At 35.1% G+C, this 72,089-nt stretch overlaps 1 protein-coding gene across 8 annotated transcripts; it reads right to left on the bottom strand.

The window, feature by feature from the left end:
- Positions 1-39,552: 39,552 nt before the first annotated feature.
- On the bottom strand, positions 39,553-67,543 carry LOC149536850 (putative serine/threonine-protein kinase PBL23). Of its 8 annotated transcripts, XR_016357205.1 has the most exons (10): positions 66,193-66,995; positions 65,137-65,282; positions 46,109-46,212; positions 45,823-46,016; positions 42,774-43,630; positions 42,121-42,197; positions 41,873-42,014; positions 41,631-41,780; positions 39,780-40,081; positions 39,553-39,649 (listed from the first exon to the last, which is right to left on the bottom strand). XR_016357205.1 is itself a non-coding variant. In XM_089805197.1 (9 exons), exons 2-9 carry the CDS (start codon positions 65,233-65,235, stop codon positions 39,896-39,898), a joined length of 1,809 nt encoding a protein of 602 aa, XP_089661323.1. In that variant the 5' UTR covers positions 65,236-65,282; positions 67,163-67,543; the 3' UTR covers positions 39,553-39,895. The 8 variants fall into 8 exon arrangements, 7 of the variants coding, with proteins under 7 accessions (XP_089661323.1, XP_089661320.1, XP_089661321.1 ...); XM_089805197.1 differs by lacking the exon at positions 66,193-66,995 and adding an exon at positions 67,163-67,543 and having other exon boundaries at positions 39,553-40,081; XM_089805194.1 differs by lacking the exon at positions 66,193-66,995 and adding an exon at positions 67,209-67,543 and having other exon boundaries at positions 39,553-40,081.
- Between the last annotated feature and the right edge of the window lie 4,546 nt (positions 67,544-72,089).

Here is a 72,089-nt window from a genome sequence, read left to right as displayed (position 1 = left end):
GGAAGGTAGTCTAGGTTCATGTTAATGGGAATGGCTACTAGGGTAACTCATTGTAAGTTGTGTAGCAAGTGATAACATAGTAATTAAAATACTTGCCTCCCCCATGCTTTGAGATATATTAAAAAGATAAGTTAGATATTTTTCCTCATTCATGCCTTGAGTGCTTGTATAGGCTAAGGATGGAAATGGAATGATACCTTGAGAGCTATGACTAGTTTCCTTATCTTCATGAGAGGGTATTCCAGTTCCACATAAAGTCACTAGGGGGTCGAGGTCTTGAGAGACTGTTAGGGTAAGCTTAGAATTGGCTCATGTGATGACACTCCATAGTATGTAGCCTAAATTTCCTTCCTTTTTTTTTATATTTTTCTCGGTGGTGTATTTATTGGTGGTGTACTTGTTGGATGTTACTTTTGATGGTGTATTTATTGTGGGTTATTACTTATTGATTGGATGTTAGTTATTGTTGATAGTTGACTTTTATTTATGAGTGTCAATTATTCATATGTGGTTTTAATTGTTGGAGTTAGTGATTGGTGGTTTACTTTGATTGATGATTATTTTTATCTATCGGTTTTTATGCTTGTGACACTTGACATTGTTTTGGAGGTGGTTGTATCTTTTTGGTTTTGATATTTGATTTGTACTTGGTATATGTTGTTGATTTTGGTATGTGATATTGGTTTGGATGAGTGTCTTTCCAACTTTGGTTATCTTTTCTTTATCAGTGTTTTGAGTTACCCTTGAGGAAGATTTGGCTATCAAGATTCATTGCCTAGGATTTTTTATGATTTGATTATATGTGTTTGAATTGTACATTATCTCTCCTGCATGGTGGGAGTGAAAGCCTGATTAGGTGACCACACGGTCGAAAGGTAGTGACTTCTTACCATTTGGGTCCCCCTCAGTTTGACAGATGTTGGATGTTCATGGATGCACTTCTACCATTCTCATCCTTACTCCTATCTTGGAAACTTCTATTTTAGGTGCTCTATATATGTTATCATGTATCTTTTATATTGATGTACTTGTATTTATTATTGCATACCCTACAACATGAGCAATGGATGATATTATCTAAATGTACTTTATCATATCAATTGTTTTTATGTATTTGTATATGACACTATGTATGTGTTTATTCATTTTATGATATAGATGTTGTAATTGAGACTTAAACTTATTAATAAAACTTTCTTAAACATGACTTAACGTGGAGAAACCCTTCAAGAATGAAATTTGTATTTTAATTGCATTTGTCTAAATGTTGTGTTTGTATATATTTCTTTTACATTGTTACTCTAATTTTGTTTAAAATCATTAGAAAAAAAAATTCAATAAACTTTGTATCATATTAGGTTTATTTCTTTTGGGTTCTTGAGTGAGGCATTATAGATTGGAAAAGGTAAATTGTGATTATAGTGAACCGATTCATTTTCTTCATATGTACTCTAATTTATAGTGGTATCAAAATAAGTTTAGATCACTTGAGGTAGGTGATCTTGGTGTATGTTAGAAAAACTAAGAAAGGGGGATAATGATATAATGCCTCTTAAGAGCTTGTCTTAAGATACAATTAGGAATTGGTTTGAGGAGATCTTTTAAGCCAAGGTTGAAGAAGTGAAGAAGGCTAAAGGAAAGGAGAAGGAATGTAAATGTGAAATTGATGGAATTCAATAGTTTTAACATCGTTCTATTGTGCATCTTGGTTGCATCATCAGTAGAAAATAAGTGTATTGAGTTGTCAAATTCTTCTTTTCTCATTGATGTTATTTTTTTATTTGTGCGCATCATCAAAGGTTGCTAGTCATCTTTCCTTAGCTCCACTTCTCATTTATTTTCTAATATTTGATGAAATTGTGTTTTTCTTGTACTTAAAACTTTACTTAAGGATCTATGGATGCAGAGGTAGACAATGAGTTTTAGAAAAGACTTGATGGTGGACAACACAAAGGGTTTTAGAGGGGTCGCTAGAATAGGCATCATACCAAACCAAAGAGACTACATGCAAGACAATGACAACCCCAACCAGTTTTTGACATTTGTGAAGGTTCTCCCCTCTCTTTTCCTACACTTTCAAATTTAGAGGTAGCATGGGTATTCACCTAATTCCCTTGCTTCATTTCCTCATCAAACAACATGGAGATTAATCATCCAAAATTAGTTCACCCAATAATGTGCCCTTGCACCATGAGGATGACAAACTTTTCAAGGGTCATTCTAAGATCTCACAAGAAACAAATCATGTGGGTCATAATAAAAAAGCTCTTACAAAAAATCCAAAGAGTGTTTGGAGGAAAAAAGTATCTACCCAAAATATACTAGATAATCCTCTTATTCTACCAGAATCTTTGTTGGAGACTCGCATCTTAGATCTTCATCACAATGCTCAAATAGGTATCTTTTGGAAGTCTTATTCCCTTCATACCTCTCTTGTTTCTGAATGGGGTAAAATAGTTTGGCTAGGGCTTTTAGATTTGTTTCATATTGATTCCTCTTCCGATTATTTCATTTCTTTATTTGACTCTAAGGATCACATAGATTTTGTGCATAAAAAAAATATATGGTTCTGCAAAGGAGTTGGTTTGTTCACCACATCCTAGATCCCAAACTTTCAATCTAAGATGATAGTAGCAAGCTTCATGTCATTTTGGGTTTCCTTCCCAGATCTACCTCTAGAATATAGAGACCTACACATTATTGAAATCATTACCAACAAGATTGTTGTTTTTGTTTAGCATGATCTCCTTTCATTTCAAAAGCCTAGTCTCAATATTCAAGTGTGTGTCATGTTGAATCTTGCCAAGCCATTTACCTCATCCGTTGAATTCTCTTCTAAATGGGGGGCCTAGTCCTAGCATATCCAAATACTAGATTCAAATTATGTGGCAAACCATGGAGAAAATTTAGGGCACTTTGAGTCCCAATGTCAAGCTAAGCTTTGTAGTAACCTCTCCAAATGTTCTGACCCAGTGACAGACCCAATACATCATCAACCCTAAAATCTATTTTCTCTCCTCAAACCAATGCAAAGGAACTTAATGCTAAGAATATTACCTCTATTTCTCAACCGATACCTATTGTAAATGTTGAGCTTCAACAGTTCATCACTATTATTTACCTATTTTTTAGCAGCATTCAATGTATCAATGCCTGAAAAAGTAACTTCATCCTCACTAGCAATGAAGTTATTAACAAACAAGAGTTATTATCTAAGGAGTCACATGATGGGGATGTGCTTAAGGAAGATTGCAATGACCGCCAAGATTTTGTAATCCCTCTTAATGACAATGAGGATCACAATGACAACCAAGATATTATCAACCCTCCAAATAATTTGCAGGAATAGGAGAAGGAACAAGACAAACACTCAAGAGAACATTTTGATTGTTTGGTTAAGACTATCATTTTCAACAAACCAATTGATTTATCCTTCTTCAAGCCAAAGACTTATAAGAATCCCAAGGATGCTTTTCCTTCTACCAAAAGAAAGTTATATTCCTAGGATGCAAAATCTCTAGCTTCTAAGTTCTTGGGTTCAATGGCCTCAAAAATGTTTTATGAAATCAAAGAAGAAGAAGAGACAAATGGCCATTTTATTAATACCAAAACTCTTCGTTATCTTAACAGAAAGTAGTCCTCACATAAGACACACCATGTCTCTTCTCCTTTATGAGAAGGAATACAACAGGGGACTAAGGAGGAAAGTCTTAATTTAGAATACCAACAAGAACATTCTAATGACATGGAATGTATATTAGTCCCCCTTCAGACAAAAATTGTTCCAAAAAAAAACACACCTGTAGATCTCCCTTTAGCTTATGAAAATTTTGATTTTTCAGTTATCTTGTCAATTTTTCAAACCCCCCTAGCCTCAAGAGAAGATCAGAAAGGGGCTAAGAGTAGAGGAGGCCAAAAATCCAAAAGAACTAAAGCCAAAAAAGAAGTTTTTGTAGGTATCCAATCAACATTGGAAGAGAAATTTTCTCATAGCAAAAGAGCAACAAGGAGAACAATATGTTGTCCTTGTCAACAATGAAGATCCTCTCATGGAAAGTCTGGGGCCTTAATGCCCTTGACAAGAAAAATAGAATCAAGAAACAACTTGATTCTTGGCATGTAGATGTAGTTTTACTACAAGAAAAAAAATTATCTCAGAAGGACTTCTCTAAAACCATCTCTAATTGGTCAATCTAGAAATTAACACATATACCAAGCATTGGAGCTTTGGGTGGGCTTGCAGTATTGTGGAATCCAAAATCTATGCAAGCTCATGTTATTCAAAAAACTAATAAATGATAGCTTATGCATATGCAACATTCCCAAATGTCCTTTTTTATCCTCAATGTTTATGGCCCAACACCTACTATTCAAATAAGAAACCTATGGTTGGCCATGTCCAACATATTTCAGCATCATCCTGATGACAATATTATCCTTGGGGGAGGCTTTAATGTTGTCATCTCTATTAATGAGAAATTGGGAGGTATTTCCCCTCCCCATAGAGCTATGCTAGATTTTGGTTCCTTCATGGAAGATAATAACTTGCTAGACATTTCCCCTTAGAATGGTCTCTTCACTTGGACCAATAGACGCTTTGGTTTTTTTCAGATAGCAGTGAGCCTAGGTCGATTTCTCATTTCTCAGAATTGGAAACTTCTTGATTTTACCATCCAATCTAAAATCTTTCCACTATTAGGATCACACCACTTTCTCATTCAACTTCATATTTATTTCAATCAAGATAAAGCCAAGCATAAGCATAGACCATCCTTCAAGTTTGAGAGCATGTGGCTTAGGCATCCACAGATTCTCTCCCTACTTAAACTCTAGTGGTTGAACTCACCCCCTAAAGATGCGACTAGAATGTTCAAATTTCACAAAAAGATACAATTTTTCAAGTCCCAATTGAAGGTTTGGGACAAGGTGGTCTTTAAGAATGTGTTTGAGCAAAAAAAAATTGTGGAGCAGCAACTTGTAGAGATAAATAATTAGATCATTCACCATGGCCTAGATTAGGCCTCATTTCAGAAACAAAATGAACTACAGGAAGAATGGGAGGAATTGTGCACAAGGGAGGAGGAATAATGGTGCCAAAAATCAAGGGAATTTTGATTTTCTCAAGGGGATAAGAACACAAAAAAAATCCATTTGTCTACTAAACAAAGGAGGACATCTAACTCCATTTTTACAATTCATAATTTAGTGTCAAATAAGGAAATTGTGTATCCTTTGGGCATTGAAAAGGAAGGGGTCAAATAATTTTAAAACCTTCTATATCCCCCCATCCCCCATTCCCCTGTGCTCACACAAGAATAAGATCTTCTTGATGACATTCCTTCTCTTAATTCAAACCAAGATAATCAACATTGGTTGACCCCTTTCACCATTTCAGAGATTCATAAGGTGATTTTCTCTATGTCAATTGATAAGGCTCCTAGCCTAGATGGTTTCACCTGTCTCTTTTACCAAAAAATGTTGGGATTTTATTTTCTTTGACTTGCTAGCAACAGTAGAAGAGTCCGTAAAAAGTGGTGTCATGCTTAAACATTTTAGTACCACCAATATTTTCCTTATCCCAAAGTCCAAAGATCCCTCTTCATTTATAGATTTTCATCCTATATCCCTCTGCAATACTATCTACAAGATCATCACAAAGGCTATATACTTTAGAGTGCTAGAGAGGTTTAGTTTTTCTCTCAAATGGTGTGATTGGATTAGAGCATGCATTTCTAGGGCTTCCTTCTCCATCATCATCTATGATTCCCCAGATGGGTTTTTCCATTCTTCACAAGGAGTTAGACAAGGAGATCCCCTCTTGCCTCTTCTTTTTATCACAATGGTTGAAGCATTTAGCATAATTATCAACTACAAAAAAGAGGAAAACCTATGGCAAGGTATTCGAATTGTTGGCACATCTATTTCAATCAATCGCTCCCTTTTTGTTGATGACTCATTACTATTTGATAGGTTCAATCTGCAAGAAGTTAAATATATTAAATTGGTCTTGAACCTATACACATCCATATCAGGGAAATGCATTAATGCTCAAAAATCAAAGGTGTTTATCTTCAATACTCCCAAGAAGTTAGCAACCAACATAATATCTATTCTTGGCTTTACTCCAGATGTTCTTTCATCCTCATATCTTAGCATCTCATTCTTGATGGGTCCTAACAAACTTTTATATTGGAATCCAATTATGGAAAGGATTGAGAGTTGAGTCTCAACTTGGAAAGTTCGATGGTTGTCCTTGTCAAGAATAATTTTACTCATTAAATCTATCCTTGCAGCAATTCCAAACTACTTGTTATCCATTCTCCAAACTCCTAGATCTATCATTTATCAATTAGTAAAAGTAATTAGAGAATTTTTGTGGTGTAGTTTCATGATATGTAAAAATAATATCCCACTAATCTCCCTCCAAGAGATGGTTTCACCATATGATGAAGGTGGCAGGGCTTCATGATTTGTCATTTCAAAATAAATCTTTTGGAGGCAAGTTAATCTGGCATATGTTTTCTAGGCCCCACAGTAAATGGTGTAAAATCCTATAGGAGAAAGACCTAGACTCTCATGATCCCACACAGATCATCAAAGCTCTAGATCCACCTAAAGGTTTACTGATTTGGGACTTCATGCTTTCTTCAAGGGATATCATCACCAAGTTTTTCTCATGGGAGCTTCACTATGGAAATAAAGTGGACTTTTGGGATGACTCCTGGAATGGGCTCCCACCACTCAGCCTCAATGAAAATCTATTAGGCATTGTTTCCTTATAAAAACCAATGGGATAATACATTGGCCAACTCTATCTTTTTTGTTGATCACTATACTGGTAAAGTCACATGGAAGGATACTACAGATCTGACTATCGACCGACCCCAAAAACTACTACTAAAAGATATCCTCATGAAGAGGATTTTTTATCTATCCAACAATGAAGATGTACTATTTTGGGCTCCCTCACCAGATGGTAACTATATGGTCAAAAGGGGTTACAAGGCTCTTCAACACATGACTAATATCAAAATCAAACATAGAGTTTTTTCCTTCTATTGCAATAAAGTTATCTTCCACAAAGTTGGTTGCTTTGCATGGTTGGCACTGAGAAAAAGGATATTAACCAGTGATAGGTTGTGTCATCTAAATATTGCACAATCATTCCATTGTGTTCTCTGTAATAAGGTGATGGAATATGTTGATCACTTATCTCTTCAATGCTCATTTTCTAGGGAATGTTGGACCTTTGTAATGCAAAAACTAAATGTTTCTTTTCCCTTTCCTCCTTCCCTTTGGGATTTATTCCAATCATGGCCAACTCTTTGTTCAAGATCATTATTCTCCTCTCTCTAGATTTCTGCACCGAAAGCTATCAATTTGATGGGAAAGAAATAAATACATCTTCAGACAACAATCCTTACCAATTGAATCTATCATGATCTTTCCTGAAAAATCTCTTTCCGAAATGGTCAATGTTGTTGCTCAAAGACTTGAAGGTAAGCATGCTTTCAATACTTGGGATTCAAAAATTATTTAGATGTGGAAGGGCCTCAAGTTCCCATCTTTCCCCTTTCCTACCACTCATCACTCTTAAGGCTTCTCTAAGATTATCCATCAGATGGTGTCCTCCTCTTAAGTCTCAGTTTAAAATAAACTTTGATGGGGTGTCTAAAGGAAATCCTTAGAAATTGGCACTAATACATTTGGCATCAATTTGCGATGGCTATGTGTCGTAATTATGATAGCAATGTGTCGCCACTATAACAATAATAGATGTCACTATTTTTTATTCACAAATTATGACGTCTATCCTCTTCCATCACAATTATGATGCATATCCATCGCAATGTAGCCACTTTAGTGTGACATCAACCCTGTCACAATTCTTGGGGCTGATGTTGCAATAGCAACGGACATCCAAGTACTTGTAAGAGCAGTTGGGGCGTCATCGCTATAGCGACCCCATCATAATTCTTGTGGGTGATGTCGCAATTGCGATAGAAGTTGGGTGTCATTGCTACAGCAACCCTATCGCAATTCTTGTGGCTGATGTCATAATAGTGACAAATACAAATTAAAACTTTAAAAAAAAAATTCTAGCTTCTAGCTACGTCAAACCAAATCAAACCTCCTAAACCCTGTGTAACTTCATTTGGTCACATCTTATATTTGAGCAAGATGGTGTCTTATTGGTGCTCCTTCCATTATTTCATGATATATTATTATTAGGCCATCTAATCGGCTATAGGACAAAGATGATTCCTAAACAATCGAATTAGCAATACGGTCAATCTGCATTATATTTGGACACTTGGTTTGAGGTTCATCTCATCGATTCCCATTCATCACAGGATCTTTATCTGATTAGACCTCGATAGAAAACATTGATATTTCTCGAGCCCCAAGCCCAAATCATGTAGACTTCAATCTCCACATATCATAAAGCATGCATATAGAGTTGAGCATCCTGTAGCTGGAAGCTTCACCTATATCAGCTCTCGGATGGCGTGAGAATGCTCAACTCTATATACAAGCTTTATGATATGTGGAGATTGAAGCCTGCACGATTTGGGCTTGGGGCTCGAGAAATCTCAATGTTTTCTATCGAGGTCTAATCAGATAAAGATCTTGTGATGAATGGGAATCGATGAGATGAACCTCAAACCAAGTGTCCAAATGCAATGCAGATCGACCGTATTGCTAATTTGATTGTTCAAGAATCATCTTTGTCCTATAGCTGATTGGATGGCTTGATAATAATATATCATGAAATAATGGAAGGAGCACCAATAAGACACCATCCTACTCAAATATAAGATGTGACCAAATGAAGTTACGTAAGGTTTAAGAGTCTTGATTTGGTTTGATGTTGGAGGTAGTTGAGAATGACGTAGTTGGAAGCTTCACCTCCCTTGTCTCCTCCCTTTGCCTCACTCCTTCTCAGGCTTTAATATGTCATACTTATGTTGCTTAAATCATTGAGTACTAAAAATTTTGCTAAAATTGATTCCTTACATTGCTCTTTTCAGAAGCTTTCTTATAAAGATAAACTATGATAGAAACAATCTCTTGAACATGCACACACTTTTCCGGCTATGGTGGACTAGGAATGTGCAATATATATTTTGTGCACTACAATATCATGTAGTGAAATCAATTATACAAATATAGAAGTAGTGAAACTATGGAAGCAAAAGCCAATAAAATTAGGAAGGTTCAATGAAAACAAATATTATGAAGAAAGATTGCAATGATGTGGCATTAGATTGAATACATCAATATATTAATTGGATCAAAAATATCTCTGGATATTAATGGCACTAAAGCAGCATCATAATTTTTTGAGATGTGCGTATTGATCTCATCATTTTTAATTTAATTAACGTTACTTGAATGATTTGAACAAAAACTTACACCGAATAATAAAGCTACTTTGATTTTTAATCCATGTCACTCAAGTAGAAGAAAAACAGAACAAATTTCTTTTTTAATATGTATAGCATACCTGAAATGTACCCGTAAAGCCCCATCTCAGTTGATTTGTTGTCAATCTTGGGATGACAACAAAAATTATTGGCATAGTAGGCCTATACTTAGCAATCAACCTGGGGCAAATAAAACATAAATATCTTGCTGAGAATCAAAATGCGTAGATGTCTTATCTATATATCAAAAAATCAAATTCAGATATAGAACAAAGCTTAATTGCATCATGAAATTTATTTGAAAGTTCCAACCATTTTTGCTGCCCTTCTGTTGAGACCTTTCTACATTCTTCTTGTCAAAAAAAAAGACCAACCATCAAACTATCATGATCATACTTTAAAATTTTACTATTTAGCTTTAGACTTCACATTTCAGAAGTTAAATCACAACAACAACAAAACAAAGATCCGTTTTGTGAATTTCATGAACACCCCTGAATCCAGAGGGGCATGCTTGGGAAGTAATTTTTTCCCTATCACCTTAGAACTGAAATAAGAAACTAGTTTGTGTTCAAAAGAAACATTGAGACCATAAATAGACAGAATGACAAAATAACACAAAATTCAGATATTATAATTTATTATCACAGTTTGAAATAGAAAAATTTCATAACAACAAATGATTAGGGAGCTCCATGAAAGTTGGCTTACATGTGCTTTTTTTTAAATGTAATTTCATATTAGCCCTTTGCAACTTTCACTAAAATAAAAACATAAAACATATCAAGATACAACCCAAGCTAACTTCAATAAATAAACAAGAAACAATGTTTAGGAAAGCCATGAATAGTAATAGATCTTTTAAGTAAAAGTTGCAAGAAATAGCTTATATAAAACACCCTACTAGGAAGTTGTGGTGAAATTTAGGAAAAAAAACGAGGATACAATTCATAACTTTGTTGAATGCTGAGGATACAAATCCAATTAGGATAGGCTTGAATAGGAAGATAGTTGGATCGAAAAGATTAAACATTGAATCCGTAATTTTTTTTAAATGTGGAGTATATAAATTGAATAAGGATAGATTTACATCTTTTCATTAGAGAAAGTTTTAATCAAACCCTATCAGAATGTAATAGTAAAGATCGATCTTCAATCTCTTCAATCCAACTTTCCTACTGTTCAACCCGACTTCTTGAATGCTTTTCTACTTGAGCTGCAACCCATATCAATGGCTTGACCTGCAAAGTAATAAAAACATATGATATGAAACCTACTTTAGAGAAATAGAGAAATATTTAGTATCTTATTGAGCTTCACTTTTTTTTGAGAATAGTTTAATATTCTCTATTAAACAGGGCCAACCACGTGAAGGTGGAAGCTCATTTGGCCCCTCCCCCCTCCCCTTAACATCACTCTACATTCCCCGCTAACATCTAACATTCATTCATTCTTTCAACTATTAATAAAATGTAACATTCAATCAATACCACATGATAACATTCATTAACATATTAGATTCGTTACATTGCAACATGCATCAATATTCTGCATTAACACATAATTCATGAACATTCATTAGCACATAATTAAATTTATTGAGACATAAAATTCAGTCATTATCAATTAAGGTATGTAGATGACAATCATTTCTTTTTTTTCTTTCTATTTATTTTTTCTATGTAAGTTGTAAGAGGAGCATCAGTGTCAACATCAATTCCCCCCTCATCAGTTGTTATGTTCTCTGTTCTTGATGATCTCAAATTTTGATGTTGTTGCAAAGGGGGTTCCTCTGCAATAACAAATAAAAGAGTTAAATTAAAAATAATTTATTATAATTGTTACAAGTATTTAATTATTTTAAATAACATAACTATGGCGCTCTTTACCTAATCTGACCACATCATTTTGTCTAGACTCAACGTCAACATGCTCATGAACATCAACCCCTCGATCCTCTACAACTGCTATACAAAATGTTATGTTAATCCAAACACCAATTGCAATTACATATAAAAAAATTAATAGCAAATGTATACATCCACCACTGGTATGCACATTATGCGAACCTTCAGCATCCACAGATTGTGTAGGAGGATTGTCAGGCTGCATTCCAACATCCTATGCATTGTTATCATTGCTTGCTTAAAATAGATATACTCACTTTATATTGGAACTTAACATTAAATAGACTAATTGGTAAAGTATTCAATTTGAAATAAATTTCATTTAGCTTATTTACCTATGGCTCAGATGCATCATTATTAGAACCTTCCACACTGATTTCAGCTCGTAGCCATTCAACCACAGCTCTATAGCCTTATTGGAAGCCAATTCTCTTATCCTCTTCTGTGAGGCATCTCTTGAACTCTGAGCCCTGCATTTTTGCATGGTATGGTGAATTTTACTTGCATTGTTTCATCAACCAATGGAGGGTAGTTAAAATATCAAAAGGAAATACAAAAGTTGCAAAGTTGCATTAGCAACTTTTTGCAAAATGTTACAACTCTTAATAGAAACCACTCCCAACGGCTACAACTGCCATGGGGTGGTTCTACCCTCTTTGTACAAGCCTATAAAGGCTCTAAACATCCATGGGATGAATAACAATCTATGTACTTGCTTTAAAATCAATAAAATCTGTTGTTTCTGGGCTATTTTGACTTTTTTCCATACTGTACGGAGTCCTAAAGGTTGTACAGTGGCTATTTTGCATTGAAAAGTTGGAGTTTTCATTTTAAGAAGTTTTGGCATTAGTTTCAAGGAAAGATCTATTTGCATTTTCAAGTTATCCATTTTTCTTTCTTGTTGCCTATGAAACCCTCAAAACAAGGGTTGTGGCCGAAGAAATGGCCCTAGTTTGAATTCCCATAATTGGAATTTTCTCCAATTTGGTATGGAGCAAACTAAGGCAATGTTTTATCATATGTCAAAAGCCTAGAAGCAGGAGGTTGCAGCAGGTAATTTTAAGAGCAAGCCCTAGCTCTAATAAGACCCATGTATTAGACCTTGTTTGTTGCAATTTGATGAGTTAGAGTGAAAAAGGGAAGTTGGGACTTGGTGTGGAGGCAAGGCATCTCAAATTTGGCTAGGAGGACATACTAAAGTTGAAGATTTGACCCATGCACCCATATTTTTAACCCTTTCATTGTAGACCAAGCCTAAAGTTGTTAATTAGGCCTGAGTGTATGATTGAGGTTAGGGTATGCTAGAGTGGAGTAGAATTTTGAAACTTTGGAGCCTTTTGGCTCTTTAAAAAGGGTGTTTGAATTTTATTTTTGTTTTCCTTGTCCTTTGTAAACATTTTGAGTTGTTGGTGAAAAACAGTGTTAAGAAACCTAAGTGCTTGTTAGGTTGGTTGCAGCAGTTTGCATGGTAAATAGTTAGCAGGGTTTCCAACCCTTGTTACACCTTATTTTGGTCATGTTGGAGTTGTTCTAAACTATCTTTGGTGTTTGGGAGTCCTCGAGGATCCAATTGCACTCTTGGTTGGGTGTGTAGAATAAAGGTCAAGTGCTGCAATCTGCCCTGTGACTGGTAACAACAAGTTTGCCTTAGACCTAATTTGTTTTGGGTTGTGTTGATGTTTGTTTTGGTTTCCATTTATGTTAGAGGGTTGGATTTATCCAAAACACTTGGTGTCAAGGTTGGGCATATGAGGCCTTGAATGGTACAAGGGAGAAGTAACTAGTATGTAGCCTTATGTGATGAGTTGGGTCCATGAATTAAAGGAGTAGTTATAATAGCAGATTAGTTCCTTGTTTGAAGGTGAATCAAGCCTTGAATTTTCTTGTGGAGAATGGAGGATTGGGGTGATAACTTGAATTGCTTAGTTGTTCCAAGGTGCTAGGAGTTTGTTGGTGCTTCCAAAGCATGTTACTCTACATCATATATTGGTGTGGAGGAACACTGAGATCCAAGTTGAGGATCAGGAGCATAGACAAGCTAGTCTATCCTAGCAATTTCCATCACAATATATAAAAAAATTGATACAATTTTTCATTTACTAACACTTTCAATTTGTGCTTGAAGTTTCGAAAAACCACCAGAGCCGAGCTTGTGTGTCCCGTGCTTTTCTAGTCTTTCCTTTGTTGCCTTTGATGTGTCAGGCAATCTATGAAAAGTTTGAAATATGTTAGATAGGATAAATATAGAGGTTAATTAGTACATAATTACATTATTAACAGTATCACATACCTTGCTCTACTCTCTACTGGTGTAATTTATTTTTTCATGTCAGATTTATACTTTCCATCCAAAATCAGAGCCTACCACTCAACCTCAAGTTCATAGGGCGGACGCTCGTACCTAGGATTAACCTATAATAAAAAAATTGTACCGGTCCCTAATATACTTCAAACATAAACCATCTTTTTCAAGGAGCTTGTTTCTTTCGAATGCATGAGGTCCAAAAAGTTGGGTCATGCTCTCTATAAGATCATCCTTCAACTTCTTTTTTTGGTTATTCCACCTTTTAAGTAAAAAAAAACATGTTAGACTCATAAATGAAGTGAAGCTACCTTTAATATAGTTCAAGAAATAGATGAAAAGGAAAACTATTATAGCAATGATATGAAATAAAAATAGTGGTTTGTGGTTTTAGTTAGGATATGATGTTCCACCAGGTAAGGTGGGCCCGAATATTCGTAAACACTCATCACCAATTTTTCTCCAAAAAACATCATTCCCTACAAAAAAATCATGGAATCATTAGTAGATGAAGAGTTATCAAAAACTAAATTACTATTATATCACTATAGAATAATAATAACTTTAAAGTACCTAGAACTTTGGCTACTTTTAATGGAATGTCTTCATCGTCGTTGATGATCAATATGACATCCTTCACCGTTTCCATACTAGGAACATAGGAACATCCAAGAAATGATGTTGTAGCTCCTATTGCAAAAATTTTCATAAGTTTCATAAGTCTTTTTCATGAAGTATAAAAGAACAAATGATAATTGATGTTAAAAAGTTGTAAAAAAAATTGTTTGTTGCTGTCATAAGACAGTTATGGAGGGCAGTTGGCATCCAAGGAGTCTTTGTTCAGTTTGATGAGTCAATTAGATGGGAAAAAGGCTTGAAAAGCAAGGTCTTTATAAGACACAAGTGTTGTAGTCAAGAAAAGGGGTGTGTGTGTACGAAGAAAAGATATAAATAAAAGAATTTTGCACTTCATTGTCACAGGGACAATTTTCTAATTTGCAAGATTCAGACTAGTAACTCAATAAGGTTCTTGCCATTCAAAAGTTACTATTTTGCTTCTTGAAGAGATTTTCATGTTTGGTTAACTTTGTGCAAGGGTTTTGTAAGTTATTCTCAAGCAAAACTACTTTTTAGATCTCTGCTGTCACAGGAAACGTGACAGTCTGTCACTGTTTTGAAGTAATTTGGGAAAATGTGCCTCTCCCACTTTTTGTGATTAAAATGTAACTTTTGGGAGAGGTACTAAGGCTTGTAAATATGATTACTTTAACATGATTTAGATGTAGGTGACAGTGAACAAAGAAAGGAACGGCAGGGTGACTGTTAAACCAAACAATGAAGGTGCATTTGCAAGGCACCACATGGTGAATATGATGATCTGAGGGTTGGAATGACTAAATACTACTTGAAAACATCTTAGAGGGTTTGTTTAAAAAATTTTGATCCATTAGAAAGATTTTATAAGTTGATTTAGGGTCTTTTCTAGGAATCCCTAGGCTAGAAACCCTTAAAGGGAGGGTTTTATGGAAAAGTATCTAGAAATGCATGGAGGGTTAAACAAGTTGAGGAATCCTACTATTTATTAGATGCCTTAAGGTTGTGTAAAGGTTTGGGAGGTTGATAATAAGCACAAAAGGTAATTTCTTTGTTAGGCAAGGGCTAATTAGGCCTAACTGATTGTAGAGACGGCCATAGAAGGGTTCATCAGTCACAAGTTGAAAGGTTGATATTTGCAGGGGTTTAAGAACTCATTAAAGGGTCTTTGAAGAGGTGGAGAAGTTACCATGGTGTTTGAGAAATTTGGAAGAAAAATGCAATTTGCTTGCAAGACATGGCTAATAGGACAGTCCTACAAAAGGCAGTTTTGAAGATTGGTATAGAGTTGATGCTTGGTAGGGGTTGGAACTCCTTAGTTATGTTGTTTTAAGGTTATTGAGGCATTGGAAGGATTAGGAGAATCCTTGAAGATAGAGATTAAGTGTTGATTGCATGAAGGGTGAATTAGGAGTGTTCCCAATGAAAGGGAAGTTGAAACATGGACAAAGTGAATTGAAAGTTGTTCAAAATGAATCAAGGCACTGAACCTATTACAGAGGAGTATTTGGTTGATATCCTAAATTCAGGGACTTCCTATTGATCCTTGAGTTGAACTCTAGTTCCTTGAGTGGATTCCAAGACAGTATTGAATCCTTGAGTAACTTATGAAGGGTGACTATTGGGAAGACGGCAAATCAGATATAGATCAGAGCCAATAATTACAACATAGTCTTGGCAATGGATATATATATATATATATATATATATATATATAATTGAAGATGATGAAAGCATTGATTACTACTAAGGAAGATCAAAGCAAGACAACTCCATTTATCATGAAGTAACTCATACACATTAGAAATAGAATCATACTTGATGTAAGTTTATAAGGCTCATCTGAAATATCAACTACATCATTGTAGATTTATTATCACATTAACCATTCTATTAAATCAAGGACATTATATTAGACAATTATTTCATCAATAAAAGCAATATTTATTCACATCTCATTGCATGATCAAGCACATGAATATGGTGCACGGCACCTAACCTAGGAGGTCTTGGGAACCCACCTAGTCCATCCTTCCTTGAAGCCCTAGCCTAACTTGATCAACTAGGCCTAGGTACCAAGCAGCAGTTTGGAGGGTGCTGGAGCAAGATCATCCTAGAAGCTTTTGCGATTCTAGCAAGTGTCTTAAGAGGTGCCTAAAATAGTGGAGAAGTCCCTATGCCATAGAGGGATAGTTGGTGAAAATACAAGAAAACAGATTGGAAAGGCTACAAGGATTGTAGGCCTAGAAGTGCAAAGGATTGTTGTGGATTTGGTAGATTCCAAACAAACTGAGGATTGTGGTTGGATTGAAGGTCCTGGTTTCTATCACCGTTGCTTGTGTTAGTGAGTGAAGTTTTTGAAGTGGATTGCCCTATTTGGGCTTATTATTTGTGTATACCCAGTGTGGGTAAGGGAACTTATACCAAGTCCTAGATCCAAAAATTGGATTGTGAAATCCTTCTGAAGGCTAGTAGAAGAAGTGGCTACTAGACTCTGCATCATAATATAATTGTGATAATATACTACAAGAGAAGATGATCTTCAATATTACAATCTTTCATAACTGACTTATAACATAACCTTGTATATCTAAGCTATGAATGGAGTCAAGTTCTTATGGTTTGGAATCATAAAATTGTGAAAAAGTTTAAACGTTGAGTGACTACCAAAGGGGGGTCATTACAATCTACATCATAAACACATAACACTTAAACACATAACAAAAGAGAGAGAAAGAGAGATTTGTGTACCTATAGATGGTGCAATAGTCAATGCCTATAAGCTATGTGTTGCCGACTCAGCAGTCGAAAAGAGATTTGTGGTTGTCCTAGATGGAGGCGATGTCACCATAGGATACAATTGATTTGAAGCTAAAGAATAAAATTGTTAGAGCATGCATAAATATAGAACGCGTGGACTAGCATAGACAAGATTGTTAGAGCATTAAAAAAAAGGATTGTTCGAGCATGTATTGTCAATGATTATGATCATTCCTATATATATTTAGTGGAAAACACAAGTGGGAAATGGAACATGTGATCTACCTAAACCACTATAGCGCCCTCATCATGGGAATGGGGCTCAAAATCACGCAAAAAACTTTGTAAAGACAACGCATCCATATTTTAATTAATTCCATAAAAGAGCATAACATAAAAACCATTATTGAACTCTTGTTATAATTAAAAATTTCATTAATACTTACTTTTAAGGTTTCAGAGGTGTGCAACAATTCAGATTCCCTATCTTTTATTTCCTGAGTAGTAGGCTTTATGGTTGCCAAACATATAATTTCTCTGCCAATTTTCTTTAGCACCTTTTTAATCGAACCAATCAGGTCATCGGTCTCTGCTAAATTAATATAGAAAGGGTCCTCCTCAAGGGGGGGGCTATTGAGGGACTGCAGGTTCCTTTCCCTCCCTCCGACCACTGGCCCTCTGTGACAACAATAGTATTAGTATTATCAAAATTACTCCAAAACAATGAAGAAAACAACATTAAAAAAATAACATTTTTTTTTTATCTAGTTTGCACAATTACAATGAGTTTTACCTGCTCATGTGTAGATGAGCCAAGAACATCGCCAGCATCCCCTCTGGGCGGTTGCTCCATATTGTGCCCCTGTGTCAAAGATCAAGTATAAAAATGTTAGCCAAAAATTTATTGACTAAATGGTATGTTGGAGTCATTGATTAGAAGTTGGTTTAATAGTATGTACCACCCCCATGATAGTAGCATCATTTGTATCTATGCGGTTCAAATTGTAATCAATAAGAAGCTCTTCCCTTGCACGTATTGATTTTATTGCATGGATGAATACACGATTTCCCTCGCGCGCCTCAAATATGCAGTTGGGTTGCTTTATAGTTGACCCAGGTCATGTACTATTTATAAAACCTACAATATTCCTTGTTGATTTTGGCCTTCCATCAATGTATATAGCCACACTTTTACTTTGATTATTGTCTTGCTGTTGTATATAATTTGTCGAGAGGGCATACCTACGCATACTTTTTTTATATTGAACAATATGCATCCAACTTTTGTAATCATAACATGGTCCAACATACTACATCAATTTAGAAAATTTTTTGTAAGACACCTTTATGCCATCCATAGAAAATAGGCCCAAACCATGTAATGATGATGGTGCTATGCAATATATCCTCTCGTTAACACAAAAATTAGTGTTTATTGGAGGAAGTTCCTTGGGTACCCAATGTTTCTGTAGATGTTGGTACCTCAAGGGCACCTCGATGTCACCTTCCATCTCATCATCATAAGAACATGACCCCCCTTGAGCAAGGAAAAATTTCATGCGTTTATTGAATTTTCTTCTAGTCCTTTGACCTCTAGTTAATCTCCCTGTTCTAGATAAACTGCATGTCTCACTTTCCTCTTCTATTCCTATATTTCCCTCACTCGAGGAAGACACTTCTGACAAATACCTATTCGTTGGTACCTGCAAATGGGAGAGATCTTAGAAGAAATCAATCTTACTATTGATAAGTGTATTAAATACACTATCTATAAGGAGTATTGACTTATACCTGTCGATCCATGAGACTGTGCGGGATGCTCCTGAAAGGGGTTTAGTTTCTTGCAAATGTAATTCAATTATCATAAGCATAATCACATCATAATCATAATCACATCCATCATAAGCATCACATAAAAATTAAAAACATTAAAAGGTACACAATATAACACTTAAATCAGGCTCAATTATAAGCCTACTAGGGAAGTAGCCTAGTGAAGGGCTAAAACTGGGTTTTTGTATCAGTTGATGAGTTGAGGGCTTAGTCACCTTGGGGACATGCTATTTGAATTTTTTTGATGTGTGTGGAGGTGGAGGAAACACCTAGTTAAGGTGAAGTCAATTTTGGCACCTATTGAGGCATTGTGAGCATTTGATAGTTTGTTGATTAGATTGCTTGGATGAATCCATTGGATGGATTAAGGGACATTCATGGGATTATTCCAAAGATGTAGAACCTAAGGTGGCATAAGGATTTGGTGTGCACTCTGATAGGTTATGGAGTTGGCTTGGATCAAGGAGAGGGATCTTATGAAGATGCTTGGTTGGTGTCATCATCATCGTCGTCATCGTCGTCGTTGTCGTCGTCGTCATCATCATCATCGTCGTCGTCGTCGTCGTCGTCATCATCATCATCATCCTCACCATCATCATCATCATTATCATCATCGTCGTTGTTGTCGTCGTCATCAACTTCATCATCATCAACATCAACATCATCTTCATCATCATCATCAATAGCAGCATCATCGTCATCATCTTCTTCTTCTTCTTCATGAAAATTTGTGTCAGGAACGTCATCTAATAACTGTCGATCGTGATCACCATCTACATCATCTTCTACTTCTTCGATATCTTCTTCTTCCATCGCATTATACTTTATCGGCCTTCCTCTCGGTTCATGTCTAACAACAAATGACCAACCGATTTATGCGGAACCTCTAAGTAAAATACTTGCTCACATTGGCTTGGAAGAACATAGGGCTCATCCCCAACTGGCTCAAACGACCTTGTATTAACCATTGTCAATCTATTATCATGTTCAATAACAGTTCTATTAGGATCATTTGGATTAAGTCGTAGCCTGTACCATTTGACAATGAAGAGTACTAATTTGAAGGAACTAAAGTCACACTCAAGTATATCATCCAAAATGCCATAGTATCAATTTTTAGACTCTCGAGGATGTAAGTCATTTCTAGATGAAATATTAGTCACTTGAAAGACTGCAATTATTCTTGAATCACAAGTTTTCTTCGTGTCATCCAACACTTTGACGCGAAATTTATAACCATTACAGAACATAGCCTTGTGGTGTTTAACCTGCAATAAAAAATTATTGTATCATGAGTTGATAAACATATGGGTGATTAATAAATTTGTACGTACCTGGAAATCTCTTAAACCACATGTTAAATCTATTTTCCTTTGCGTAACACTGGAATCTCCATTACGATGAGCTTCTTTAACCAATGAAGATACACCTTCCCATGTTAATGTACGACCAGAATGTTGACATCGTTCAATCCATACCATCATCCAATCAAGATTGTTTGCAATATACAAATGTAGTGCATCCCACTCTCGAGCACCTATACAAAAAAAAAATAGACAACTTATAACCGATTTATTTTGAAGATTAAGAAATAATTTATTACAATAACATCTTTTAATTTATTACCTCTCACTTTCCTCAATGTACCTTTCCCCATCAAGTACTCCCCTTCTAATTTTTTAAAAGGCTCAAGATCCAAAATTTGATCTACATGGATATTTGATGCAAACTTAGGAAGATATTTAGTAATGTACACCATAGTCTGGTATACCATATATCCCTCTACCATAGAACCCTCAGGATGTGCTCTTTGTTGAACCAAATCCTTCAAAGATTTCAAGTGCCTCTCAACCGTCCACATTGACCTAGTGTGTATAGGTCCACACAATTCAATCTCCTCAACTAGGTGTATGAGGTAGTGTTCCTAAGCATTGAAAAAAGTTGGAGGTAGACACTTTTGCATTTCACACAGTAAATGAGGAATTCTTCTCTTCCAATAGTTTATATCTTCTTTATGGATTTCTTTAGATGACAACCACCTACATTAAGAGATTCAAGTCACAAAAAAATATATAGATACGAGACTTTACAAAATAATATACAATAGATTACATAGCAAGAAAAACAAATCGTGAATATAATAAATATATACAACAAATTGAACAGATATTACTGCTTACCTCATGTATTTTCTAAGATCATATATCACTTGTTTGATGTTATTATTGAAGTGCTCTAGGAGAGATAGAGGAAGTACGTACTACAGTAATTATAAACCAATCATTTCATTTTTTTCTAACATAACATAACGAACAGTATATGTAGTTTATGAATATATTGTAAATACACAAGAACATAACTTACCTTGATGAAAGTATGCCAATCATGCGTTTTGAACCCTGGCCCAAACTCACTTTTTTTTTATATGAGATTGTTTATGTTCGCAGAAAATCCTGTGGGAAATCAAATTTTTCATGTGACTTCTTTTATGGCATCACTTTGTTGCTCCGTTAATAACCAAGGAAGGGCACTTATATTAATTTGATCTCTATTGTTATTTGAGTGAATGAAATTCTTCAATGCATGATTGAATTCATGAATGTCATTACAAATTTTGACAATTTTTTCTTTGTCACGCCTTCCATCCAATATTTTCCACAATGTCTCTGTTATATTCTTTCCAATATGCATAGTATCAAACAAATACACAATTTGTAAGTGCTCATAGTAGGAAAACCTACTAAATTGTCTGGGATAGCTTTTTAGTCCCTTTGGAAGGTTGTCAGTACTGCCTTGACGACCTTCACGATCATCAATTACATAATTAGTAAACAAAAATTACAATAGAAATATATAAATTACGAACATAAACCATTAGGTGGAACGACATTACCTTGACAATTAATTCTATTATATTCCAACTTCCATAGGTGAGGTGTCATTCTTCGTGGCTTTGATGTAGTCTCTTCTTTCCTATTGAAAAGATGTTTTTCTGTACTTCGATACTTATGATTCCTATAGAGGAAGTGTCTACACTCATCAAACACCTGCTTTCCTAAACTTTTTGAATGACGAGATTTCATCTTTGGACCACAAACTGGACATGCAAATGTTCCCTTTGTTTGAAGACCTACAAGATAATGATATGATTGGATTATTAAATATGTTGATTTTTATGATTAGAATTATCGTGTGCAACTTGAATTCACTATAACATACCACAAAAATGTGTTAGCCCTGGGGCATCATGTATTGTCCATGCAAGTATTGCATGGAATTGAAATTGTCTTTGTCCTATTGGTCTAGACACATCATACATAGTGACACTGTTCCATAACTCCACCAACTCGTCGATAAGAGGCTCAATATATACATTCATATCTTTAACTTGATATTTACCTACTTGAATGAATAGTAACACCACATAATTATTGTGACCATTTTACTGCAAGATTTGTAAGTACATGTAAATTAATAACTATCAAATGATAAGATACCTGGAACAATCATTGCCAACATAATGTGCTCCCTCTTTATTGACATTCACGGAGGAATGTTATTGTTGATAACAAAAACAGGTCATACCGAGTAAACAAATCTCATCTCTCCAAATGGATTGAGACCGTCTGCTGCCAATGAAAGCTTGAGATTAATAGGTTCTTCTTTGAAGTGTTGCCACTTTTCCTCTATGTGCATAAATGGCAAACCATCTGCAGGGATTCGAATAATGTCATCTCGACTTCTATTGTGTGCATGATAATCCATAAATTGAGCCAAGCTATTAGACCTAAATAATTGTCGCATCTGTGGAATAATGAGGATGTAATGAAGAACCTTTTGAGGCACCTTTTTTGTTAGTCGATCTGTTCAATATCTACTCATATGACATACAAGGCATTGTGTTGCAAATTCATGTTCTTTATAATATATAATATGATCATTGGGACAAGCATGTATTGCTTCATATTCCACTCCAATATCTTTCATAACAGCAGATAATTCTCGATATGAGTGAGGTAGAATATTTGATGGTGGTAATAGAAACTCGCCTATTAATCTACAACAAAAAATATAAGTTATTAATATAAACAATATTAGTGGTACATTATTCACCCTTTGTTAACTATAAAGACATATATGACATACCTTAACATACGTGACATTGTTATGTTGGATAAACCATTCATAACCTTCAAGTTCAACAACAATAAAGTAGAGAGAAGAGTTGTTTGGGAGTCTTTCTATAGGAGCTCGTATGCCTTCTCAAGTAGAGGTACATCGAGGCTATCATCATCATCATGATTAGATACGCTCGGACTAAATGTGTCATGGATCAATGTATTTATACCATCATCTTCAATCGTGTTTTCTAACACATGATAGTCATCTTCCATGTGATCATTATCTTCACCTTGGATATTCGCACCTCCATGTTCCTCCACTTCGAAAACCATATTCTTTGAATTGTTGTGGTTCATATCATGTACTTCCCTAGGGAGATCAACCTATATAAAATTGATTAACATCAATAAACCATGATCATCAACTCATCATCAAGTGATTTCATATGTATATAAATTATTAAAATGACATAATGAACAACTTACCAGTGGATGATAGTCATGCCCCCCTTCAATGTGACCATTCTTCCTACAATATCTCTTAATTGTTTTGATTAGTAATCTTCTACGGTTTAAGCCCTTACAATTTTTGCAAGGACAATAACATTTTCCATCACCTTTTCTTTTCAAGTTAGACCACAATCTAGCGATTGTCTCCCTATTTTGTTCTTTACTTATATTATCTGACATGATCATTCTTCACAGGAAGCAAAAATCGAGCTATGAAAACTTTGGTCTACAACTTTCACAAACTAAGCAAAACTGTCAAAAGTACACAAATCTTCTTAGACCTAGTTAAATACTTTAATATTTTAAAAATACCTTCTTTGACTTTATTCCTAAGACATTTAACCCAATCACCTTTTATAACATTCAATCAATTGCTCTAGGAAAATTTGTGGATAAGATTATTTGTAAAACTTTGACCAACCACTTGAAGGTCTTATTTCAAGAGACCTTACAACATTAAGCCACTAAAAGAAATTTAAAAATATATAAGCTAAAAGTCTAGTTAAAATATACAATTTTCATACCCGAACGCATAGCTATAACTCGTGCAATGATCTTCTTGCTTAGCTCTAGAAGCTCTCCAGCAATCAAATTATATAAGCTACAAGGCCTAACAGCAATTTCAAAACATATAAGCTACAAGGCAAGATATATTACATGATATGGCAAAAGAAACAAAATTTACAAGCTTTAGCAAGACATATTAAATGACATCATAGTGCTAGAGAGATCACAATTATATGAGTCAAACATAGTCATGAAAAAGCACATAAATTAGTTATCATATCCAATTAAAGGATATATAGTTAGATAGGGACATCCATAGGGCATATTGAAGAAATGAAATGGTCATATAGATTTCATATAGGATTTTGATGATGATAGTGTTCTAAGGCAAAGAATCCATTCATATAACCATAATGACATTAAATGTTTAAACATGGAAAATCATCAAATACCAAAATAGAGCAGCAATAAATCATTAGCAATAGTATTTGCTTGAAAGTTTCTAAAGCCTTTTCAAAAAATCCATTTTGTACATATCATGCAATTACAGCATTCCATGATACCACATTTCTTAGATGAATTTGTTCAAAGAGTTCATGTGCCTCGTCTATATTTCCACATTTTGCATACATGTCGCAATTAGTTTTGGTTCCATGATGACTACTAGATGAATTTGTTCAAAGAGTTCATGTGTCTCTATTAATTTTAGGTAGGAGATAGGAGAGATACGGAAATATTTCTACTCTCATTTAAAGAATTAATTATAGGGAGGAGATGTATTTCTACTCAAAACACAAATGTTACAATGTATATCAGTGTACTCTATTGGAAATGTTCCAAAGCAGCATAAGCATTTGTCTATGGGCAATAACGCATGTATCAATCAACTTTTTCATGAACTGGAAACAAAAATATAAATTTATGTTGTCTTGTCCCTTAATTGTTAAATCCAACACTGATATAGTTAACAGTTCATTTGTATTGATTGGGTTGTCCAAAGATATGCATATCTACATTGATCATTGCCTTTTTACAATGATTGGTAAGTCAAATTATTTGAGGCCAATATCAACAACATTTCCATGTCTGTTGTAAATTTCACTAATTTCTTTAGAAAATAATACTGTGTTCATTTTTTAAAATACATCATGTTGGTGTGAACAACTGCCTGATGTGTGTGATACATTTAAAGTATGTCAATTTTTATAATATAACACAGAGCCAATATACCTAGAAAGAGATTCAACAAGAGTCAAAGCTAATCCATTGTACTATTCAGATAGAAGTTCAAGCTGCAAAATATTGGAAGACAGAAAATCAGATTGCTTCCATTCTTTTGTTTGGACTATTTGTGCAACACCCCGCTAAGGAACCCAAGACGACGACACTAATCTAGCCAAAATAAAGGTGCAAATATTTTGTTTAAACAATCAACTACATATTCATTACATATGATTAGAGCTTCTATTTTAACATTAAGTTCAATTTACATTCTAAGAAAGCAAAATTATGGATATATCATCACATAACATAAATATTCATAAAACATTAATGGAAAATAATCAACTTAATCCTAGGTCCTTTATGGATTTCTTAAAGTCGCTACCTGAGCAGCGCTACTATAACATATCTAACCATCTAGGTACATTAATGAATCACATAATAAAAATTTTAAATATCATTTGCTTAAACTATAGGTTCATTTTATAGCACCAAACCCAAATATTCCTAGATTCTTTTCATCATCATCATGTAATGGCGTAGTTCACTAACTCTAACTATCATTTAATGATTTCTTATCAATGTATCAAATAACTATGCAACCAAAACAATTATGATATCATCTTATCCTACCATTACAATTTGTAATGGCATAAATTTTACACCCCTGTGTAGAATGCCTTTTTCGGATCTAGCCAAACACAAAAACTCACCAACCCATGATCCTTGTCATTTACCACCTCATTGCTCAACTCAAAATCCTGCAATGAAGCCCTAGCAGGGAGACATTCATGTAGTGTGCTCTTGTCCGCAAATCTGTAAATATGTCAAACATAGTCATGAAAAAGCACATAAATTAGTTATTATATGCAATTAAAAGATATAAAGTTAGATAGGGACATCCATAGGGCATATTGAAGAAATGAAATGGTCATATAGATTTCATATAGGATTTTGAAGATGATAGTGTTCTAAGGCAAAGAATCCATTCATATGACCATAATGACATTAAATGTTTAAGCATGGACAATCATCAAATATCAAAATAGAGCAGTAATAAATCATTAGCAATAGTATTTGCTTGAAAGTTTCTAAAGCCTTTTCAAAAAATCCATTTTGTTCTTTTAACTCTTAAATCATTTGCTTTCGTTTCTATCATGATACAATAGCAAGCAATTTATTTAGAATTATATTCAACAAACCTTCGCAGTGTAAATAGCCATCTCCTTTAAATTGGACTCCAGACACGAGGGGGCATTCACATACTCTTCCCCTAAAAGTATCTTGAAGAACAAAAGCAACTATTCTTGAGTTTTTGAATTGCACCTCGAGATGAATGAAGCTTAAAAAGAATGAAAATTATTTTCATACATTTAAATTAGGATGTAATATTTATTCATAGGTATATACCTTGCAAGCACTCATACTAGCATTTGTGTGTTGCCAGCAGCCACCATTATTTGTCAAGCATTCATTTGTCTCTATATCTGTATTTATAAATGGTAAAAATAGATTACATCAGCCGAGAGTTTGTAAAAATATGGCATTCCAGATAAACATGTAAAATAAATTGAGTCAAAAAAAAGGAATAAAACAATATACTATATTCTTTTTACGAAAATCAGTAGTTTTTAAGAAATCAATTTGGAGGTTTTCAATTACCATGAATTGGATTAAGAAAGCCTAAACACCTATATCCTAAACACATATCTTATGAGACTACATATAAAAGGTGCCAAGAATCTACCTCCAATCAAACAAATTAGAGGTTCGGTAGTTCCTTTAAATCCTGCACATATGGCCTTCAATATAGCACTTCTCTCCAGCTTGCCTCTCACAATAGAAGAAAAGATAAAATTAAAATGAAAGCCAAAAATGTTACAAAGAGAATGAGCTTTTTTATATTGATTGTTTTTCATGATATTTTAGAACTCCGTATCTATAAATGCTAGCAAGGTATTGAAGTGGGTGGCCTTCAAACCAGCCTTGGCCAGCACATGAAACACCATTTCATAACAATATTTTTATCCCTACCCTCCCTTAAGCCACATTGCACCCATACCATAAGGAGTAATACACACCCAGGTCATATCACAAGCAGCGTAAAGAACATTTAGATGTTTCCGTAGATAACACAGCATGAAATGAAATGAGTATAAGTTATTATGTCATTCAAATTGTATTTGTTTGCGTTTGGCATACAGACAACATTTAGGTCTCTATTACTCTAAGTCTTGCCAAGCATTTCCGGTCAATTGACAGACTAATTTGTAACGTTTGTAATGCTTGTCTAGTTCTAGTTGGGTCTTCTATGTAATCTATGTTACTACTAAATCTTACCATGCTTTCCTAAGTTTAATGTTAACTAACGAGATACAGATTTGATTGTGGTAACACTAGAACTTACAACATAGGTAAGAGTAAGTCAGCAGCACAAGGAACCAAAAATGAAAAGAAATACTTCACAATTTCATACCAACAACATGGAGTAAATGTACAAAGACATATAATTAAGCATCATACAGAAGTATAGCAGTACAAACATAGTAGAGAAAAGATTTGCAATACATAGTACAACTCATTATCATTTGCATAAATCTCAGTATTGAGCATCCTACACCCAACATGTAAAATCCTTAACATTTGTGTAATTTTCACTAATTCTCCTTGCTATTCAAGTTTGATGATATTTTGCCTAATTCCATCTTAAAAACACAATGAACTATAACAATAGAACCCAGCAAGTTTTCATAGAAATTTATTTCATCACAATCCCAGTTCATCATGCATAGTTTATATACAGCTAGTAGTCTCTTTTGAACAGACCTTAACACAACACAAAAATAGATATAGTCACTCTACACGCAACTGCAATCCAGGTGTATAAAGCAGGTGCCATCTTCCCAACCCACAGTTAATAGCTATGCAAGATTTAGTTTCTATGGAGTCCTCAACTCCTGGGGTTTCGTTATAGACAGACCCTGTCTCCTACTCTAGGGAATTTAGACAATAGTATATAATATATGTATACCCAACAAGAGTACAGGCTGTCATCGACGTAGGCGCCATAGCAATACATCCATAACTTCATTACCAACAAGCATTCGGTTTAGTTTTAGTGGGAATATGCTTCAAGAGTTCAATGTCTATCAGTTTGGGTCTATTTTCATTCATAAACACAGCTTTTTGGCATACAAACTACAGTGTACTTAGTAAGAATTAAGAACAATGCATAACGGGAGGAAATTCTGGAATTGTTAGTATGTTGCATTGCTATGGATGGAGAGGATAATAGGTGATATTCTCTATCAATTTAACCCTAAACTGGTCTCTAAGGTGGAGTTATTTAGAACCTATGGGTGTTTCTCTATGGTTTCCCTCACATAAAATGAAAACCCTGACACCCTAAGATACGCATTACCTACAGGTACGTTCCACAAAACAAAACAAGGAGAGAGAGAGAGAGAGCATGGAAAAAAAGAAAAGTTTCATTTTTACTGCTATCTATTGTTTTCTTTCTGCAAGAAAAGGAGGAGGATTTAAGGAAACCTGTGATTAGCAGCCTCCACTCTGAGGAATTCCTCCCTTGCCGCAACAAATGAAGATCCCCCGCCCTCTATCTCAATGTGTAATACAATTACAAATGCCTGTGCTTTGTCTATCCGTGCCTATCCATGCAATATTATGAGCAAGGTTTTCTTGGTTTTCTTTCTCCTACCTTGAACTCGTGAGTTTCTGTCGAATGTTACCTTGGCCCTTTCGCCACAAAGATGCATGTGGATTCTGAACATACAAATTACCCAAATGAGCAACATTCTCTTTTTTTTTTCCTTATATCCTGTTAGCGTCGCAATTGCGACGTTGTCGGGTTATAATTGAAAAAAAAAAAGCCAAAAACACATAACATTTGTCCGCCGTTGCAAATTGTCGTCACAATTTCACCCCAAATGTATTAGTGCGGGGATTGGCATATGCATTAGAAATTATCTGGGAGATGTGATGGCATTAAAATCTTCCCCTGCTCCCCCTAATACAAATAAAATTGTTGGCACTAGCTCTATTACAAGGTTTGGTTATTGGAAAAAAGATAGGTCTTAAACATGTTCATGTCGAAGGTGATTCTTTTGTCATCATAAATGCATGTATCTCGAAGAAGCTTCCGAACCAAAAGCTATCATATATCTTCAATAAAATTTGGTCATTGGTGGTTTCATTTGATGAATGCTACATATCACATACGTACAGAGAAGGTAAAAAACTTGCAGACTGTTTGGCTAATATGAGTTGTGATAATGTCATCATTGACACATCTCTCTCCTCCCCCTTGGCTGATAATTACCCATCCCTCTTCCAGATTTTTAACTCCGAGCGAGTTCAACTCTAAATTTCTTCTGAGGCTACAAGACTCATACATAGCATTTGATTCATGGCAGACTTTAAATATTTTGATAGCAGGATCAATTGAACCTTACCGACGCTTTCACTATCATAGTATGAATGGAGTCTTTGCACTTCAGTTTGGGAAGTATAAAAGATTGCATGGATGAATATCTCAGTCATGATAGCCATGATGCTCTTTCCTAGCTATGAGTTCAACATGCTTGAGAGCTTGTGTCAGAGTTCATTCCCAATTTGGGTGTGGTTCAACAATTATGTCATGATGTGCTAATTATTAACTAGGCCAAAGTGACAAACATGGCAATGTACAAATCATCTACCATTGCAGCGGTAATAGTGTTATGTGCAGCAGAGGCTCATATCTTCCACCATTGATGCTGACATAAGAAGATTGGTTGGTAGCCACATTTGACGAAGAGGTTATGCTGATGAATTTTTCCACATGACACATGCAAATTCTGTTTTCAAAAGGATTTCCTTCAACTACATTCTTTCATTGTGAAACTCTTGATATAAGATCATGTTTATGTTGATGGAACGGTAAAACAAGTGTTGCTTGGTCCTTTTGCAGTGGCATGTGCCATAAGAATACTTCTATTTTTATTTTATGCACTTTGTATATGAGCGATGATATGGAGTTTTCTTTTATGATTCTTTCCATATTGAGTTGTTGAATTAGATTTTTATTTTTAATATATTTAAGGCCTGCCAAATTCGCGTAAAATAAAAGTAAAAAAGCATTGTGACAAGTGCAAGGAGCACAATAGAGTGCAACAAGCAAAGAACAACTTGAGAAACAAATCTTACTTTGCAAAGGCCAATGCACATGCTAACAACGAATGTACAAACATAAGCATGGCTTGTCAATGGTTGTCTAGGCAAAATAACTCAAATTATTTATGAACTTAGTTGCAACCCCCTTGATGTTTTGATGTATGTTGCAACAAGAATTGAAAATTATTGTAGGCTCCCATGGGACAAAAATGACCCCACAATTGTGTCAATAGTTCCCTTATTGTTAAGTAGCCAACAACAAATACTAATCACAATGGCATGGGCTATATTAATAAACAGACCCCAATGCTTGACACTACAAAAAGAAACAATAGACATTGGTAAGGTTGAGAGACAAGGCTTGACATTTACAACCATGCCAAAAGTCAAGTCACTAAGCAACATTCACATTAAACCGATGTTTTCCTTTGAGAGATACACAAAGATGCAAAATAACTCGTATACAGTTCTAAGGAAAAAAGAAATCCACTTGCAGAAACTTACAATGTGAATGAATTAGAAACTACAAAATCAAAGAAATCATCCCTTTCATACAACTATTTATATACATTTAACACTGAAAATAAAAATAAATAATATATGATACTTATACATATTGTAATGATTCATAATGGTACAAGATAATGTCATTTATATATGTCTCTATGACATAACTATTGCACCATCTTTTGATGCAAACGTTAATAAATATAAATATGGTTTTTTTTTAATCATTAATATGTATTTGTATAGAAACAAAAGTTCAATTAGAAGTTAAAAGTATGAAATGATCACTAATTAAACCCCCAACCACATTGGCGCCATTCCCTATAGGGGAGACGACCCAATAGCTACCCAGGCTAACTTAAGGCACCTAAAACTCCTAATTTGTACATCAAAATTTGTCTTTTTTTGGGGAAACTTTTGTAGGTGAGTGAAGAGCTTAAAAGGTAACCTTTCAGCTTTTCCACATTTACGGAGCTCTCTGTAGTACTCGTAGAGTGCGAGGTGGCCTAAAAGCGTCCTTTTAAAACTTTTGCCCAAAACTTGTTATATTCACTCCAATAGTCACTCACCCCAAAAATTAATACATTTTACACAAATGGACCAATCAACAACCAAGAAAGCTAAAAAATGATCAACCACGAGTACATGTGCAATCAGTTATTAGTACACGTGTTATTATTTTTAGAGCTTTTAATGAACACTAATTAGGGGATCTATAATGATAGGACACAATAGTCATTAGACCATGGGCGACGAATAAGTCTCTCCCCAAAAATAATACCTTTTGCACAAATGAACCAAGAAAGCTAAAAAATGATCAAATACTAGTACATGTGTGATCGGTTATTAGTACATATGTTAGCATTTTTACAACTTTTTTTATGAACGGTAATTAAAAGATCTACAATGATAAGACAAGGCGGTCATTAGAACATGGGCGACTAGTAAGACTCTCCCCCTCCCCTATATTGAGAGGGAACTCAATGGCGGATAAGTTGGTCTAATGGCCAGTTGAATGATGGTGCAGGATCTCTTGCTCATGAAATCAAATAATGAAGCGCTGAATCAAAATGATCAGAAATTTAGCGAACACCGAAAGATGAAAGGTAAAGAGGGAGATTTGGAGAGGCCAAAACGATGAAGTAGCGAAAGGGGCTAAAAGAATGCAACAGGATCCAAATCACATCATTTAGAAGGAAGATTTCTAATGGATGTGGATCTACTGCTGCTTCAATGTTCTTCTGCAACCATTCATCATTTGGGGATCAACGAAGAAAACAAGGGCTGGAAGGGGTCGAATTCGTTAAGGACATGTTGGAGAAGCCAGAAATGTTGGAGAACATCATTAGCCAGAGTAATATGATAGATTGATCAACTCAATGAGATGAATAGGAAAATCCACCGAATGGGCTATAAGTTAGTCCCAAAGTTCTTTTTCTTTCGTTCATTTTTTTTTCATATTGTTCAAATATCTTTTGAGCTCAATTTTCTATCTCAAAGTGATGGATTGAGAATAATTTTCATCAAAAGTTTTGGATCCTATAATAGGCTGATGGAATAAACTTCTAATGAACCGTAATGAACCGAAATTAGAATCTTGAACATTTATTTAGAATTTGAGGATATTGTTGTTTAGATCATAAAATATTGATAGGTATTGAATTGTGTTTAAATACTTAGTCAAAAGGAAAATGTTCTATAATATTTAGGAAAGAAAAAATATATATGGGTTTAAAAGGTAATGTACTATTAGGAATGTCTTATTTGTGAGCTAATCAATATATTTATTTATATTTTATATATAAATGTTGTCATTGGTCCATCACTTTCTTAGAACTAATTGCATATTTTTTTTCACAAAAAAAATTGATAATTGAAGGTTATCTAGGGTAAGAAAGAAAAAAAAATTAGGTTTTCCTAGTGAGTCTCCAGGGACATGTGAATCCCTGAATTCCTCAATGCTCTTGGAAGGGGGATGTATTGGGGGTGACATTTCGATGTCCCTAGCAGTGCCACCACAATCCTAGCCTATTGCCAAAAACGAGGGGACACAACATCCCTTAAGCGGTCTAGGGATGCCTAGGTGACCTCTATCATGGCAGCAACATAAAGTAGGAGATAATTTCCACAGCAAGTCAATTTATGATATTGCTATTAGGATAGCAATATCATAAATTGACTTGATGTGGAAATTATCTCATACTTATCAATTGATGAGCTTAAGTGGCTTTCTAATGAATGGTTCATAAGGCACAACACTTGGTGAAGGTTTTGCAAGTGGGGTTGCAAGCTTTGGGTTTAACCATGGAGGAAACTCCGTAGTTAAGCGCGCTCAGGCTGGAGTAGTACTGGGATGGGTGACCTCCCGGGAAGTCCTGGTGCTTCACCCCTGTGAGCATCACCTAGATCCAATGAGTGCTAAGTGTTCCATTTATTCTCATGAGAGATGGATTCATGTTGAATCATTACTCATGGAACATGGGTCAATTAGTTTGGCTCAAAATCACACAGTTATATCCTGATAGCAATATCATAAACATAAAGTAATTTTTCTAATATAAAACACATTTTTAAATGACATTTTGATTTTGTACTTGTTTTAATATCATGTTGCTCATTGTAATAATCTTTATGATTAGATACTTTTGATGCCATATGATATAATAGAAATCTTCTATTTTTTGTTCAATAACTTAATTTTTTATCATTATGTAAAATTGAGTATTATAATTTCTAATTAGTAATTTGATATTGAAAACTTCAATATTCATTGTCTATTGTTCAATGTTCAATGCAATGCAAGTACGTAGTAGTTTACTATTTTACATCTTTTTGTTTTATACATCTCTTCGTAACTAGCATTTTAAGTATCTTATGTATAGTATATGATAGACACATGGACTGGGCCCACTACCTCATCCCAAAATTAAGGCCCCTTTGTCCCCTTGTCCCGGAAACCTACCCTTTGTTCTGACATCCCCCTATTCCCAACGAGGGTGTAACTATGGGTTTCTCAAGATACTTATTGGTATGCAAAAGTTCGTCGTTATATATAGAGGTTGTTTGGAGCCTAGTATAGTAGCCAAAATACTCCTTAGTGCATTGCATTCTTTAAGAAAATTCCAACTTTACCAATAACTTGAAAACTCTTTAAACAAAAAATTTAACCTTAAAAAAGGAAAGACACCAAGTGCAAGAGCAAAAAAAAATCTGATTGGAAAAATGACTATTACTATGATTATAAACACTTTCTAGTCACCAGACCCCTACAATTATAGATGAACCTAAATTTGTAAAGTTGCTTGGATAAACAACCATGAAAATGTCCATGTTGTTTAGTTGTGGTTGGATTCCTTTGGGCCAACATAGAAACATAAAGATTCTGATAATATAATTATTGGATTAACAATAATTATATTATCAATTATATTAAATTAAAAATATAACTATCATATCAAACTACATTAAATAATAATATAATAATCATTATTTAATTATTGATAATTATTATATATTTATATAATTATAATATATATGAAAAGGTGTTGTCCATTGATGATAGGGGCACCATCCACAAATATGAAGGAAGAATAAGTCTTCCTCTATGTAAGTTATCAAAATAAAATATAATACATTCCTAAATATTTCAAGAGAAAATATCTTTAATAACACTTGCAATATAAAATAAGTTGAAGATAAATGTTTCTTAAGTGAGACAATATTTTTTTTATCTTCATAGTGCTTACTTAGAAGGAGCAACCTCAAAATTGAGCATACAATTTAATAACACATATTGAATATACCTTGTATTTGGGAAACCATCACAATATAGAGTTTTGCCAAGGACAATAACTACCATCCCATGCATGTGAATAATTTATTCTAAGAATTAGTTGTATGAATCACAAATGTAAAATATATTTATCCTTTCACAATGATGTACCAAACAAATGCCCTGCTAATACTAGTTAGATATAATAGAATAAGATTCATAACAAATTATTTTTAAAATGTATTCATAAAATTTAATTTACTTGTATAAAACCTTAAATCTAATGACAAATACTTTTCAAAATAAATGTTACCAAATTTTTTACTTAATCCCTATTTTAATAATTTACTCATAAAAAAAGAAAGATACCAAATTAATTATATATTTAAAAATTCTATATAATGCAATAACTTCATGCTAAAACAAATTTTAAGTGTTATTAATTACCTAATAATATCATTTACAAACACTACAATTTTTTATTTTATTTTATGATACCCCTCTCACCACTTGCGTCGTCTGTGTGCAATTTATATGCACCATATTGCAGTGAAAATAACGTAAGTTTACATTGGTTATGGGTGCATATAAGTCAGAGTAATGAGACTCACCATGAGTCAAGCAAGTTAGGGAAGGCTTGCCAAGTCAAAATGACCCGTGACTTGGGCTCAGCAATTTAAGGAGTGTGACTCGCCTAACTTGCGTGATTCGCAGGTCAAGGCGTGACTCACAGGTCACAAAAGATGTGACCTAGCCACAACAGTCAAAGTCCAGGCAAGTTTTAAAAAATTAAAAAAAAATTGCTTAGTTTTTTAATATATTTTTAGGTTTTTTTTTTTTTTATGTTTAAAACCTTAAAAGGGCTTTCATAGCACTCTATTGTGAGAAAAAGAAAGAGAGAGAGGAAGAAGAGAAAGAGTGTCATTGTTTTGCAACCGGCTAAAAGGAAGAGGAGAAAAGCTTGCATTTGTGACATTGGAGCAACTATACACTTGCATTTAGATCATCAAGGAGTTTATAGGAACTCTTCTCAACACTTCTCAATGCATTTCAAAGAGGTAAGAGTTGATTTTTTAGATTTTGATGATTTTTTTCTCTATGCTTACGAGTTTTTTGAATGATTTTTTTTGGTATGTTTATGGGTTTTGTTTTACTTTAGATCTTCATAAAATACAGTGCTTAAATGGTAATATTTGGTCTAAAATGTCTTATTGCAGCAACCTTGACATTTTTTCTTACTTATGATGGCTCCTAGAGGTGAAAAACCCAAGCTCTCTAAAAGCAATAAAAAATGATGAGTGCTAGAAGTACACCATAGACTTTTTGGGTAGAGGTAGAACTCAAACAAAATGCCTATTTTGTAAGGTCATTAATAGTGGGGGGATAAATAGATTGAAATATCATATTGTTGGCATATGTAGTTATGATGTTGAGCCTTGTAAAGTTTCAACTCCTGAGGCTCAACGTTTTTGTTATGTTGCCTTAGAAAAATATGAACAAGAAAAGGAATTAAAACAAAAACAATTAGTAGAGCTAGCTCAGATTAGTTCCAATTCCCTTCCACACTCATCTGGAAATGTTTATCTAGTTTTACACCCCTAGGTTGAATACGTTGTGTTGGAGAAAGTTCCTCCCTTCCCTCCTATTGTTCTAGTGCTTTTGCTAGTTGTACTTCTTCTACATCGATTCCTTGTATTGTTAGTGGCACTACCCCTACTAGTAGTACTGGCGTTACCTTTCGTCCTAGAGTCAAAAAATCTAGGTTGAACAATTTTTCTGTACCACATTCCACTCCTAGTTCACAACCCTCGCTTGAGAGTTTGGTCTGGAATAAAAAAATCCATGAAGCTGAAATAAGAGCAATTTGCAAGTTTTGGTTTTTCTGCAACATTCCATTTATAGCAGCCAGGTACTTCAACTTCATTTATATTTGATTGTTTTATATTTTAAACTTTTTAAATTTTAAATTTAATTTTATAATTTTAACTTGATGTTGAAATATACTAATTAAAAAAAAAATTAAGTGTAATAGAACTCCTTATTGGCAAGGGAAGATTGATGCAATTTTCATTTATGGTACAGAGTTTAAAGCCCCCACTGAAGATGAGTTGAATGGCCCCCTCTTACTAAAAATGGTTGAGGAGATGAAACTTGAATTGGATGACCATAGAAAGATTTGGAGCCAAAGGGGGTGTACCATAATGATGGATGGATGGACAGATAAAATAATACGACCCTCCTAAATTTTCTCATTTCTAGCAAAGGTAATTCATCATCGTCGTCTTCTTGAAATCTAAAATTTAATGTATTATTGAAAACTAAAATTTTGTTTTATTGACTATTCAATGATAATTATTTTGTTTAATTTTCACTTCCACGATCCACCATGTTTTTGAAATTGACATGCAAAATTCTTATGTGAGACTATTGAGGAGGTCATAAGAGAGGTGGGGGAAGAGAATGTTGTCCAAGTGGTGACTAATAATGCAATTAATTATGTTGTTGCAATTAAAATTTTAACTTCTAAAATAATTATTTTAATGTTTCATTAAATTTTGAAAATTAAAAATTTTTTAACACATCAAAAAATTTCATTGTTTATTAACTAATCTAAAATTGTTGTAGGAAAACATTTGATGAAGAGACACCCAAGAATCTTTTGGGCTCTATGTGCAACCCATTGCCTCAACCTCATGTTAGAGGATATTGGCAAGCTTGAATAGGTGAAATCATGTGTTGCTAAAGCCAAAAATCTTTGTAAGTTCATCTATAATCATGCTTTGTTCCTCAGCATTATGAGGAAATACATGAAGAGAAAAGAGTTGGCTCGTCCTAGTATCACAAGATTTGCCTCTAATTTTATCACACTAAAATCCTTGCTGAGTTCAAAGTTAACTTTGAAGTGCATGTTTGTTGGTCCACAATGGAGTTCCTTCTCCTTTGCCACCACCCCTACAAGGATAGATGCAACAAAATGCATCTATGATGAAGAAGGTTTTTGGGAGCAATGTACAGAGATTGTAGAGGTAATTTAAATTTTAAAAGCTTAACTCTTAAAATTTTATAAATTAATTTATCTCATACATATTTTTGTTTTATTTTCATTGTGCAACTTTGCAAAGTTTCATCATTCACTAAATTGTTTTTATGTTTAATTGTTTTGTAGATCATTGGGCCTCTTGTAGCCCTCCTACGAGTCATTGATGGAAAGAAGCCCACTATGGGCTACATATAAGAGGGCATGGTTCGGGCCAAGGAGGCTATTAAGGCCAAATATGTAGGAGTTGAGGACAAATATGGCCCTATTTGGGACATAATTGATAAGAGATGGCAAAATCAGCTTTATAAGCGCATCCATGCAACAGTCTATTACCTCAATCCGGTATACCGTTTTCGTGAAGATTTCAAGGCAAATGAGGAGGTTCTGGAAGTTCTTAGTGGCCTATACACTGTGATATCGAAAATGGCCACTAATGCCACAGGTATATTGTTTGAGATGGATGCCTATAATAATGCATCAAGGCTCATTTTTTCAAATCAAATTTGCAAAGAAGGTCATACCAAATTGCAGCCAGGTAAAAATTGCAATTTAAGCCTTTTACACTCTAGTTTCTAAATTTCTAGCTTTAAAGTTCAAATTTTGAAATGAGAATAATATTTTTTCTTTTCCTTTTTTTAAAATTCAAATAGATGGTGGAGAATGTTTGGGCCTTCAACCAAAAACCTTTAACAAATCGCCATCCACATAATGAGCCAACTAAGTAGCGCTTCTAGATGTGAGCGCAACTGAGGCATGTTCGAGCACATCCACTTGAAGAGGCATAAAAGGTTGTTTGTGGAAAAAATGAATAAGCTAGTCTTTGTGCATTACAACCTGCACATTAGGACCAGAGAGATTTTGAATAGTGACAGCTCTTTGATTATTCTAGAGGGTGATCCAGAGTCTTGAGTGAATCACTGAAGCTACTAATCCTATCTTTGATGATGAGGACCTAGAGTGGGTTGACAAGGCAAACGAAGAGGCTAAGGTTGTGACTATGGCAACAGAGGACCAAAAAGCTCCAGTTGTTCCTAATGGCACCTCACAGGCACTGGCAGAACCAGAGACTACAATGGATCCTAGAGGCACCTCACAGGCTGATCCTGTGGCTAATCAGTCATCCAAGAACTACCTTAGACGCCTTACTAAGAGGCATTTTATAAATTATATTGAGCCTAAAGTTGAGGTTGGGGATGAGGATGAGGATGAAGATGACAATGAGGACTAGGAGCCATACTTATAGTCTTGTTCTAACTTTTTGTTTAACTTAACAAGATCGGAATTTGGAACATTTGATGATGACTATTGATATATTGGATTTCATAGATTTCATATACATTTTGATGGCTTTCATGGATTTATCATTTTATATATCTATCTTTTATTTTTCTAATATTTCCTTCAGCTACAATTTAGTATTTAACAATTTACCTTTGTAGTATTGTACTTATGTAATCGATGTATGTTTAAGTATGTGCATTGTGATCAAATTACCTTCTATTTAATGATGTTATTGTGTCTTTAAGCTTTATTCAATAATGGGTGTATGAAATGTTCTTTAAATCCTAAAAAATCTCAAAATTTCAAGGTTTTTTCACTTTGCCAAGTCACTACCGAGTCCGAGCCAGGTCACAAGTCAAGTTACCCTTGCTGAGTCATGTTACTTTGATATAAGTTGCCCCCTAGCCAAAACCTCACCACTCTACACAAAATTTGTCACTCGCTTTTTCTTTCATTTGGCACCAAATTTGCAATACATTTGGCCTTGATTTTCATCATCGTGTTTTTTCATCTTACAAAAAAAATTAACTACATATATTTCCATTATATTCTATTATCCACTGTTTTTTTATCTTACCAAAAGTTGCAACCATACAATGAATAATAGTGCAATCTATTGATTTGGATCAGACAGTAACTTTCCTCCATATTAAGTTTCGGTCTCTTTCTCTCCTCCATCGATGTTTAGTGTAAACTAATTACAGGAAAGACAAAGTATGACAGGCAGTTACTAGAATAGTAAAAACCTCCTTATTAGTTGTGAATGAAAAAAATTGTAAAAATCAACTTAAGTACTGAAAAGAACTGCATGTTTATACTCTGACCTGAAACCTCATAAAACCTGCATCTCCTCCCTTAAAAGATTAACTTCAATGCCTAACTTTTTGGCTTAAAGAACCTCTTCAACGCTACCAAGTATTTTGCCATTTCCTAGAACAGTTTATAGCATTTCATAATAAGTAAAAGTGGATTTTTTCCTTCCGTGAGATCTCCTCCCACTCTGTGAAGAGCGCTCTTCAGCTGAAAGGGGGGTTTCTATCATTTGAATAAATGATTCACTACCACCCATTGTTGGAGAGTCTTCCTCCAATTGATTCAGCATACTGCCTTCTAGAATCTTTACCACCTGCATTTTGAAAGTTTTATATTATTCTATAGCTTTTAATTTCATATTCAATTAACTCTTGATCAAATAAAAGATCATAATCATTTGATACCTTCTAGATCTTTATCACCTGGATTTTGAAAGTTTTACCAATAAAATATGAAGATTAGTTTTTTAAGGGTTCAGATCATTGTACAAACAAAAAGCTAAATACAATAAAGAAGTCCAGCCAACATCAAAACATTTCCAAAACAAAACAGATGGTAAAGTTCTATACTGACATAATAAATAATCCATGTTTGTATAAAATATATATTTTTAATTTTACAATAATTCAATATATTATTAATAAGTATTGAACTTTTAAATTATATACAAAATTACAATGTGAAATAAAATGACTAGTTGTACTAAAAAAAAGTAATGCTGATGCTGATGAGTTCTAGTGGCAGGTGCTTTTGGATGCTGCCCGGATGTGCCCAGGAATCTCATTCAGGGCCTGTGGATGCGCTCACAGCTCCTCCGCAAGCATCCACAGGCTCAGAATGAGCTTCCTTGGCACATCTAGGCATCTGGAAAGCATCGAGATGCATCAAAGAGAATCCACAGAAAATTTGTTTTTTGCATGTGCTTTATTGTTTTATTTTATTCTTTTTTTGCTCCTTTTTGCTCCTAAACCCTAAGAAAGCCCTAAAATAGGCCATTCATTGTTTATTCTTCTCATTTTGTTTGCTTGGTGAATCTGAATGACTGAATCTTGAGGGTTCATCAACATTGAATCATGAACTAAGTTTTGATTTTGTAATTCAAATTGCATTGGAATCTTGAACTTGAGTAATTTACTAATTAGTTATTTCAATTTGTATATTTTTGTTTATAAAGTTTGAAGTTGAACTATCAATGGTGAAGTAGCATACTACGGAATGGTTTATTTTTGTATATTTCTTGCATTTCTTTGCATATATATAAATATATTTATAGATGCATCCAAAATCCAAAAACCAAAAACCTGGCATCTGATTCTCGCATCAGCATCCGCATCGGCAAACTTTATAAGAGTGAACTCAATCATTTAATGTTAAAACAGTTTTGTTGATAAACATATTTTAACATAACCCAAAAAATAGGAAACCCACAACTGCATGTGTTTTGCACATATATGATCCCAGCGCAATCAGGAATTAGTAACTACAACTTCAAATAAGACGGTAATATAAAGTAGGCTTTATTGTTGAAAATGTTCCATGATCAAATGCTTTTACAATTTTATGATTAGTGACCTTTCATCTGTGCTGCATCCCTTTGAACATCTCTCCTAGTTCAGTAATAAAAGATTGATTTGAAATTCATATTTATGAATCTGAATAATTGTCTGTGAAAAGATTTTAGGAAGCATATGTATTTAGTTATATGGACTCTGAAAGATTTTAAGAAGCATACATATTCAATTATATGGACTAAACAATTCATTCACATGGACAGTACATAGTGCAAATCATGTACTAATAAGAAACATAAATGAATGTTCTAAAATAAACAAGCTATATAGATTAAGATTCTGGCACATAACCTGATTCATTGTGGGTCGGGATATAGGATCCTTGCGAAGGCAAAGGCCTGCTGCACGAACCATGCAATATAATTCATGGACGTCATGTGATTCCATGAGAAGAGGGTCTATAAGCTCATGATATCTCCGATCATCCAACAAAGGGCGTGCCTATTAGGTAAATCAATCACTTAAGATGAGCATCATTCATATTTCAAATTTTATTCTGTTAAAAAGAAGATTGGAAGTGTTTTGGGTTATACCCATGCTAGAAGGCTTTGGCCAGGAAGTGTCCTATCAAGGGCTTTATGTCCTGTAATCAGCTCCAACAACACCATGCCAAAAGAATAGACATCTGTTTTTGTGGAAACCTTTCCACTTTCTGCATATTCTGGAGCCAAATATCTGGACATCAAGAGCACGAGGAAAAAATGAGTGTAATAACATTTTCAGTTGATCTTCCTTTCTTCTATGATTTAGGTCAAAATTAAAAGCTATTAATCTAAGTTACCCAAAACTGCCAACAACTCTAGTCTCGTTGTCTGCTTCCAAAGGCTTCTGTGACCTGGCTAATCCAAAATCTCCAACCTGGTTCATCAACACTATCAATGTCAAAATTATAATGGAGGAATACATAATCAAATATCAGACAACACTATTGCAGTAGTTAACCCATCTTCTCGTTAAAACATTAGTTGTATTACTCTTATAGCATGTGTTCTTTGTTTGATTCTCTTTACAATAGATGGCACTGATAGGTTTTTTAAATATTGTCTGTTGGTGTTACATGGCACCAAGATGTGCTGTTTAGCCCGCTGCTAGTTCCGAGAATGTGTTTTTCAGAAATGACAAAAATGTTTAACCAATTTCATCTTAAATTGACCATCAACACTTCATCTTAGAGTCTGAAGATTGGATAGAAGGTATACAGGGTAGGACTTCCCATGGTAATCATTAATGGACTTTGGAACTTGTGAGCAAAAATAATATTTAAGTTTAAAGAGAGATAAGTGTCCTTACCCTGAGCTCAATGTCCTGAGTAACAAAGAGATTATTAGGATTTATATCATAATGAACAATACAACCTCCTCTTCATTGTGACACTATTCTATGGAATTTAGAACTTACCCCAAAATGGTCGGAAAGAGAGTTATGTAGACTTACCATAGGTTCAAAGTCGTGGGTAACAAGGATGTTATTAGGACGCATATCACGGTGAACAATGCAACCTCCTTTGCATTCCTCATGCAAATATCTCAATCCTCTTGCTGTTCCCTCTGCAATCTTCTTCCTATACTTCCATTGCAATGGCTCTACTTTGTTGGAAAGATGTTTATCAAGAGACCCATTGCAAACATACTCATACACAAGTAGGCGGTGGTTATCTTGAGAACAAAAGCCAAGCAGAGTTACCAAATTCTTGTGCTGAGCATAGCTCAAAACTTCAACTTCAGACCTGAACTCTTTTTCTCCCTGTGAGCTTGCTTCCTTGTGTTGCTTAACTGCAATATGCTGTCCATCTTCCAGCCTACCTTTGTACACTAGCCCAAATCCACCTTCAGAAATGAAATTATCACTTGAAAAATTATTGGTAGCTGCTTGAATTTCTGAATAATTAAATGACTTGAGTTCTCTGTCAATATTTGGAAACCTGTATTTGCATATCTCACATTCAGAAATTTTATAGCTGGAGCTAGAGCTTGGTACTTCTAAGGTGGGTTGATTGAGAGATTTAGAGAGATTACTGCTTTCACTAGTTTCTTTGCTTCTCTCACTATTGAATAGGTGTGATACTGCAAAGGGCTCTGGTGAAACTTGTTTGACATTTGTAGTAGCATCAGCTACCTTGTCGATGTCCAGTTTAGAATCACTTTTAGATCTGAAAATTTGCATTAGATTATCAGCATTTGTATCCAATTCAATGTCTGGTTCAGGAGATCCAGAAAGGCGAGGTAAATCATTCATCGATTTTGCTTTTGCAATGGCATCTCCAATCCTCTCTGGTTGCTCCAATTGAACTTCTGTTGCAGAAAAAAGATATTGATATCAAATTAGATTTGAACGATACACACAAATGTAAAGTGATACTTGATACTACATAGATATTGATGTCTAAAGCAAAAAGGAGCCATCTAGGGAATGTTAATGATATCCTCTTACATTAGGTATTTTAACTTTGACTATTCTGAGATACAGGGTATTCTTTGTGGGCCATTTTCTGCTGATTAAATTTTTTTTTAAATTATAAAATGAGTTCTATAAAAAATCCAAATACTATTTTGATAATTTCAAAAACAAGATCCTAGTGCATATACTTAGGAAAAGATAAAAAAATGATTTATAATGCAATTTTTAGAAGAATGACTGGCCGAACATTAGAGAAAGATTGATCAATATTTTAACTTTTTAACTTCGTATTATTTAATGCAAGAGAATTTGGGTAAAAGGAGCAATCGTCATTAAGAAATGAGAAATCTTGTTGGTTTTAATATTTCAGTCGTCAACAGTCTCTTAATTTATGCCCCATCTCCAGACCTTAATTTATTTTCTTAAATAATCTATCTGCAGTCTCCTGATTTGTATCTTGAATTTATCCATCTGCAGTCTCTAAATTTTTGCTAGAGTCACTGCAATATATATAGATCCTACTAAAAAATTGTAGAGACTATAGGGATGAATTCAAAATACAGATTAGAAGAACTCCAGTCTTTTAATTTGTTTTCAGGATTCATCTTTCTTTATTAGAATGACTGCCACACATATATACATGTATAAAAATTTTGCTAGAACCAATACCATATATATATACACACACATGTGAGTGGTTGCAGGGAAGGAGGAAAAAACTTTGTTACGCATAAGGGAAAGCAATTTTATAGCAAAATGAAGGATCCAAAGTTTGTGAAGGTTCTGAGAGAAATTGAAGATAGATTTTATCCAGTTTAATCTGGGTTTTCCATTTTGTTGAAGAATCCATCTTTGAGTTTAGAATGGAAATATATATGGAGTTAGATTTTAATCATTCAAGTTAAGGCCAACTGTTTGATGAATCGCTTGAAGATGATTTCAGTACTTTCCTGCTTTCTTGATTGTGCTCTAGTTGGAATAGTTTGGCATGGGAAAGGACAGTCACAACCATCTTCATAATTTTTTTTTTTTTTTGAATTTGTAACTCAATGCATGTTCTGTCTATTTGTCTTTCAAAAACACACAAAAGTTATCATACTATTTAAAATGAATGCCAAGAATCTCAGTCTGTTTTTAACAGTTTTGGGTAATTTTAGTTTATTTAGCGACAAGATATATCTCTCACTAAATAAACACCCCAAACTTGACTGCATCATTTTCTCTCTTGAAATAGTAGCAGAACTCAATTGAATGGTCGGTTGTTGACCTTACACTTCAGACTCTCAAATGGAGCTTTAGCCTCACCGATGTGTTGAGACAATCCATGAGAAGGGTTTTATTGCCCTGCCTCCTTCAGCTAAGGTTTGGATTAGACTGCATTTTGTCTCAACCCAAGTTATACTCCTTTACAACTTTAGTCTATGTTCTGGTTATCCTGTTTTACAATCAATGTGTACTCAATGTGTACTTTTCCACCAAGCTAGACTGCTTCCAGCCTCATCCCTTATTGGGTATAGGACTCGAGTGAAAATATGGTGAATTATCTCTCTGTTAAATGGAAACTGATTCCTCTTGATATTGTTTCTCCCTTCTTAGTCCAAGAAGCGACAAATGCCTAGTAAGAGTTCGAAGAGAAAAAATAGATCTAAACTTCAAGACATGTATACTTTTTCAAAAAGATTTTGAGTTGCAATTGGAGAAGAGAGCTGAGAGTATGCACTAGCGAATGAGGAGACGTTTCGAGATTATCATGATGTTGAATGAATGGTTTTGCTAATTGCCCTTTGAAAATTTCCATTGACCACCTTTCTCACAAGAAGGGGACAGGAAATTTTAGGTAGCATAGACCTTTTGCTTGCAATAGGTGTTAAAGTTACCAGCAACACTATTTTTCATTGGATGCCATTCATGGATTCCTTGCCTTTTATTATTACCCAAGTTCTAATACTTGTTAATCTTGTTTGTATGCTCTGTTATAAGTTTAGTTTTACAATAATATTAACAGTGTTAGCAACAAATATAAGTATCTAAAACCCCTCTCCATGGGGTTGCAAGTTTAAATGTGGAATAGTTTAGAGAGAAATACTTTGTGAGTGAGCTGCAACAATGTTGACAGGTGGTGTTACATGAAATGAACTGTAACTTAGTTCTGGTATCATTTCATCATATTTGAAGGGTGCTTTGGGTGGTCCACGAACTATCTCTATGGTGTTGTTCCGCTTCACCCGTAAAATATTGCATTTCAGTTTCTCCAAGAAATATTTCTTCTCCTTCATGTATCTATTCAAATCCCACTAAATGGTCAGTTTTTCTGTATGTTATGATTCATATTCACAGGTTTAAGTGAACTTACGACAATAAGCTTAATCTACCTGTCCAGTATTACAAGGGTCGGTTGAGGTTCACAAGCTTTGATGCCATCCACTGCTATAACTTTTGCTGAAGCCCCCGCCTTAACTGCTACCTGAAATTCAATCTGTAACAGGAAAATACTTTGAGATAACAAAAACTATTCTGCAGCAGACATAAGTTAATCGTAAATTGTATACATAATTCTGAAATCATTCAGAAAAATTTAGACACTACTTTATATGTCTTCTTTATCTTGAATATCCAGATACAGTATAAATAAATAGATAAACAGGAAATTGGAAAAAGTAACTCAGGCAAGCCATATGACCTTGACCTGTATTGAATACTCTCGTCAATTTAAAAACTATATTCCATGAATACTTGAGAGGACCCACAAAGAGTACAGACTCACCCCATAATAATTCTCTACGATTGGCAGAGATTTTGTTCTATTGTGGTCAAACCCAACATTATACTATTTTATTTCAAGCTAATTTATTTCCCTAGAAATTTCTGTAAGTGGGATTGGATCTCCTACTAGCTGGCAGTTGAATTCAAATTCTTGCAGGAACAATACATACTGTAATTTAGAGATGGATTCTATTCAAATAGCTACTTATTCATAAAAACAATTTGTAAATAGGTTGTATTCTACCTGAAACAATGTATAATTTAATAGTCAAGTTGTTGAGGATGAGAAATCATATGCTAGAGTTGTTTCGTGATGTAAAACAGAGGATAATCAAGTTGAAAGAAGAAATAAGAAAAAGGCAAAGGCAGAAGTAAACAAAAGACCAGTAAAAGAATATACAAAAATGTTTAGCAAGAGGAACTATGGTGGATAGTTGAGAAGCGTGAGGCATGTTATGATACACAAGCCAAGAAAAAGTAAATCATAGCAAAGACACTGAAGGGTTTGTTGCTTTTATGCCAGAAATGAAGTACACAGCACAAAACAAAATAGATAACAAGATACACAGAATTTACCCTGGAAAATCCCTCCAACTTGAAGGGAAAAACGCAGCCCAAGAAATAACACTTTATTGATGAAAAATAGAAGTCTGATTTTACAATGTACCCCAAAACTGACTCCACAGATGTAAATGTGATAACTAGCACTTAATCACAATCCATAATCAATACACACACACACACACACACACGAGACAATAAAAAACATAGCAAATACATGATCTCTTGAAGCGATGGCAATGCATGCAATGTCAATACAAGAAAGCCTTCATAGTCTGTCGTTACCATGCTGATGTCTCTTCAATAGACTGTCATTAGAAGGATAATGACTCTTCATTATCTTGAACCTTGAAAACAAATGCTGTCAATGAACTAGAAACATTTGGGCAAAAGCATTATAAAGGGAGATGACTATCTCTGAAATGAGGAGAAAGATATCTCTCGAAACTATATCTCCAACACTCCCTCTTAGCTAGGGATTTGCCTTCCCAAATATCCATGTCATGGAATCTCTCAACATGACCCCCACAATGGCTACCCCCTTTTGTGGAAAAGATTTTTGTCACGGAATCTCTCAACGTGATAATGTCATGGAATCACTCAACATGATGTCCACCATGACTACTCCCAAGTGTGAAAAGAAACATATACACAAGCTCACATCACAAAGTCACTCAATGGGAATCTCTCAACATGACCTCCACCATGGCTACTCCCATGTGTGGAAAGAAGCTTATATACAAGTGCCCATCATGGAATCACTCAATGTGATGTCATCATAGAATCTATCAATATGATGTCCATCATGGCTACTCCCAGGTGGAGTAAGAGCAACTTCTCTCAAGGGATTTCACCTCATATTTCTCCATCTCAGAGAAATATACATTAAAGAGATACATCTCAAGGGCTTTCACCTCTTATTTTCCCTTCTCACAGAAATATGCATTAAAGAGCAATATCTCACAAGGGCGTGCACCTCATATTTCTCTGACTCGGAGAAATATGGGTTTAGCACATAGTAAGGATTACTGATGTTTAGACTCCCTCTCAACAAGAGCATTCAGTCTCTCCTACACACCAGCCAATTCGTTCTTAAACAGAAGCAGCTATGCTTTCAGCCATGCCTCCTCTTGACATATCCATTGTCAAACAATCCTTCAGATTACTATTGTCTGGACCCACAAGTTGGATATGAGGTAATGAATTCTTGCTCATGAGAGCAAAGGGTGGCCACCACCAACCCCTCCTCCTTCCCCCAATGGAGTCTTGACTAGTGCCCCCATATCCATCTTCACCTCCATAAGGTCCAAGCCTCCCCATAAACCCCATGCCCAACGAGGATCCCACAGGTTTTGAAACCCCAAGTCCTTAATTCATGTAATCGCCCAATTGAATCCCACAAACATGGGGTTGGGGTTGATGTTGCTTCTGATTCAAAGAACTAATGTTTGATACATTAGAAGCTGCTGAGGATATAAGATTATCACGCTGTGCTTTTGCTTCTAACCTTTCATGTCTAGTTTATAAAATAATTGATGCTCATCAATGACCTTGGGGGGTGCCTTTAAAGACACTATGGTGACATCCACTGTCTTGAAGATCAAATAATGCAAAACCTCTAGAGTGGCTTGATTGTGGCATCCTCAATTAATATTACCATATAATATATTGAATGAAGAACTTACTTTTCTGTGCGGTGCAAATCCTTGTTGTGTTTCTGGTGCTCAAGATAGCAACGCTCCTTAGGCAAATAAACCAGTTAAGAGAATAAGAGGTTGCGGTATACAAGAATTTATTTAGTGTAATAATTGTTGAAAGCCTTTCTCAAGCTGCTTGAAATGTATTGCCTGGACAACATCAGTTTCATCAAGGTAGGTACATCATTCACCTATATGCAATAGTTGGGACAACATAATGTCTAACACTGAGTTTCATACTGCAAAATAGTAATAACGAATGCAATCGGGGGAAGTTGTGTACACAGCAAGCATACATACGTAAGGAATTGAATTAAGGTAAGAAATTGACGACGACAATAAAATATTTTATCACAAAAACACTTATGCTAATCCAGCGTGTATTTCTTAATTTAATGCCAAAGAGATGAAGAAATACGCAAAAGGGATTAAGTTACTTAGATCCGTGATTAAAGAATGAATGGTCTTAATGAACTGTCATTGGTTTAGAATTATGCCTCGCTCTCTTCTTGTCAGTATTAAGCCTTGGACTTTGCCAAGGAATTTGTGCTCTTTCCTCAAAAATTTTGACTTTGTCCTTCCTCTTGCAAATTAACTTGTAGTATCCCTTGCTTTGCCCTAGGCCTTGGCAAACATAACAATCAACAGACAAAATCTAGCAAAAGGCATCGAGCATGAGAGTAATGGCTAAATCTGTCACATCATCAATCAATAGATCGAGAGTATTGGTCATCACAATGTTGCACTGCTTGCACTTGGCCAAATCCACCTTATCAATTCCATTGTAACACGGGGGACACGCCCCCCCTTGTTTGCCCCACGCACCAAGGACTTGGGGACTCCACTCCCCCATTCCTAGCAAGGCCACCAGATTCCACCAACTCTAAAGAGGAAGAGGGGACATCTTAGCGTTAACTATTTGCTGATTCGACTACTTATGTTCAATGTTCGATGTTCCAATTCACTGCAATGTTCAAGTATTTACTCTTTTACATTTTCATATCTTATATTGCAATACATCTTTTCATAACTAGCATTTTAAGCACCATATGTATAGCATATACAACACACCCCCCCTCCCGATTCCCCGCCACTGTCCCCCCGCCATCCCCAAATTAAGGCCCCTCTGTGCCCCCGTCTTGGAAACTTGTCCCCCCGTTCCCCTATCCCCACATCTCCCAGGGCAACGTAACTATGATCAATTCCAATGCCATTGACAACAACAATCTCCAAAAAAGAAGAGCGTTGATCATCTATGCATTAATCCCATCATGTCCACCACATACCACACCTCTGATAGATTGAGTATTTTGTGCCAAAAATGCAGCTTATATATCTTAAATTTGCTGGCTACGGATTCAATCAAGTTTGAGATTGGATTTTACGTTATCAAAACCCCAGCCTGCTTCATTTGTTGCTCACCCATTCTTCCTGGATTGAGACCATGTTGATTTTATGCCAGAAATGAAGTATACAACACAAAACAAAATAGATAACAAGATACACAGAATTTACCCTGGGAAAACCCTCCAACTTGAAGGACAGAATCCAGACACATGAAATAACACTTCATTGATGAAAAAAAAAAGTCTGATTTTGCAGTGCATGCAAAACTGATTCTGTCTATGTAAATGTGATAACTAACACTTATTCACAAACCATAATCAATATATATATATATATATGTATGTATATGTATGTATGTATGTAACAATTAAAAAAATAGCAAATTGAAATATATGATCTCTTGAAGTGATGGAAATGCATGTGATGCCAATGCATGAAAATCTTCCTTGTCTTCTGTTAAGACTTCATAGTCTGCCGTCACCATGCTAATGTCTCTTTAATAGACTGACATTAGAAGGATAAGGACTCTTCATTATCTTGAAGCATCTGTCCAAATGAGCATCTGTCCATTTGAAAATAGCCATTGTCAATGAACTAGAAACATGTGGACAAGTGTTATAATGAGAGACAACTATCTCAGAAATTAGGAGAAAGTTATCTCCCAAAGTTATATGTCCAACAGGGTTGTGACAAAGAAGAGTCAAATGAATACTACCTTTTGAGGAAGGTTGGTCTGAAGTCCAAATGGAGTGGCCAACGGAACGGTCATGGCAGTGGTCGTCTAATGGATTCCTCTAGAAGAATCATTCAGGGCAAGGCAGCAGAGGAAATGAGTTTGTAGATAGAGCATGAAATGCATTATAGCAGAAGAAATCTTTTAGCCCAAATCTGCTCTGGCAGGAGGGAGAACATGGCATCCAAGAAAAAATGACAGATCTCGGCACTCGATCAAACATCTTGAATTCCTAAGGAGGCAGGTGGAGGAAGGGTAATGTAGATTACCAATGTATAGAAGGTCAAGGTATAGATTTGGTCCCCAATCTTTAAGTAGAAGTCTAGATTTCCCTTTCGGAATCCAGAAAACTCCAAAAGCAGGAAATGGAAAGATGGGAGGAGAATTACTTTTCCATAGCAGTGTTTGATTCAACCACAAACATGCAAAGCAAAGCAATAAAGTTTTAAGGGAAATTCCTTACTCATCCAATAGCAAAAGGTTTAAATTCTTTAAAACTCAACACATATTAAGGGGCAGAAATATGGATGATGGAAAAAGGGCCAAATTGGTGTGGAAGGAAATATCCAATAGTATGCACAAAATACCTCAAATGGATAAGGGTGCACTTCAGGAATCACCTGTGAGCATTCCTATTACAGAAAATGGCAATGTAGATAAGTGGGTAAATCCAGCTGGGAAGGATTTTGCATTCTCGATGACAATTGCAGAAATCAGCATCTCATTTCCTGATCACATGATACAACCTATAGTTGAAGAGTTACAGAATAGAGCTTTACTCTGTAGGTTTTAAAACATTTCTTTCTTGTTTAATGATGTAGTCAATTGGGTTTCAAATGAATGGAAAGATGTTGAGGAAATATCATACTTAGATAGTTCCGAAGAGTATTTTACGGGTCTTTTTAAATCAAAAGATTGGAGCGATGAGATCTTTAAATGTAAAGGTTGGTTTTATATGAGCTCATCGTTACATATACATGCATGGACTCCTAATCTTAGCCCAGATCAGAGCAGAATCAAGTTTATTTCCTTTTAGATACAACTGATAAATTTCTTCTTGAATATAGAGATCCAACAATTTCAGAAATCATTGGGAACAAGTTAGTAATTTTTCTGAAGATAGATCTTGTAACCCTGGAAGATATTTTCCTTCCTCCAAGGCTTTTCTTACTAATGAATAGGGGAAAAGATTTACCTGCCTATCTCAAGATCATAACTAGATACAGGGATTGGAATCATGGTGTTCTTAATGAAAATGATGAGAAAAGAGCTCTATTTGAGAAGGAATAAGCAATCTTAGGTGCATCAAACTGTTGGTGAAAGAAGGATTCAAATGTTTGTGCTTTTGACTTGGACCCATGTTTTAAATTTTTACAGCCTTGACTATAGAAATCTCTCTAATTTATTTCCTGAGACAAGAAATAATGCAAGCTCAGGCAACCAGAGTGCAAAGGAGTGGTATAAAGTATCCTCTCTCTATCTTTTAAGCATCCTCTATTTTCTATGGAAATTTTACGGGAAGCTTCATCATTTCTATAGGAAGAAGACATGTTTCCTTGAGAATGGAAGCTCTCAAGAGATTTCCTGGGTCTTTGGTGCAGACTTTTTGAGAAATTTTAATTATTTTTTCCCATGTTTTTTTTAACACAAACTATGGAAAAAATAATTATCCAGAAATTTGCTCTAATACCATGAAATTATTAAAAATGAGATGATTAATTGTGTTAAAAATGAACTCTTTAATAGAGTTAATGCTAATAATACTGTAAACAAAAACAAAAGTTGTCTTAATAAAGCCGACGTCTATAAATAGAATCAAATGAGCAAATTAAAAAGAAAGCCTAAATGACCATTAACTGCTGTTCTAGAAGAACTAGCTAAATATAGTGAGACACTAAAAATATTAAAAATACTCCTCTAATAATCCAATCTGACGTTAGGTAACAAAGGTAGTACTCCCAGTACCTAGAGGCACTGAGATTAAACTAAAACCACAATTTTAAGAAATAATTAGCAAACCCTCTAAAGTATTGCAATGAACAGGATGCCCCAAAATGGCCTGCAAGATACCATGATTTGAAATTAACAAAGCATCATTTTTTGGAAAAAATGGTAAAAACTTAAAAACATGAATTCTTGATAGAAAATCCCTCATGAATTTCATGAATTATAGGAAACACAAGCAATTTTTGAGGTGAAAAAATCCATCAAAACCAAAAAACAGAATTTGAGACACACACTAGAGGATACAAATCTTTGTTTTTGAGGGAAAAAAAATGGTAAAACCCAACAAATAAATTATAGTTTTTGTGGAAAATTATTAAAACCCAACATATAATTTTTGAGGGAAAAATTATTAAAACCCTATAGAAACTTTTTCAAGGGAAAAAATTATGAAAACCCATTAGAGAAACCTTCACGGGGCGTAATAGGAGATTGCACGGAAAAAAAAACACACACAAGTACATGCAAGCAACATGGAAGTACTCGAAACCTTCAAAAATCAGAGACTTTTGCTTAAACTAGAAAATCATGCCATCAAAATCCTCCACTGTTATTGGTAAAATAATTGTTTAACATATGATTAGTGTGTCCAAAGGGGTAGTTGGTTGGTTATGATGGTTCGCCGCAATCCCTCAACACCTTATATTCTTATGTACTTATATTCGATCATCATCATTATGAATGAAGGAGTAATGTCCTAATGAGTCTAAACATAGGAATGTAAACATTTGTTGAGATTAACGAAGAAGTTGACGAGTTCTCCGATACTGTGGTGTGTTGCATTACATTACTTTCTATTACTATCTATTTTGCATGTGTTAAAACTTGTTACCCAAAGCGGTAAACATTTGGCCTTATTGCCTTTAAAAGAATTTGGGAGTGATAGAGTGGTACATGGCGAAGGACGCATAATGGGACAACCCATCAACGAAGGACATAGCCATAACGAAGATGACTCATTTCAAGAGTGTTTGAGGGGGAAAGAGCACTAACGTCTGACTTCATCTCATTACTCCAAGACTCGATAGAAACCCACATATGGAGAGAGGTTGTAGAGGAACAAGTGCCCAAGAGTGTAGTGCAGTAGTCTCTCAGAGTAAGTTGTGTTGTAGATTGGTTGATGAGTAGGCTCCCACGACTGTTGGTGCAGACACTCCCGATGTTGCAAAACTTATGGCTGATATTCAACCGAGAGAAGAAATGCCAAAAATCCTCCAAGGTTCGATGAGAACATGCGAAGGGAGATGAAGGAAAGAGACGAAAATCGAAGATGATAAGGCAACCCTTCAGAGAGGAGGAATTAATGCCAAATTTATTGAACAAGGAGAAAAATTGGAGAGAATATATAGATGATTTCAAGGCTATTCAAAGGGCTCGAAGACTCAAGGAACATGTGGAGCATTGAAGATGATTGAGGAAACTTGCAAAGGGAAGGCCAGAGGAAAGGTTACCTAAGTACTGTATTGAAGGAGGGTACCATACAAAAGGGGACAAAGTACACAATGAAGACATAGACCACGAGAGATTATTGGAAGATACCAGAACCCAGCTAAGAAACCTCACTCTCATACCGAGGGAGGAGACACGCAGGGTCTGAGGGTGAGAAGAAGAGGTCAAGGATGGTGGTGCAAGGGATACCAGTGCAGGCACAAGTGTCAGAGGGACATAGTAGTCAAAGTAACCTATTCGGCTCTAATGCATCCGTTTCCAGAAACCATACTACACTGTTGGCAACAAAAACTATAGTCATGTCTCAAAAATAGAAATTACCAAAATTCACAAGCAACAGGAAGGAAAATCCTGTGCACCATTGCAGAACCCGTGAAACTATTTGGTCAACCAATGAGTTGACAGACCAAGATGAATTGGCTAAGCAATTCCTAGACACGTTGAGGTGAGGGGCGATAGATTGGTACTCAAACATGGATAAAATCAAGGTCACCTTATGGACAGACTTGAAGGACTTTCAAACGAAGTTCTAACTACTGTGAGACGATAATGAAATCTTAGCATAAATTTATAGGACCACACATGTGAAGGATGAGACCATCTGAGCATATGGTCAAAGGTTGAAAGAGTTGTTGGACAAAATGGACAACTAACCAATGGATGGCTTAAAGAAATGAGGGCTTATTAAAGGGTTGAGACCCTCACTAAAGAAGACAATGAAAATTGTGCCTTTGCCATCGTACGCAGATGCATACAATAGAGCAATGTGTTGAAGTTTGTAGTTGTGCTAGAGATCTTTATCTCTTTTCTTATAAAATGGAAATATGTTTGTTACGACCGTTATGGTCACCTTCAGCTGAAGAGACATTTGTGAGAATATTTAAGTTAATATTATATAAAAAGACATGTGTCATACATCATGCGAAGAGGCATGCATATGAAAATATAAAGTGTTGTATATTTAGAAATTTGAATGGTCTTACATTGAGAATTTTGAAGAGACCTTTGTGTGTAAGATGAAGAGTCAAATCCAATCTATTATGTGATTGTTTGATATATTGTAATTCAATGAAGTGAAAAAGTCTTCTACTCAAACATTTTTATGATCAATAAAAGAGACATTTTGCTGGTGTGGCTAGGTTTTTCCCTTCAAGTGGAAGGGTTTTCCAAGGATAAACCTTTTGTCTTTTGTACATTTTATTTACTTTTCTTTTTCTATTTATCTATATTTATGGGCAAAACATTAACACAATGGACCTGAAAAGCGAGAGTGAGACGACTAAAAAGAAGCACGGGTACTCATTCGACAATGATGATTCCTCTGCACAAAAAGAGACAGAATAAAGTACAAGCACTCCAAAAGGACATGCTAAGAATGATGTGGGAATTCAAGTCAATGAAGGCCAATACAAGCATGAATGAGGACGAAGATCTATGGTGTAGAGTGTATGGAAGAGGGCCATGCTAGAGGATATCCTAGAATTAGAAGGTTGCTCTGAGGATGACTAGACTCCTTGAATGGCCTCTTCCATTGGAAATGGAAGATTATGAGTTGCTCCAACATGCTTATGGTGGATGAAGGGGCGGAAAAGGACTTGTTCCCTCCAGCATACAGGGAGTACACCGAAGGTCAAATATCCCAAACAAATATTGACCCAATTTTTTCTTCCTCAAGATAGCATTCCTAACTATTGCCCAATTTTCAATTCATCTCATTTTTCTTTAGGTTGAAGTCTAATCAATGTGTCAATGTTCTAAGGCTATGTCTAGAATGCCCCTAGGATGACCTCTCTTCTCTTCACCCCCTTTCAAGCTAACCTACGCGGGAAATCATGTGAAAATTGCATTGATCAAGGGCTAGGTGATTTAAGGTTTGGTGGGTTGGTTATAAGTGTTTCCTTGATGAGAAGAAGGTCTACAAACTCCAATGATTCATCATTTAAATATTCAAGAGGATTCTGAGGACAAAGATCTGCAGTGGTTTGCATTTCAATGGAAGATATCAAAGGTGATCAAGCTCTGAATATAGGGAAACTAGTTGTTTCCAGTAGAAAACCAAGTTGAAATCCTCAGATATACTAAAATATAAAGGTGAGAAAACATGCATCGTTGATCTGTCACATGAACGGTCCAGATGTGATCTTAATAGCTACGTAAGTGGTTGGAAAAGTCAATCAACAAAAGGAACGCATGCCATTGGTCGGTAGAAAAGTCGTGCCCTTAAGTATTTTAAGTTGTGATGATGCAGGGAATAACCACTACAATTAGATCAAAAGTTTTTGCAACATCGCAAGCAATTAAAGTTAACCATGACTTAAGGCAGCGAAGCAGCGAAAAGCTAAAGATTGCATCATCGCAGGCATTAAAGTTGACCTGAGGTTAGTGTTGCAACAGAGTGAAAGCATGCGTTCACAGCTTTGCAAGGTTAAGAGATGAGTCAAGGTTCCAGGTTGCAAGCTTGCGAACGAGGTAACAGTTAAACTCAAAACGGTCATCGCAACATCGCAGATGTTAAAGCTGACTTTCAAATTTAAGTTGCGATGGAGCGAAGAGCATAAAATGGCAGTCAAAGGTGGCGAAGCAGTCTTCCACGCAGTCATCGCAGTGTCGCAAGGTTTTAATGTTAACTCTCAAAGAAGGTTGCGAGGGTGCGAAAAGAGTGCTACATGTCGAGAAAGTATAAGTTGTTTGTGTCCACAAGCATCGATAAAGCACAAGATCAACGCCTCTCGCTTTCTCGCTTTATAAAGTTGCACAAGAAACGACCAAAGAGAGAATGCGAGCATTGGACACGTGCATAGATGGACCTCGAAGGAAGTCATAAAGGGAAAAATAAGGATTGCTAGGTTTTAATCGTGATCGTTAATTCAAGATCAACGGCTAGAATTCAAACTTGTTGTGACCGTTGAGATATGAATTACATGGATTTTGAGCCAACAGCAGAATATGAAGGAAATGAAGATTTTCACAGGGTTTTTGAAGCTGCATGAAGATAAACGGTTGCCATGTGTTCTCTGAGGTGTCGTGGGATCAAGATCATTGCTAGAAAAGTTGTCACGCATCCATACCATGTTGTAGATTAGATATTTTCATGTTTTATTCATATTTTCTTTCTATTGTGTGACTATTGCACTGCCAGAACTGAGGAATGGTAGAAAACTATAAATGTAATTTCTGATGATAATGAAAAGGTCGGCAAACTTGATGGTGAATTTGTCTTGTAGTTCCATCTACCTACATTTATTGCTAAGGTTTTGTTGCTATATTTAGTTTTAAAGTAGTTTTTGCATAAAGAGTTGAAAGACAATTGTGTGTGGCTCTATTATCTCCTTCTGAATTCCATTTCATCATGGTGTTAATAGTATAAGTAATTTCATTTACTATCCATATATGATTATGTTTCTTCTCTCCCTCCTATTGTTTTGCTTTGTTAGGGTTAACAATCATGATTGCATAAGTAGAGATATATTGTGGTTAAAAGCTAGATAGAAGTGTTGCAAGATAATTCATGACAAATATTCTATTGGGGATTGTGAGTTATCCAAATCCATTTTGCCTAAGTTGTTTGTGTCTACAAGCAATCTAGTTAGCCTTTACTGCTCTCAAGTTAAGAGCTTATTCTATCATAAACTTTTGATCTAAGAAAGACATATTCATTGCACATCATTACCAATCCAAAGGGAGTTGTACCTTGTAATTCAAAGGGCAGTGATATAATACATATATTGACCCATTTGTTGGTGACATCCTTTTGTTTCTCCAAACATTGGGCATTTAAAAGAGTCAGGTTATAAAATCTAACAGGAGAACAAATTGTTAACCAACACGAACATAAACATGTGAAGTCGCATTATAAAACCAGTAATATAAACCCTGGGAAATATTCCCAAAAGATAGTTACCCGGTTGTTTCCTCAAAACTGATATTCAAAACTAAAAGATAGGCAAATGTATTACGAAACAACAATAGAAACCAGTAGATTCTCCAAAAGATGTTAACCCATTCTTTCCAAAATAATATTCAGGATTCAAGCATATGAAAATGCGTTACAAACCAACAGTATAAAACCAGTAAACTCTCATAAAATCCTCAAAAACATGTTATTGCATTATACAACAGCAATACAATAACCAACATTCAAAATCCAATCTTAAACACAGTTTTACAATCAGATTGGAACACTAAGAGAAGAACCTATAAGCGCATACGAGACACCTAGAGTGACGTCTCCACAGACAATGGGTTTGCGTCCACTATCTGCCAGTATGAGGGGCTACGTCCTCACACTAGCTGAAAGTTGAAGCTTTCCTGAACAACTCTCTCAAGAGAGAACTGAAATATGAATCATAAATCAAGCCTGCCAAATGAAAAAGTCTCTTCTCCTTTTATCCTCACAACTGTGACTCTTCAACTCCCCTCCTAGATTTTCATCTTATCTCTCCTTGTCCTTTTTAGCCCATTTTATGTTATTAAATTGACCTTTTATATTTTGAGTCCACACTCTCCAAGTCAATTTTAATATTATATATAATATGTCTTTAATTTTTCTAATGTCCCAAAAAGTGGACAATACAGAAGGGGAGGACCAAGCTAACGAGGCACCAACACATCAATTGGACATGACAAAGCCAATTCAGTACAAGGAACCTTCATTAGAAGTAACCAACCACAACAATGAGGCTGATCCAAGAAACATCCTCGTGGGCAAAGATTGGAACCCCATCTTGAAAGCAGTATTGTTCAAGATCTCTATGGAGTAAAAAGATTTATTTGCTTGGACGTACAAAGATTTAAAAGGATTACATCTAGAGCTGTGCGTGCACCACATTCCATTTGTACCTAGTGTCATATCGGTCTGGAAGAGACCATATGGGATGATAAGAACTACATCGCAAGAGTGAATGAGGAGATCGAAAAAATGTTGGATGTGGGTATTATTTGCAAGGTCCAAACATGCAGATGGGTCTCTCTTATTGTTATATCATTGAAGAATGAGGCTATTCAAATTTGCTTCTATGCAGATTTCTGATGCCTCAATGCACAATGAAATACCCCTTTCTAATTCCCTTCACTAATAGCATCCTCGAAGAAGTGGCAATGCATGAGATGATGGAGAGTTGGGGTCATTCAAAGGGTTGGGGTGATTCATGAAGTAGGGAGAGTCGAGTTTAGGCTCTACTCTAGAAGGTGGAGCAAACATTTAGAGAAGTGTACTATGCGTTGTGACAGAATCAACATGTAGCATCTGAGGCTAAGGCTCAACATTAGCAGCAGTCACAGCGAGAGAGGAGTTGGCATCCCGCCTTCAGTTGATAGAGGAGCAACATAGAAAAGAGTTGACTTAGGAGAGAGTTGTGCACGCAATTGAGAGAGAGGTCTTGTTGAAAGAGAAGGTATCCATAGCAGCTCGGTAACAAGAGGAGATGACATAAAGGGCTATGCTTGAGGGCTGTCTTGCTAGTGCCTTGTAAGCAACAGAAGAGGACAAGGAGGTTCTTGAGGCTGCTTTTATGGTGAAGATCGCGATGGAGAGACAAATGTTGGCAAAGCAGATCTAAAGTTGAGGACGGTTAGGTCTACAAGTTGCGAGCTCATCTAGCAGCTACACCACCACCCAACACCCTCTTCATCAAGGACGCCTTCTCAACGCAATCAGTCCTAATTTTTTGAAGTTTGTATAGTGTTTCATTTTTGTTGTGTGTTGTTAGGAATGACTTTCTTTTTGGGGGGTATGATGTTGTTGGTAAATAGTTATTAATGTATGATTAGAATGTCCAAAGGGGTAGTGTAATATCCCTTGCAATTCTAATTTTAATTTTTTGATTTCTTAACCTAAGAATTTTGTCAAACACTTTGCACTCAACAAATATATTGCAGATCTAAATTACGATTTCTTTCTAAATGCCAAACTTTAATAAATATGCTTGCAAAGAACTCCAAAACATCTAACAATGAAGATGCAAATATTTTTGTATTTTTACGAAACATATAACACTGGTTACAAATGAGAAAATATGCATCTGCAACAATAAGACATTAGGGCAACACCTTCTACGATGTTTGATGATATTCTAATCCCTTCTAACAACTTTTTGATATAAGATTCTGATATAAATCAGATTACAAAACTTCCACAACTGATTTCTAAATCCCTACAAATGTCATAAGATATTCAAATCTAACCTCAACGCAATGCAAAATGTAAACAGATAGGAACCTGGAAACTGCTCAAGAAATCTGGATTTTACTGTAGCGAGTCACTATAGCAACGGCAGCACTGTAGCAAATCACTATAGCCATATCTGACTTATTCCTTCAATCGTACTCCACAATCTGGCCCTAGGCCACAAATTTGGCACAATGAAAAGATTGATTTGTCTTCTCCAATAGTTGCAACCCCTTGAAAGATCTTTCACTAATATGCTCGAATAGAACACCTACATGATGTCCTCCCAATACCAAATTCACTAGTTATTTCACCAGCTCAAATGGAGGCACACAAAAAAACTCCGTTCTCCAGTGGCAAATGTTGAAACCCTTGGCTCCACAAAACACGTCAAATGCAAATGACAATAATCAAATGCTAAGAAAAGAACCTCTCATGGTAATTTATTCTTTCCTTGTGGAAGGTCACTTACTTTTCTCCCCAATGTGGGATAAAAGATATTCTTCTATTTGAACTTTATTATAATATTATAATATGAAATTATGCCACATCATAAAGTGCCAATTCCCCAATAAAACCCTCTAACCACCATATTAGCCATCGAGGGTCACATAATAGGCTAATTTTAATTACTGAGAGATGTCAATTGGAAGGGGACATCACAGGTAAGCAATTGGATAGTTGGTTGCAAGTTGCAACCCTTAGGCACCTTATATTCTTATGTACTTGTATTCGATCATTGTTATGAATGAAGGAGTAATGTTGTCATTGTGAGTATAAACATATGAATGTAAACATTTGCTAAGATTAATAAAGACGTTGATGAGTTCTTTGATATTGTGTTGTGTTGCATTATACATTACTCTATGTTACTATCTACTTTGCACATGTTAAAACCTGTTACCCAAAGCGGTAAACATCCACCAGAATCAAGATTTTCAGCAACAGTCTTCGAAAACAAACCACAAAATTTTCGTAAAATACCTCCGACAATTTTTATTTTAAAAAATCAAAAAACAGATTTCTGGAAAAAATTCCAGAACAGAAGATACTTGAATTTTTCTTAAAGAATTTAGCCAAATTTTATGAGATATCATCAACCTGCTGTGATACCTTGTTATGGTAAATTAATGTCATATTATAATTAAACAAAGGAGATGGAAGCTCCTTATATAGATTTACAAAGATGATGTTTCTAAAAGAACCAATCATGAACCAAAGATGAAAATAGAAACTACCAAATAAACTAAAGTCTAACTACCTAATAAACCAAAGTCTAACTAAGATGACCATTAAAGAAGCATTACAATATTCTAATAATATGGAGAGAGTTGTAGCGAGTGTGGATGCCTATCTACAAGTGCCATACCCTGAGGTCAATTAGTGGAAGAGGAATTTCTGAAGAGACCCATTTTAATCATGAGGGACAAAAGCGCCTTTGAAAATCATAAACCAGTAATAGCGAGAAACATAGAACTCCTATAGAGATGGATTGGTCAAAAGGAAACTGCAGAATTGACTGGTGGATAAACTATCTACTAGAAGAAGGATTTTCTTCCCCCCTTATTTGAACCCCAAGAAAATAGCAGGTCAGATGCTGGAAGAGGAAAAATTGGATAGCGGAGAAAGATCTTCATCAAGAAAGAAAGGTTAGTATTGTTGCCATAAGATTGTGGAAGCCATTGACGAAATTATTCTTCAGTGCCCAGAATAAAGATTGTCATGTGGAAAGCAGACCAAGGAAGAAAAGTTGCAGGGTCAAAAGACTGGGGAGCAGTTCCAGACCAATTCCAGTGGATTAAAGCAAGTTCAAAGGGGGAATTTGAAATCATTTTCTGACCCAGATAAGATAATCTTCAGTTATTTTAGTCAGACTTTTAGAATTATAGCCCATTTGATTTAGATTTTGATTCAGATAGTATTTAGAGGATATATTTATTTTTGTCCTCTGGAGCTTATCTGCCTATTGAAGCAGAAACACATATTTTCATAATTTTTTGATGTTTGGGATTTCATAGTGATCTATAGATAATAGGAATCTTTTGCAATACTTATGTAAACATCTTATTCTATTTTAGTAATTCAATCTTTGGCTTTGGCCTTTTGCTGATTAAAAAATGGAGTTGTTTTCATTGAGGAAAGCTTTAGAGTCTAGGATTAGCCAAGGAATAGAACTACTAGAATAGGGAAATATTGATTCTGATGAATTAATAGAATTATTATAGGAGGCTCTTAAAAGTGATTTATAATGAGCATGAGCCTGAATGGAATGAAGATGCAGAGGATGAATGGATGAAGATGTTGAACACTGTCAGGCCAAAAGGGGAAGATACTGAGGAATACAATGAGATAAGAGTAGAGTTTTTAGATGGCAATGAAGAAGAGTGCAGCCTATCACAACAAATGGTCCAAGATGCTCTAGTAGTGGAAAAGTCCATTTTAGAAATGTAACTGTGATGCAAGAGCATCACTCTCCATTCATTTCTTTTGATTTTCTTATTTAATTATCTCTTGTTATGTTCTTTGTTTGTTGTTAGTTTGGCTTGTTAGACTTTCTGTTGCCAGTTGCAGGGCAGTTTCTGTAGTTGGTCGGTTATCTCCCGACGCTTGTGTCCAATCCATTTTATAAGGATCAAAGATTGGTAGAAGGGGGCCTTGAGTGTGTGAAAGCCACAGGGAAGCAGACCAATAATTGAAAAGGGTAATTTGCCACTTTGCTGGAAGCACAGGCCAAGTGGAGGAAGGAAATGAAGACAGACTTCCCCAGTTTGACAATGTATGCTGGCAGCAATTGGTGACATTAGAGTTGGGATTGTAAGGGGATTGATACAATCCTTTAAGGGTTGTAAAACTTTGTAACTGTTCTTAGGATTGAAATATAATGAAAGGATTGTTGGCTGCAATGATATTCTATATTCCTTGATTTTCTGCGGAATGTTCTATCCTGAACATTGCCATACTGTGTTTGTATTTTGTAATTTGTTTGTATGCAATTTGTCTCTCTCGTAATTAAGTGTTCTGTAAGGAGCACCTTAAGGATTACCTTAAGTCTTTCTTTGATCTTTCTGCTGTTGTGCTTTGTTCAATATCTATCCTCTGTTTTTTTTAGATGAGTAATTGGCCAAAGCCAAGATTAATTATTATTTGTTGTAGTTAATTATTATTATTTGTTAAGCTTGAGTAGACTCCAACCCAAGACCTCTCAGATAAGAGGCTTACAATTTACCATTGTGTTATAGGATCTTGCCTATCTATCCTCTGTTTTAACCAGTAAGGTATGTATTTATTTTGTGGGTTTGCCATCAAGTTTAATAGAGATGAGATATTGGGGCCTCCACATGTAACAAAGTCTTATTGGGTGTAGAGGATATAGTAGACAAGGAGAAATTGAAAGGACGTCTTTCTCATAATAAATGAAAAAAGGTTGAAGAGCATCCTTTTACAGTGGAAGAATTGGGAATGACTTAGGAAACAAGTGAAGGCATATACATTTGTTGTATAGAGGAGTAAGCATGTATAGGAATTTTTTATTACCCTAACTTGATTTAAGTTTTTAAAGTTTATAATGGTTTGGGTATGTGTCATAGAAAGTTGGACAAGTGATGACAAGATAATTTTAACTTTTTAGTGGAATAGGACCACTCGAAGTGGGTCTTAGCACATAAGAAGTTGGGAATATTGAAAGAGGACATATTGACAAAGAAGAACAATTTCTAATCCAACAAGAAGTTGGAAGCAAAGGAAGAAAAACGTGAAAAGTTGTTTATCTAATCCAGTGGAAGAGTATGTCATCATTGACATGCTTAGTTCTTTAGCAATCCTTATCCAAACCAAATTTGTGGGTACTATGGTAGCAAATTCTTACCTAAATGTTTGATGTAATATCATTTTAAAATAAATACACTTGACAACACTAAATGAAGAGTTGATTAAGGACTTTATTCCTTCGTGTTGGCAGTGTTAGAAATGGGCGGAAATTGTTACAACTAATTTAAATAGTTCTTTCCACCTTATCAACATTTCTGGGATAGGAAAATAAAATTGATTTAATTAAATATTCTAGAGTTAGAAAGCCAAATTAGACTTCTTTTAATTGCTGACCTTTTATTTATTTTCTGTCATTTTATGGCTTTAAATAGGAATGCATGATGTGAAATGGGAGAGCGTTACAGTTTGTAAATATTCATGTTTCTGTTATGAATGGATATATATTCTATTGCTGCATGAATTATCATATCATGCTACATGTTTATTATTTACTGCTGTAGCATTTCGGCTTCTTGTGTTCCTTTCTATTTTCTTACTATAGATTATAGAATTAAAATTGGACAGATAAATCAAGGTTATGTATCATTTAGAGTGATGTGTGAAAGATGGTTTCTTATTATTCTCCCTCAATTTATCTGTCAGATCTAAGGTAAGGCATTCGCTCCATTCCCTCTCGGTAAAGTTTGCTTTGATTCTTCAACTCTATCTTCTACTGAGCTTGATAGAGTTTCTAGTTTCTACTAGAACTTTACAGGATGAAAATCTCTTTAAAATTTGCAGGCTGAGAGAAATGTGTGCATGTTTTGTGTATAGCTTGCTTTGCTGTATTTATAAACTAAGGGCCAACGGTGAAAGATAAGGAATCAGAAACGCGACCAGCAGTCTGATGTATCAAAGTTAATTAAGGCATACCTGTTTCATTTCACATTGCCTGTGAATCTTCATAAGCTCCTCGTTTCTATCAAACTCTTCCTTTTTCCTTTGTCTATCTTCCTCGATCAGTACATTCATGTTGTATCCTGTCTGTGAATTTGGATCTGCTCTTGTTTTACTCCCCACTGTAAAAGCAAGAGAACAAGATTTACAAAGCATATCCTCCACCTATGGTAGGCACATTTGAGTTATGTTTTTTAAGTTTGTAATAATAAATCAGTTCTTCACAATAAGTAATTGGATTATCTTTGAAGTTGGATGAGTTAAATCATATGTTCGAAAGAAATGAATTGACTCTGTTAATGTAGATAATCTAAATAGGCAAATGGGGTTTGAGGATTGTGATTCTAGAATTTTACCCATGATAGCATAGGTTCTCCCTATGGGACTCATCTAGATGACACCTAATCACAAGTACTAGTAACAGAAACATGTGCGAATGGCTTTTCAAAGGTACAACACATTTGGAATAGACAAAGGGATCCTTTCATTTTCCTAAAGAACACGTCTCTCGGATAGAGTTTGACCTAGTGAATCGTTCTAGGGGTTAACTACTTTTTTGGGCCGTTTTCTTAACACCCAACGATGTTGAACAACTTGGAAACTGACGAAGCTAGCAAGAGGACCCCTTTTCAGCCTCTGTAAGATCTCTTTTGCATGCAGGTTCACTCCATTACAAGTGTGTTTGTTCAAGAGCTCCCGTTGACTCTGATTGAGTTTTTAGCAGTAAGCTAAGCGGTGCATCTCTGGACCATCCAGCAGTATGTTGATCACCAAAGGAAGAGTCATCCCAGGAGATTTTACAAGCAAGGAGCATAGTGGTTTAAGAAATAACTGTAGGAAAGCTTTAATTTGCATTATCTGTAACTATTGTATACCTATTTTTATAATAAGAAGGCACTACTTGAAATTTTAACTGAGCACAGATATATTTTACCACAATATGTAGAAAACAACTCCAAATCAGCAATTCATAGAAAAAATGGAATGGAACATGTGAAAATAAGTTTTTCGTATAAGGGATTTTATTCTTACATAATGGTCGACTAGTAGTACCCAACATTTTCGTAAAATTATACATACTAGGAGTGCTAATCTGCTGAAGGACCCCAAGGAATATGAATTTATCCCCGGGTTTTAATTGAAGTTTTTCTAACACCCATATCAATGCGCCCAAAGCAATCTCCTTTGATGCATCCACTATTGCCACCACAATCTGATGCCCGTCCTCGCTAACCACATTCCTCTGTAGCTCCAAAATAACACTTGCACTAGTCTGATCGGAAACATTGCTACTACTGCTACTACTACCACTACGTGAACTATTAGTACTGCTACAGGTGCTAAAGCCTTCCATTTTATAACCCTAAGAACAACTGGCGACAATCAAATTAACAAGGCAAACAGGATGTCTAGCCCGAGATTTTTTTAGAAGAATTAGATGATTTATTAGACACATATTTCCCTAGATGTCTTCAAAACTATTAACCAGCAGGACTATAGGCCAGTTCAATAAATGGGTATTTTATCATACTATTCAATTTATTAGAGGACATGTAAAATAGCGTTCTTTTCACAACTAAGGGATACACAGAACCCAGTATACTGAACATTTGAAACAGGAGTCCCTAATTTTATTTCCAAAAACATACCAAACACAAACATATGATACTATCTTTAAAGGAAAAAATTTTATCTTTCTCGAAACATATATGTAGTCCATCTAGACCGGCAGAAGAAATGTTCATGAATAACATTGGTGCAGAGTATGGAGCTGATTCGTAAATGGCATCAAGAAGTACTTTGTGCGCATATTCGATTACTTTCCCCTCCCAGACCTACCAGTTCTTTCTCAGTTTGTGAATTTCACAGTTATATCCATCAGAATATCCTTACATTCGGCTATGTTTGTGTCGTCTTGCTTTTGAAGCCATCAGATGTGTAAAATATTTAATAAATTTTGAACATTTTCATTTCAATTTAAAAACTAATAAAGGCTCCGAACCTAATCAATAGCTCTGTTTTTTAAATTGTACTTTGTAAGAACTCACCCACCATTTACTGCTGCCGCCCGTAGGCGGCATTTGGTTCAGCCTTGAAATCATCACCATTCTTCTTATAAAGGGTATTCTGATTGGATCAGCGTTTTATTTGTTTTTCTTCCTGATTACTGTTACACTTGAATGCAATAATTTCTATTGGCCTATGATACGGAGGATCCATATTATCGCCCAACCTGGCTGTTTACCCCGTGGTTAGTATCATTTCTTTCTGTATATGCCGTGGAAAATCAATCAGGCTTTCTGTCTCGTAATCAAATTATATGGGATTTCCGGATCTGCATTTGGTGGTAAAGACACAAATTTGAAAAGAAAGATTTCCGGTCAACGATTGGAATGCTGGTTAAGCTCTGTCTCATTTAATAAAATATTTATGTTTAACATGGTCAAGATTTATATGTATTTTACTTTTAAATTAACTTTAAATATTTATTGGGAATATCATAGTTAATGTGATAGACTGTACTTTATCAGTTTAAATACGAGATAGAAATGAATGTGAGATCGATAAAATGGAGACATAGGTAACACTATGTAGCTTAGTGAGATGAGATAGGCATGTATGAAAGATATGCAATATTCACATAGAGGTTAGTTTCAAATATTAGTTTTTTGGGCTAATAAGAATAAATTTTACTTTTTATTTATAATGTCAAATCATCATTATATATGTTTCTATTAAGTTAATTAGAGGCTTCATAATCTATATATGCTAATTTACAACATGTCATGCTTGTGACTCAGGTAAGTTAATTTAATCGTTGTAGAATACAAGGTCTTATACTTTGAGTTAATATTTATCATTATGACAATACAAAATACTTGCATGTTCATTTCCAAATGTATGATATTCTAGATTATAAATGTAAAGTATGAAATTAATGCGCAAAAATCTTCATCTACATGTTTTCCTTAAATATGTATCCACATGCATATAGATGTCAAGATTGGACATACTCATGCACATGAAATCTCAATATGTTTCCTCTTTTAGTTTTATACTTAGGCCATATGGTAGATCCATATAATGGTCAACCATTTTTAACTAATAGTAACATTAATAAATATTAAGGTAGTTACACAACATAGTTACTAACATGCTCTATACAAGTGTAAATTCTATTACAATGATAACTATTTCATAAAATAATATGAAGAAGAAATCACTTGGAATTTTGTCCATATAAGTTTGTGCTTTCAACTTTTTCAATTTTATTTCATATCCTTTTTTTTGCCCACGTACTTTTTGCATCAAGTTTATTATTAAATATATTTTAGTCCCTTTTTATTTTTCATTTGACCTCCTTTATCAACTCTAAATGAGATATTAAGCTACTTTGGGTTATTGGAAATAAGGAAAACAAGTACATAATTCATAAGAACAGAATGTAAGAAGTAGATTGTTAAATAGAAATGCTCAAACAATAAAGAGCTTGAAACAATGCTCTAAAAGCTTTGTGGTCAAGATGCAAGTATGAAACTACATCCAATCCACATGCACCTCTTCAACTTTTGTTGTCATTTAGAGTTGTTAAATTTTTAGAATGTATCTACAATTTATATAGGTATACACACAAGAAGGAAACCATTTAGAGCACTATATATATGTAGAAATGTGCTAAATAATGTAATGTCCCCACTTTATCAGTTAAATTAATTTCTTATAAAGTCATTAAATAAATTAAAAATTAAAAGGTGACTTTATATTTAATTAATTTAATTAATAATTGTATTACAAGGGAGATGCTTCTAGAGTGTATATTAATTATTGGAAAGGGGGGAAGGCTCTAATAATTTAATTTTCTAGAAGCACAATTAATTATTGTATTGTCAGGGAGGAGTTTCTAGAGAATGCATTAATTATTGGAAGGGGGAAGCCTCTAGTAAATGCAATTAATTAATGTTTTAGTTCCTTCTAGAAGGGTGAAGGAAAAGGATAAATAGGGGTGAGAGTCTCATTGTTTAGCATGGGATTTTTGTGAATGACATTTGATAAGAACTTGGATGTGTGACTCACATATCTTTTCTTGGCATTAGAGGACGTTCATCCTCTCTTGTAACATTCTAGACGTCATTCCCTTGGGATTTGGCCTTTGGAATACATTACTTTGTATTTGATTTTATCATCTTCAGAACTAATAATATTTCAGCAAATGTTCAATCTTCAATTTGCATAAATTCCTTCTTGTTCATGTTGTGTGGATTGAAATCTATGCAAATACATTAAAATCGCTTGCAGCAATTGGTTTAGTTTTTGGGCATTTCCAGGGTGCCCATTACAGTGGTATCAAAGCCCACTACAGTGGTATCAGAGCTGCCCATTACAGTGGTATCAGAGCTATAAGTCCTACCATGCTATGGAGGTTTTATAAGGAATTTGGAATAGTCAGATAGAGGGAAAAGTGTTTGACAAAATGCTCAAACAGTTACTAGGTATATTAGAGGCGGAGCAACATTTGCAATAGGAGCAGAATAGGCAAATGGATATGATGTTGCAACTTATGGCAAGATAGATGGGCATCAATATTGAAGATTTATATGTTGCTCTAGTTCAAGAGGTAGTTGCTTCCTCAGGTGGGATCGCAACACATACAAAGCCACCCAGCTATGATGTTGGTGATGTGGGTGCTCCAATGGAGTCAATAGATGTGGGTTTATGCTCTAGTATTATTGATGTGCAATCTAGCATTGAGTCATGTGTACAAAGTTAGGATTCCACATATGAAGCTTTGTCAAGGGATGGTGATGCAGCAATAGTGGGATTAGGAGAATGCGAGGAAACTGTCATATTAACAGCCACTTCTATGTCAATTGAACCATCCAACGATGAGTTTAGCAGTATGCATGCGGTTGTAGATGTGTGCTTTGATGATAGTACACTTGTTACTGCTAATGAGGTGAGTGATATAGTGACAAAGTCATATTATACTATTGATCAACAAAGTGTTGATGTTCACTTCTAGGATAATATATGTTCAACATGGATGCAACATTGTCTTATGACAATTTGATGTTTGAGGTTGATGTTGATCACTCACCTGAGTGGAGTTGGGCTCTGTTTTCACCATCGACAAAGATTCAATTTGGTGTTGCAGCAGTTAGGAAGAAGAGATTTCATAGATCTGCTATGGAGCCGCCTTCTAGTGACATTCTGACTTCTACATCATCAGTACAAGTTTTGGGTGCTAGGCTACAGGACACATGGTCAGTCCTAATGATGCTGGTTTGCAGTTGGTTTAATGTCCACAAGGATGTCACGTACTACTTCAATTGGGATCTATGTGGAGGTTGGAGTTCATTGTGTTGTTGGATTGCTTGAGGACAAGCAATTTCAAGGAGGGCGGACTGTAATGTCCCCACTTTAGCAATTAAATTAATTTCTTATAAAGTCATTAAATAAATTTAAAATTAAAAGGAGACTTTATATTTAATTAATTTAATTAATAATTGTATTACAAGGGAGATGCTTTTAGAGTGTGTCTTAATTTTTGGAAAGGGGGAAGCCTCTAGTGATTTAATTTTCTAGAAGCACAATTAATTATTGTATTGCCAGGGAGGAGTTTCTAGAGAATGCATTAATTATTGGAAGGGGGAAGCCTATAGTAAATGCAATTAATTAATGTTTTAGTTCCTTCTAGAAGGTTGAAGGAAAAGGATAAATAGGGGTGAGAGTCTCATTGTTTAGCATGGGATTTTTGTGAATGACATTTGATAAGAACTTGGATGTGTAACTCACATATCTTTTCTTGGCATTAGAGGATGTTCATCCTCTCTTGTAACATTCTAGACGTCATTCCCTTGGGGTTTGGCCTTTGGAATACATTACTTTGTATTTGATTTTATCATCTTGAGAACTAATAATATTTCAGCGATGGTTCAATCTTCAATTTGCATAAATTCCTTCTTGTTCATGTTATGTGGATTGAAATCTATGCAAAGGCATTAAAATCGCTTGTAGCAATTGGTTTAGTTTTTGGGCATTTCTAGGGTGCCCATTATAGTGGTATTAGAGCTGCCCATTATAGTGGTATCAGAGCTATAAGTCCTACCATCCTGTGGAGGGTTTATAGGAAACTTGGAATGGCTAGATAGAGGGAAAAGTGTTTGACAAAATGCTCAAACAGTTACTAGATACATTAGAGGCGAAACGATGTTTGCAACAGGAGAAAAATAGGCAAATGGATATGATGTTGCAACTTATGGCTAGATAGATGGGCATCAATATTGAAGATTTATATGTTGCTCTAGTTCAAGAGTTAGTTGCTTCCTCGGGTGGGATCGCAACACATATAGAGCCACCCAGCTATGATGTTGGTGATGTGGGTGTTCCAACAGAGTCAGTAGATGTGGGTTTATGCTCTAGTATTATTGATGTGCAATCTGGCATTGAGTCATGTGTACAGAGTCAGGATTCCACATATGAAGCTTTGTAAAGGGATGGTGATGCAATAATAGTGGGATTAGGAGAATGTGAGGAAATTATCATATCAATAGCCACTTCTATGTCAGTTGAACCATCCAATGAGGAATTTAGTAGTATGCATGCGGTTGTAGATGTGTGCTCTGATGATAGTACACTTGTTACTGCTAATAAGGTGAGTGATATAGTGACAGAGTCATATTATACTATCGATCAACAAAGTGTTGATGTTCACTTCTGGGACAGTATATGTTCGACATGGATGCAACATTGTCTTATGACAATTTGATGTTTGAGGTTGATGTTGATCACTCACCTGAGTGGAGTTGGGCTCCATTTTCACCATCGACAAAGATTCAATTTGGTGTTGCAGTAGTTAGGAAGAAGAGATTTCATAGATCTTCTATGGAGCTACCTTCTGGTGACATTCTGACTTCTACATCATCAACACA

The sequence above is a fragment of the Cupressus sempervirens genome, chromosome 10 (assembly GCF_028749045.1).
Source record: "Cupressus sempervirens isolate cs-2001-9-10 chromosome 10, ASM2874904v1, whole genome shotgun sequence".
Lineage (NCBI taxonomy): Eukaryota > Viridiplantae > Streptophyta > Pinopsida > Cupressales > Cupressaceae > Cupressus > Cupressus sempervirens.
The sequence above is the reverse complement of the archived record's forward strand: the minus strand, read 5'-3'. Positions and strand labels throughout refer to the sequence as shown.

What these genes read in the sequence shown, in the direction of transcription:
- LOC149536850 (XM_089805192.1), bottom strand. Translation starts at nt 66,514, where the DNA reads ATGGAAGGCTTTAGCACCTGTAGCAGTACTAATAGTTCACGTAGTGGT. An exon ending in TGTTGCAGCTCACTCACAAA is followed by an intron (nt 43,631 to 45,822) that starts GTATTTCTCTCT and finishes TTTCTGCAACAG; the next exon opens with AAGTTCAATTGGAGCAACCA. An exon ending in GCCAAAGCCTTCTAGCATGG is followed by an intron (nt 41,781 to 41,872) that starts GTATAACCCAAA and finishes TTTACCTAATAG; the next exon opens with GCACGCCCTTTGTTGGATGA.